The 72,089-nt window shown below is 39.2% G+C and overlaps 1 protein-coding gene across 1 annotated transcript; it reads right to left on the bottom strand.

The window, feature by feature from the left end:
* Window positions 1–20,178: 20,178 nt before the first annotated feature.
* On the bottom strand, window positions 20,179–63,825 carry LOC149224131 (uncharacterized). Its single transcript, XM_089386009.1, has 5 exons — window positions 63,235–63,825; window positions 62,900–63,098; window positions 21,584–21,652; window positions 21,173–21,320; window positions 20,179–21,081 (listed from the first exon to the last, which is right to left on the bottom strand). The coding sequence occupies exons 1-5, from the start codon at window positions 63,464–63,466 to the stop codon at window positions 20,203–20,205; spliced, it is 1,527 nt and encodes a 508-aa protein (XP_089242135.1). The 5' UTR covers window positions 63,467–63,825; the 3' UTR covers window positions 20,179–20,202.
* Window positions 63,826–72,089: the final 8,264 nt, after the last annotated feature.

Here is a 72,089-nt window from a genome sequence, read left to right as displayed (position 1 = left end):
GGACTATTCTTATCTTGGATTCTCAATCCTCAAAGAATATCGGTCCTTTTTTACCACTCTTATCTTGGATACTCTGTCCAATCCTCAAAGAGTGTCGATCCACGGGACTACCTCTATCTTAGATTCCCAATCCTCAAGAAGTATCAATCCAAGATGCTTATCCAATCGTCCATCCTCCCTACTAGTGTCTTCACTAGACGTACCACTGTTAGTCCAAGCCTAGTGCATGACGCATGGAGAATACAGTGTCCTCTATCACTCCCCCTCAACTAGGGAGGAAATCCTTACTCCCTCTCAAACAAGAGACATAACCATAAGCCTTATCTTGTCTCATACTTCATCAATACATCATCTACTTGTTCTTCCGTGGAGATATAGTTGTAGCTACAAGGATCTTTTCTCGCGTTACCTCATACCCGAGCTTCGACCTTCTTGGATGTTAAACAATTTATGAAACGAAATTCTTCAACATTTTATCTTCATGACAGGGTTTCTTGGCTCCTAACAACATCACGTCATATCAAACTTTGAGCTTCCTGGATATTCTCAATCACCAAACAACATTGTCATCAAATGATTCCTCTGTCATCTTCAAGGAGCCAAACTTCCTTACAGCTGCTAGGACATGCCTTCCATCCTTGCGTAACAATATTCGGTCTTTATGCTCTTCCAAGTCATCATCAGTGTTATTCATTCACTCCATGTGCTCCCAAATTGGATCAAATAGTAGCTAGTATAATATCATCAAATAAGCTATCTTTCAAGCCTCTTCTCATACTTTTGCAATAATTCCTTTCAAGAAGCCAAACCATATCCCAGTGTTATCAGAGTTTCAAAATCACAGTAGCTTTTAGTCAAGATGTGGGATTCTTCAAAAACTTGTTGCTTGCTCCTTCTGAGGTCAACATTCCTTTGCATGGTCTATCTACATATTACAACAGAGTTCAACTTCATGCTTTTCAACTTTCAATCATAAATCTGAAACAAACCAATCAACAAGCTTCAATATCGTATCCATCAGGGTCTTTACAACTCCCTCTTTCCATCTAAGGTAAGTGAACTTCCTGTCCTTTAATCGACTTTCTTGATGCAAACTTCTAACTACTCCCTTCTTCATCATCTTCATGCTTTGCCACGTTCTTTTACTACTTCCTTCTGCCAGTCAATCTTTAGATGAATCTTGTCTTGACCTACAACTTGAAGATAAAAAAGGCAAAGTGCAAGGATGAAATAACAATAGTAATAACAAAAATGTAGGGTACTTATCCTTTTGGAGATAGCTCCCTCTTAATCTTGGACTTGTTCACCAACCTTGTCTCCATATCGTCATGATGCCATATCTATCAAACAGAAAAGCTAGATCCTTTTTACAACAGAAACAATTAGTTAGTGTTTCTTTTTCTAGGGTTTTCCAATCCAAGTCTCAACTAGGGTTTACAAACCCTAGATACCAAAAACCTTCAAGACGTTACAAACTGTAAAATATACAAACCCTAGATTCTTTACAGTAAGAATGCCCTAATCATACCATTGACATATTTTTTATCTATTTCAATTCTAGATTTCATATTCAGTGAACTTCTTGGTGTGTTGTCAAATATGTTATTGTCTCTAGTCTAGATCCTTTTTATGACATGGAGAACTTGACACATTATGGAATGTAAACAAAAATTATACATACCTTTGTGGCCTTACCTTTTTCATTATAAGGATTTGGTCCTTTGACTGGTCAACATTCTTCAATGAAGGTATCTCGACTCCTTCAACCATTGAGATTTTGTTGAGCTACTTTCAAATAGGTCAACTTTATAAATGTCATTCCTTCGTTTATTATGTAAAGGAATGAGATCTAGGTAACGTCACTGCTTCATGTACTAAAGTTGCAGAGAAAACTTCAAGTCAAAGCTTTAACCATTGAACTCTAATATTATTATCTTCAAACTCATCCCTTGTGGTAGTAATAAACTCATAAGATGTTTCTTTGTATATCTTCATGTCTTAGCGATGATCCATATGTACTCCATATTCACATATTGTCAATTCTTCTAGCATATGTATTCATAGATTCAGATCTCGATGGACCTTTTTCTTCCATATTGTCTTATAACTTGGATCACAATGTATCTTGTACTTTATACTTTTCCTCTAAAGCTCAGCCTAGAAATCAATTTGGATTTACGGTGCTTCATTTAGGATGTTTTTATGAGCTTCGATCTAGTAGTCCACTGGTGTGATAGATAATTTGTATCTCTGAGACCCATAGGAATTTGTGAAGAGAGAAATATGTCACAAGTCTTGGATGCCATATAGCCACAAAAAAAATTCAGTCTAGAATGTAATAATGTCATAGACACCACAATTTTTTTTTGGTTAGGTTTTGTTGTGAGTACTCCTTGAGATCAGATCTTCCAATCGAACTTGCCATATGAACTCTAATACTTCAAACATGAGGTACTCTTTCAATTTTTTGTTTGGCTTCAGTTACCGCCTTCGATTGCTGAATATATCATGGTGACTGCCATAAAAATCACTATCAAGTCAAGCCATAGATCATTGTCATACTCGGAAGATAAGTCGTAATGCCATGGAAGAAATAATTGGCACCATTGTCATATCTTAGAAGAGAGTTAGCATCATTTTCATGTCCTAGAGGAGATCTCATATCATAGTCATAACTCGTATTACACCTCAATAGGATGTTCGCATTAGCCTTAGGAGGATACTCAGATTAGCCTTGAGCCAACAAACCACAAAGATGAATATAAAGTGAACCACATATATAAAGTGTGAGTTTCAAAACATAAGTGAACCACTGTAATCATAAATGTGAGCCACAAGTACAGAGATTATATACGATCCTTGGATGCCACAGAGTGCGATGATATGAACCTCAGAATGTTGCGAGCCACAAAACTTTGTATATAGAAACAGAGTGCGAGTCATATATATATATATATATATCTCTTAAAGCCACAAGAAAAAGATCCGCACCACTGCAAACTACAGAGCATAGCGAGTGAGCCATATTGTAATTTTATTTAGGTCATGGTAAAACGAAGCCAATTCATGATGCCACTAGAATATAATATATGGCATACTGTAATGGTGATACCACAGAGTAGGATGTTCGCATTAGCCTTAGGAGCATACTCAGATTAGCCTCAAGCCAACAAACCACAAAGATGAATACAAAGTGAACAAGTACATAATTACCCATAATTATGAAGACCGAACCTAGTTACATTTTTCCAGCGCCATAGACCTCTTCTTCCAAGTCTTCTCGAATCAATTAACTTAGCCTTGTAGTAACTTTATGCTACTCCCAAAATTTCCTTTGAAAAATATTTGATTAACCAAACAAAAGAAGAGAATTCACATGTAAACCCTTTTGTCTCATGAAAAAATTCACACTATATTAGATACCTCAACAAATTCACAATAATTTTCCAAGGAGTGGAAGACCTATATTTATAGATGAGGCTCTTCAAAATATCCTCCTTGGTCTCCCACAACATTAGTAACTTTCCATCCACAAAATGCTTGGACGCTAATTTAATAAATTTAATTTTCATATTTTACATTGAGTAAGCCTCAAAAGAGGCAACATGCTACAACAAAGAGCCCAAGAAGGATTGTTTTGACTCTTGATGACCAAACATTCCACTTGTTTCACTTGAAAAATTAGGTCTCCTTTTGTGGTGCAGTGACTTCATTTGACCCACATTTGACCTCACGGCGAATGGGGGTAAGGCTGGTTGCTAGGCTTGAGAGGACTACTTCATTGGCTAGTCTTCTTTGCTTGAATTTGGATTGATCTTTGCTTGAAATGCAATCTCTCCTTGCTTTGGACCTCACATTTGAATTGTAGAAAACTTCAAACTTGCAACGTATACCTTCCTTAACCCTCTGGCATAACAAATGAGGGCTCAACCACCTTAATTGCAAATTATTAGTTGATGTAGAGCCAAAATGCTTGAAAATAAGCTTGGATTTGACTTTAGAATGCTTGAATTGCCCTTGGGGGCTTTCCTTCACCAATATGTTTCCTTAATCTTCCTTGAGATGAGCTTATCCTAGCTGCAAGAGGACTTGACCTCCAATAATTTTCCCTTAATCATCCAACCAATGCCTTCTTTGAGTAATAATGCTTGTTCTTGACCTTTGATTTGACCTTATTTGGCTTTATTTAGCCCTTGGGGGCTAACTTGCTCACTTTAAGACTCAATGTCTCACTTGGAGGGACCTTTCTCGTTGCCTTGAAGAATTTTGGCCTGCTTATCTTCCTTAGAATGCTAGTGGCCAACTTGACTTGAAGGATCATGACCTCTTCTTGGAGTAATTTGGACTTGATACTTGACAACTAGCCCTTAGGGGCTCCAATTTACACAAGTAAGCCTCAATGTTCCATCATTTACCCTCATATTCCTTCTTTACTCCATCTAATAGCCCCCATGATGATGACATCATGCCCACGGATGGAATAAATGCTTGAAGATGTCACCTCGTCTTAAATGTTGGGCTAACTTGGCTTGTACCTATCACCTGCTTGCCACATCTTCCTTGTCCATTTCATCGCTTGCCTTCAAATTTTGTTTCTTATAATACCACATGGAAAGCCCCTTTGTCCCAAAAATGGGTCCACTATTGTAGCTTGAATTTTTTGAGGGCATTCTGACCGCTTCAAAAGACAAGTGGTCCATCTTGGCATAAAGAATCCAATGGACACATTTTTTGCCTCAAAACACATACCATGATGCCACAGGAGATGCAAATGTATTGAGAACTGTGAGAATATTAAGATGCAGAGCCAAGTGCAAAGGAGTGCAAAATACATAAGACATGTGGCACGTGGCATATGGTGGGTGCATTGGGATTAGCAAGGATAATGTCAACGAAAAGCACACATGGTGATCACCCTTACAAGGCTTTATTGACGCAAGTGCTTCGTTAAACCATGAGTCTTAGGAATGCCTACTCCATGACACACACACACCATATCAAGGTATAAGAATACCCATCAAGGCAGACAGTTATCGCCCACCTGAGGGGAATCAACAATGCCACAGAGGTAGACATATCATGAAACAAAAAATACCAAGAGTCGCCATGGCCATCCACACCAACGAGGATCTAAGAGTCACCTTCATAAGATAACACACACCCACATGACTTTACAAGGCTATAAGGCACAACCTTTGGGCTTATATGGCATGGCCAAAAAATTCTGGAGTACCTCAGGTAACAATAACTAGGGTTATAACATGCATGAACCTTGTAGGATCAAAGTGTCTTGGTGGCATATGCATGTAGAAGTAGTTGCAAGCTTATCAATTGACAGATTTGCCACAAGCTACGGTTTTTGTAGGACCGAAGGGTCTTTGTGCCATATGGATGTAGAAGTAGCTCTTGGATGACCCATTGGAGGGCTATAAAATCTAGTCTAACATAATGAAGTGTCCAGGAAGAACTAATTCCCCACTACTACAAGATAATCCAATCAAAGTCAGACCACTAAAGGAGGATACTATTGCTATCCTAGGTGAGTTGGTGCATGAACAAACTGGTAGTTGAAAATCTATCTTGGCCACAATGTGTAACTTGATGTTAGAACTAGTCGTGTCCAAATGGTTAAGCCATCAATTCAAATCAGAGAAGGATGTTGGGAAGTATGGGTGGGTGGATATGGAGGATTAGGGGATTTTCTCCCTAAGCACAGACTCAATCAAGCAATTATGATCGACGTTAGGGAATTCATTCCTTCCATTATTCACCCCTAAATATGTATCACTAGACCTATCACCAGAGATTATGAGCTCATAGTTCCTTCATTGGGACGATGAATTGTGAAGTTTAGAACCCTATCGTTTTATTTAGGGAATGCAATAAGGTACCCTAACGAGTGGATCTCTCGCTTATGAACCCTCAACCATTGACCAAGAGGATTTGGGACCTTGAGGGAATTGTAGGTAAAACCACAAATGTATCAAGAGGAAATTAGAGATGGTAAAATTGCAACTAGGGGACAAAATAAAACCGCATGATATCATAAACCTAGAGGATTCAGCTCTTGTTGCTTATTTCTTAAGCAAAAGGATCACTGGTGAAACTTTAAAATCATGGACGAAGGAAAATTTTATAATGATTTTAGGCTACATTCCATGTAGCATAATATTGGTTAAAGGATGGATAGTGTGGATTCTCTGTTATGGGTAAGATGAAAACAAAATAATCAAAGCCACGTGAAATTGGAGCTTGTAACCTCTCTTTCACAAGAAAATGCATCTAGAGCTTGATGTTACTAAGCCTCCCTCTAATTATGTGGTCAAATGAAGTCTTTAGAGAAATATGCATGCTCTAGGGTTATAATATGATGTGGACAACTCCTACAAGTTGTTTGGATATATAGGAATGGCTAGAATTTTAGTCGATATGGAGCTTTCAAAAGGATTGATTGACTCTATCACTATTAGGAAAGGTCATACAATCTTTTGTCAATATCTAGATTATAAAGGAATCCCTTCAAGTGTCGAAGGTGTCGCATATAGAGGCATGTAGCAAAGGAGTGCCCTCTCCCAAACAATAAGAAAGTTTGGGTTCAAAAAGAACTTTCTTAGACTCCATCAAAAGAAGCTCCTTTCAGAGATAATGTTGAATTATGTAGCTTGGGAGGTACTCCACAAGCCTAGTGAGATGGGTTTGTGTGAGTTTGTTCACAAAAGGCTTTGTGGGCAAAGAACCCAAGCGAATGGGTTTTAGACCCATTATGGGGTTTAAAATATGAAAAAGAAATTAAAAGGAAAAATTAATTCTTAAGTCTAAGTGGATAAAACCCTGAAGTTCTAGAGGGTTCCTAAGAGGCCTAGGAAAGACTATTTAAAGAGGCTTAAGAGAAGGCTAGAGGACATCAAGTGGGAGGAGCTCATTTGATCGTGAGAGAGGTCAAGATGTAGCCCTAAGAAGGCTGAGCTAGAGGGTCGTATAGGACTACTAAAGAAGGCTTATCCCTGTGCAAGACATATCAAGGAGGGAACTCAAGAAGTCACAGAGAAGGAAGGATTTCATCCTTAGTGAGTTTGTGAAGATTCTTGGGAGTTTTGGCAGTCAAAGAGATAAGGGTTTTCTCACTGGTTTGAGGAGGAGCCACATCATGATTCGATGACCTCACTGCTTATTAAAGAGAGTTGCAAGAGGGTTTAGATATGTCATAGAAGTGGTATGTATGCCTGGGTTGCTCGCTGGTGGAAGAAGGAAGAGGATCGCAACCATGTAATGGCTTCATCGTGAGGAGAAATAGAGGTCGAGACCTTTGTGATAGTGAACAGAGTTGTGGAGAAACGACCGAAGATCCTGAGAAGTGGAAAAGAGGCCTAAAGCCAAGGAAAGATGTAGCCAAATGTCACCTCCTTAGCGTGAAAAGAGAAGAGACCTGTGCAGCCTAGAAACCCTTGATACTAGCCTTGTCTTGGAGGCTGCAGATCTAGTTATGTGTGGAAAGGTTTAGGTTTGTGTGGCATGGCTGGTAAGGTTGATGGATTTCCAAAGCCATGGGAGAAGTCTCGCTGAGTTGGAGGAGTGTCCAAAATATTTGGACAGAGATTGCATGCCTAGTTAGGGCAGTTTTATATGCACAGAGTCAACCCTAAGGTATAATCCCAAAAGTGAGTATTGTGGTTGTTCCTGTGCAATGAAGAGAGGGTCAAGACCCTTACTAGCCCTATCTTGGACGTTGCATATCTGGTTATGTGTGGAAAGGTTTGGGTTCGTGTGGCATGGCGAGTAAGGTTGATGGATTTCCAAAGCAATGGGAAAAGTCTTGCTGAGTTGGAGTGTCCAAAGTATTTGATCAGATATTGCATGCCCTAGTTAACGTAGTTTTATATGCATAGAATCAACCCTAAGGTATAATCCCAAAAGCGAGTATTGTAGTTATTCCTGTGCAATGAAGAGAGGGTCAAGACCCTAAATGCAGACGACATACAAATCTAAAATAGGCTCATTGTTCTCAGGAATCTTGCATAGGCATATAGGTTGTATAGGCGGCCACAATTGCAATAGGACAATGACAGGATGGAGGACTAATTATGGAAGAGAAAAAAGTATTGAAGTTTGGGGGTTCGTTCATAACATATGAACAGCATTATATGGCAGCGCTTGTTCACTGGTTTAGTGTATCAAATTAGAGAAAAGAGGGCAAATCTGAAGAGCCCTAGATCTAGGCAATTTGAGGAACAAATTGTAGAAAGAGGGCAATATTCTTTGTAGCCTTAAAACAATCTAGATTTTGACTGTAAGTGGGCAGATTTAAAAGTAGTGCAGGAACAAGGCCTCAAGTGCAGGATCAACGGAAGGAGCCATGGACTAGAAAGAGGTAGAGTTGTGTGGACAGTTTATGTATAGTTGGAGGGCTGTTAGGTAGTTTCATTATTGTGCCCTATGAGCATACTTATGAAGGACAACAAGGTTGTAAGGAGTGGCAGGAGTATTGGAGCTCAAGTGTTGATTCTTTGAAGGATTAAAGGGTGGCTAAAGCCTAAGAGAGCAGTTGGCAAGCCCTAGTTCATTGTGTAGAGAAGGACTTCTACAGTGGCAAGAGGGCAACCTCCAAGCCCTATACTTTTCATCTTGTAGCAACTGAGTGGCAGAAGTGGGTAGGCCAAAGATTTGTTCACAAATGGAGTTGTGAACAGCTAATTAAAGACCCTATGTGTTAATGACTTGAAGGACAAAGGACTAGCTAGAGGGCAGAGTTGTTGGAGTCATGTTCCGTGACCTAAAGGACTTGTGATCATTGATAGAGGCATATTGGTGTTGCTACATATTGGAAGCTAAAAGACCAACAATTTTGTTCAGGACACGTAGATTGAAAGGGCTGTGTGTGGCCACCATCAACAAGTAGGTCAAGTGTTGTCTTGTTTAAGGCAGATTGGTTGTCAAAGGACTGACACCAAGTCCTAGTTGTATTCTTGTATCAAGTTGATTGTATGAGGGCCATGACCCTTGGTACGGGAGCCCCGAACTGTTGTATTATAGTTTGTAATATAACAAAGAAGGGGTTGAAAAAGTTAAAAATTGTCATGTGCACTAAATGATTCAATGATGTGTGTAGATTTTGTTGTGCAAAGTAGGATTGTTGTGGCACTTGAGTGCGTTTGTGTCAGAGATTCTAAGACCAAACCTAGATTCTTGAGTGCCATGGAAATTCAACAAATAACACAAAAATCCCTCCTAAGGACATTCCTTTGCAGAATCCACCAATAGAGGAGACAAAGGAGGCAATTAATTGACAAACAAAACAAGTTATGAATCACAAAAGTTGAGTAGAACTCTCGGAAAATTAAGGTAAACTTATTTCTCCCTCTTCTGATGATCTTCATCAAAACTTGAGAACTTATATTTTGGGCGCTAGGAAATAGGGTTAGAGAATTGAATAGAGATCAACTGTTGAAAATGGCAACAAGAAATGATAAAAATAGAAGTGCTAAAAATAGCACTGCTATAAATAGCAGTTCAACTAGTGTTGAACATAGCAACAAGGAATGAAAAATGGAAGTGCTAAAAATAGAAGTCTATAAATATCATTTCGGGATACCTTCCTATTTTAGTCAGTCCCTAAACTAAAATAGTGAAGTAAAATTTGAATTTGATCTTAGCAGCTGTTTGTAAAATAATTAATTAATTCACCATGAGTTAATTAGTTAAGGAAAATCAAACATGAAGTCTGTGTGGGGACATGCAACAGTTTCTCCATTAATTGAGGAATTTATCCATCAGTTAAAGAGATAAGGATGAGTTATAATTAGTTGGCTCAGTTAACCGTGTCAAGTCCAGTTAGATTAATTCAAACAGTTTGTGGAATTAATTGTGAGTTCAGTTAGTTAATGCTTGCATGCATGTAACTGTTGCACTTCAAATAACTGAATATTCTCTCATAAATAACTCATGCATGTCAGTTTTGTCAGAGACCTAGTTGAGATCAGAGGAGGGATAGTGTACTAGCAGTTGGATGAATTTTTCCTATAAAGGAAACTCATCCATGCAGAAGGATTTATCTCCTTCGGGTTTGTGCAGTTATTTCTGAGCCAAGTGAGCAGTGTGAGGTGGGAATTCACACAAGGTGATACCTTCACTTGGAAATTCCATAAATTCCACTAGTCTATCATCTAACTTGGACTCTCACAAAGATGCCCAATACTCCAATGTAAAATATAATCTCATGCCTAAGACCATAGGAGCGCCCATTTTATTCACAAGGGATGGTGAGAGGTCTATGGATACTAGAAGAAAAGATCTGAAAGAGACTTAGAGAGGGAAGAAATCCTTCTTATCATTGGCTCCAATGTAAGAAAAATTGTATGGTTAGAAGTGGAGGACAATTGTCACTAAATGGTGCTCTTAGAGAAAATGCCCCTAAGGATGTTACCAAGGTATCACCCATACCCTAAATTGTCAAGGACTGGATAGATCCTCAAAAATTGGCCATAAAAAAGTTAATTGATATTCATAACCCCACCATCCTTTTTCTACAAGAAATAATGATCGATGGAGAGAATGTGATCAAATATTTATACAAGCTTTTAGGGTGGGGGGGATTTTAGCTTCACTGACGCTATGGGAAGATCTAAGGAAAACATCATAGGTGGAAAAGTGGATTCTTCTCACTATCTAACTCTTGGGATTTTCTATCAAGTCAAGGGACTTCCCTTTTTTCCTTGAATCTTGGAAGGAAAAATCAATTTTTTAGATACATATGGGGAAACTTCTTCAATGGAGTTTGGATTCCTAGAGGGTTGGTGGTAGTTGGGAGTGAACTAAATTTTTCTTTGGGTGCATCAAAGGTTTGGGGGCTTGCAACTAAGTGGGCAATTTATTTAGTTCCTTTATAAACAAGTTGAGATTCGACAAACCTATTGCCAATGTGAAGAATATGAGGACATGGGAGGCCAAAAATACAAGAAGGTTGGATCAATTTTTTATTTCAAAATCCTTTCTCAATGATGCAATCAAAATCTACGAATGCGTCTCTTCTAGAGAAGACTTAGACCACAATCTTGTTTCTGAAAGTGGTTCCAATCCAAGGGAAGCCACCCAAACCCTTCAAATTGAACCTTGATCAGCCAAAGAATGAGGATTTCCGGAGAAAAATAAAGGATCTATGGAGGCCTTTTGATGATACTATTAATGAATCAGCCACCATCTAGTTTTAACAACATTTTATAAGGGAAAACCAGATTGCTCTCAAATGTTATGTAGAGAAAAAGAAGATGGATGAAAGAACCTTAACAGGGATCAAAGAACTAGATATTTGTTTTAATGGGGAGAGTTTTGCTTTCTTGTCTGAAAATCAAAAATATGAAATAAAACTACTAGAATATAAAAAGACGAAGATTTCCTTAGATAGAAAAAGTAATAGAGGATAAAAGCTAGGCTATCTAGCTACAAGTTGGGGACAATAATACAAATTTTTTCTACATATATGCTAATTGTAGGAAACATATAAATTTAGTTTGGAGGACAGAGAAAGAAGATGGATTTATGGCATCAACCTTCTCTGAAGTGACCTCTAAAGGGGTAAACTACTTCCATTCTTTTTCCAAAGAGGAATCTAGAGCCACCATTGCAACAATAATCAGATTGACAAATAATATTCCAAGATTTATCGGTGAAGGATAATCAAGATCTAATGGCAGGAGTCAGTGAAGAAGAGCTCTTATGGACCCTTTAGAACTAGAAGAATAAAATCCCTGGTCCAGATGTTCTCCCTATTGAATTATTTTTAGGTTGTTATGATTTCAATGAATAGGACCATCAAAGAGTGGTAGAGTTTTCTCATCCACAAGAAAATAATTAGCAACCTTCAATACAATTTTTATTGCATTGATCCCAAGTCAGATAATCCCTCATGCTCTGAGAAACTTCGACCAATATCTTTGTGTAACTCATAGCCATGAAAGGAATTTTCCCCAAGTAGATCTCATTGGAACAATTTGGTTTCTTGGAAGGATGACAAATTCATGAGGTTGTGGGAGTAGCACAAGGACTACACTTTTTTTTTCCTTTTAACACCCCTACATAAGTCAAACTCCCGCTCAGTTGACTCTACCACAGGGAGCTTGAGCTTGATGGACCCAAGGAGAATTGAACCTGCACCTCATGACAGAGGGGCAATGACTTGGCAAGGGGGCTTCAACTGTAAAAAGAAATGACTAGGCGGCAGCCTTCATAGTTTCAAATTTTTCGTACAAATTTAATGCCCACAACCCTCAAAGTATATTAGTTGATATAAATTATGTGACAAATTTATTTGAAACATCCGCTACCTCTACACATTTGACTTTCATTTGATATATAAAATTAAATGCAAGCAAGCATACTTAGAAATATAACACAGTGAACACAGTTATTTTTGGTCAACTAACCCTGGAAAAAACCTAACCTTGGAAAAACCCACAAGGGGAAAACCAGTCTTCAAGGAGTATTTTATTTGCTTCTTTAGAAAATTATTACAACAAAAATACATGAAATCCAACTTAACTCTTCCTTTGAAGAAGCAACTCAAAGATTCTCTTTACACTGAATTCTGGACTGATATTTTTCACCCACAATTTGCTCTCCTTCAGCGTATTTTTCAGCCTCTTTTTTAGCTCCTCCACTGGGAATTGAACCACAGAACACTCACTATATTTGCCTTGTAACTCGGGTCTCTTCAGTTGAAAATGTGCCCACAAATCATAGGTAATTCCTCCCTCAACCAAGTTGCTCCACATGCCCAAAATTCTTGCTGATCATGCCCATAAATCTCAGAATTCGTGTAGCATGTTTGGAGGAGATAAAACGCTAGCCCAGATTGGAATAAACTCAGATTTAGCTTAGAAAGGACCCTCAACTTGTGTGTTGAAGTTAACCGTGGTTGCCATCTTGAGATACGATCTCTTCCTTTGGCTTAAACTCAAACTTCTTGAGAGATTTGATCTGCTGGTGCATTTCCTAATTCTCTGTTGTAGGATTCTCTTCACAAAACTTCCTCCTTAGTCTCCTCAATATCACACATGAGAGAAATGAAGGAGCTCATCCTCGTTGCCTCCTCTTGCAGACACGAGCTCCTCCTTGTTGCTTCCAAATGCAAACTCGAGATCCTCTTGCTCCTTCTCACTGGTTGCATACAACTCTCCATCAAGTTCTCCTTGCAACACTGCCTCCTATGCTCTCCTTGCTCTCCTCGTGTCCTTGTGAGAAGAATGAATGAGAAAATCATTTTCCTTTTCCTTTCGTCTTTCTTTTATGAGGGAAACCTAACCCTAGAGATCTAATGGCTGAGAATAAATCTCAACTCATTAGATCAAGGGTAGGGATCAAATCCCCTGCTTGACCCCTTTCTCATGTTGACCCACTCACTTAAAACACTCCTAGGCACATTTTTAATGTTATGTACTTTGTGCACTTTTTCTCTCATAAAGTGACTTTTAAAACATAAAAGTCACTTTAATAATGTAAAGTGCACTTTAGAACTTTTCACATAAAGTCACTTCATAACCTATGTGACTTTAATAAATTAAAATTTAAAATACATGGTTAATATCTTATAAAAAGGTGATTTTACTCCAAGAAATCAATAAACTCATAATGTCCCTTAGACAAAAGGTCATTAATGTGTCCCCTATGCCAAAAAGATAGTGCCTAGGAAACACACACTTGGTACCAATTTTCTCAACACTCCCTCTTACCGAGGAAGTTATTTCCCACCACTCCATATTTATCTCTAAAGTGGATATGCTCACCCCTTGTTACCATCTTGTCACCTGCTACTCTCACCACATCACCACCCAACCTCTCTGGTGATCCGCTCTCTTTTACTGACGCATGTACTTCCTTCAAGGTACCATAAAGCCTTCTCGGCTTCCTCCTCCCTGAAGAAGTCTCCTGCACAAGTGTGGGAGCCTCATCTCCATCCCCTAACACATAGGGCCATAATGAAGATGCCCTTGTGGCCTATAGTGATCGTGTACTCAACAATTCCTGTACTCTGAGATCCTGCACTCTGTGAACCTATCACCCTAGAAGCCAATAGTCCTCCTGACCTCTGTGAACCTGTCCCTGCGCTCCCCTTCCTAGGAGCATGTTACTCTACACAATCACCCTCTTGTGACCTTGTCACACTCTTGAAAGGTTGACACATGGACCTGTAAAGTCTCCCCTCATGGACACTAATCACTCTAGCAGATGTTAAGCTAAATCCCATGCGATACATCAACACCTGTCCATCCCAGAACAACACAACATATCCCCTATCCTCAATACAGGAAACTGATATCAGGTTCCTCCTCAGCCCCAGTACATATAGGACCTTCGTCACATTCAAAGGTGGCAATGACTCCCTCCGAAGGGATATAGTCCCCACTCCTGCAGCTCTAACCCTGGCATCATCTCCAAGCACCACCTCCAAGTCTAAACCCTCAGTAAGACTTGTAAAGTGTTCCCTCACTCCAGTCAAATGGCAAGATACTCCATTGTCTATAAGCCAAACACTCGTGGTTATAGTACCACTGGCTGAGCTCACCACTAGCGCAAACTATGACTCAAATCTCGAGGTGAACTCCTCCACCTCAATTGATGTTGCCACGTCCTTGTTCTTCCCCTTCTTCTCAAGACACTTAGATGCATAGTGACTCATCTTCCCACAAGCAAAGCATCTCACTTTGCTCATGTCCTTCTCAGACTTATCTTCCTCCTTTTGTTGCTTGGCCCCACTAATGAACCCCTGCTTCTTCTTCTTGCCCTTTGTCACAAGGGAAACATTCTCCTCCTCACTTGCCCCACCACTCTAGCTGCTCTTCTTTGCACTCCTCTTGGTCTCCTCCTAAGACGACATTATCCCATAGCCTCCTCTAGTCTGGAAAGTGCTCTTTGGCCACAACATCATGTATGAATCCATCCCACTTCTCTGAGAAACCATCTAGTGCAATTCCTGACTAATTGGTCCTTAGGAATAGCTTCTCCCACAACAACCAACTCATCCTTCACCTATGAGATCTTGGTGAGGTATGAGGTCACACTATCGATCTTGATCATCTTGGTGCTTCTTAGCTTCTACCTCAACACCATTTTCATGTTCTCAATGGAACTTTGGTGTAATGTGACCAAGGACTCCCACATCTCGTAGGCAAACCTCATCCCGGTCACATGAGGGAATAGGTGGTCTCTGATGGCATCGAGAATGATTCTCTTTTCTTTTACATTCTTCTTGTTGAACTTACCCAACTGAATGAGATCTGTAGGAGGTTGCATGCCATCTCCACAATGTCCCATACCCCCAACTCCTCAAACAAAAGCATCATCCTCTCCTTCCACGGGCCAAAAAAATTTTCCCCTACCAATCTGTCCTCCATCCTTATACCAGTAGCCATGACTCTCCAACCAACACCAAAAGTCAGATCTGTCACTAGAGAGCCTTCCTGCCTCTCAACCAACAGTCTTTTGGGTTTCTGAAGATGGTTTTAGGCTGGCCTACTCACTATTTTAGCAAAAGTTGCTTCCTGGTATTTCTATTTTTCAGTTGAAGCAAAACTCAGATCTGATGTCCCTCAGGGTCTGATGCCATGTAAAAAAAAATTGACTAGGTGGCAGCCTTCACAGCTTCAATTTTTCTGTACAAATTTAATGCCCACAACCCTCAAAGTATATTAGTTGATATAAAGTATTTGTGACAAATTTATTTTAAACATTGGCTACCTCTACACATTTGAATTTTAGTCAATATATAAAATTAAATTCAAGCAAGCATACTACAAAATATAACACAAGGAACACATTTATTTCTGGTCAACTAACCCTGGAAAAACCTACAAGGAGAAAACCAGTCTTCAAGGAGGATTTTATTTGGTTCTTTAGAAAAATCTTCAAAAATACAACAAGAAATCCAACTTATCTCTTCCCTTGAAGAAGCAACTCAGAGGTTCTCTTTACATTGAATTCTAGACTGATATTTTTCACCCATGGTCTACTCTCCTTCAACGTATATTTCAACCTCTTTTTCAGCTCCTCCTCCACTAGGAATTGAACCACAGAACATTCACTATATCTTCCTTGTAACTCGGGTCTCTTCAGCTGAAAATGTGCCCACAAATCACAGGTGATTCCTCCCTCAACCAAGTTGCTCCACTCTCTGGAAAAACAGGCCCTAGAATCATGCTACACAGGCCCGAAGTTCTTGTTGAGCCTGCCCAGAAATCTCAGAATTCGTGTAGGTTATTTAGAGGAGATAAAATGCTGGCCCATACTGAAATAAGCTCAGATTTAGCTCGGAAAGGACCCTCAACCTGTGTGTTGAAGTTAACAATGGTTTCCATCTTGAGATACGATCTCTTTCCTTGGCTTAAACTCAACCTTCTTGAGAGATTCGATCTACTGGCATACTTCCTAATTCTATGTTGTAGGATTTCTCTTCACAAAGCTTCTTCCTCACTCTTCTCAATATCACACATGAGAGAAATGAAGGAGCTCTTCCTAGCTGCCTCCTCTTGCAGACACGAGCTCCTCCTCACTGCTTCCAAATACAAACTCGAGCTCCTCTTGCTCCTTCTCACTGGTTCAGTCAAGCTCTCTCTCAAGCTCTCCTTGCAACACAACCTCTTATGCTCTCCTTGCTCTCCTCAAGTCCTTGTGAGAAGAATGAATGAGAAAATCCTTTTCCTTTTCCTTTTGTCTTTCTTTTGTAAGGGAAACCTAACCCTAGAGATCTAATGGCTGAGATTATATTTCAACTCATTAGATCAAGGATAGAGATCAAGTCCTCCACTTGACCCATTTCTCATGTTGCCCCCCTCACTTAAAACACCCCTAAGCACCTTTTTAATGTTATGTATTTTGTGCAGTTTTTCTCTCATAAAGTGACTTTTAAAACATTAAAGTCACTTTAATAATAAAAAGTGCACTTTAGTTCTTTTCACATAAAGCCACTTCATAACGCATGCGACTTTAATAAATTAAAATACATGGTACATATCTTATAAAAAGGCGATTTTGCTCCAAGACATTAATAAATTCATGATGTCCCTTAGACAAAAAGTCATTAATGTGTCCCCTAGGCCAAATGGATAAATGCCTAGGAAACACTTCCTTGGTAACAATTTTCTCAACATCAACCAACTGGGCTACCCATCAGGTCTACAAGATGGGCTACACTTAATTAAGATTAAAAACCTAAAAGCTTTAACCATAAAAGTGAACCTTTCCAAAGCTTCGATTGGGTGCATTTGTTATACATTAGACTATTTTTTATTCATTTGGGTCTATGTCAAGGTTATGTCATGTAGGTCATGAGTTGTATCAACTCGACCTCATTTGAAATCCTCCTTAACATTGTTGCCTCTCCATCCTTTAAGCCAGAGAGGGGCATCAAACAAGGTTGTCCTCTTAACACCTCTCCTTTTTCTATTAGTTGCATAAGGTCATAGCAGATCTCTAAAAGCAACCTCAGAAAATGCAAATCGAAAAGGTATTAGCATGGGCAACTCATGTAATGCAACACATCTTTTATTTGTTGACGACATATTAATCTTCTGTAAAGGTTTCACAAGAATGGTTGAGAAACTTCATAAGATCATTGATCTCTTCTGTGAGGCCATTGGTATGAAAATAAACATTGTCAAATCATTGATTCTTTTCTACGTACTATTAGAGAGAAAAACTCAAATATCACAGGTATTGCTTTACTAGGTAGGGGATTTAGATGCTACTTTAAAATACCTCAGTTTTCATCTACAAGCAAATCTCTACCAAAATTGTGACTGGCAATGGTTAATAGCTAAGGTGGAGAAAAGGCTAAAGACTTTGTCCGACCATTGGCTTTTGAGAGGTGGCAGACTAGCACTGGTTAAAGCAGTGCTCAAAACCATCCTTGGATGTCCCTTGCTTGGATTCCAAAAGGTGTTTTGGAAAAAGACAAGCAATTATGCTTTAGGTTTATTTTATCTGAAGAGGTTAGGAAGAAAGGGATGGTGCTAGATTTCTGGAAAAAGCTTGCAATCCCAAAATCTCTAGGTGGATGGAACCTCAATAACATTTTTCTGCTCTCAAAAACTTTAACCGCAAAGAATGTATGGAGACTTGTACAAGGCTTTTGGGCTTTGGGCCCAGGTTACAAAACAGAAATATATCTCTTAGGACTCAATAGAGTACTAGGTTAGAAAACCAATAAGGAAACCTTGTGCTTCAGTAATTTGGAAAGCAATTGTCTCAGCTTTCCCTCTGATTGGTAATTGGTTGGTATGTTGAATAGGGAAAGGGGGTGAAGTTCAAATAGGTCTAGACCCTTGGTTAGGAAGCAAAGAAGACTATAAACTTCCAGCACATCTAAACTTGATTTGAAAAATAGAGGATACCACTCTTTGAGACAAATTGCAAGAGGAAACAGAAGTGCGGGTGTCCAGTAACACTAGTTATCTTGGAGAGATATTGACCTTTCAAGGTAGTGGGTGTCAACACTTCGGAGAACTACGTCTGAAATCTGAGAATTTGTTTTGTGAAACTAAAAGATGAGGATCAGCTCATTTGGTCTTTGAACCCCAAGACAGGGCATAAAGCTTTAGCAATTAAAGGAAATGATATTCCATAGACCTGGAGATGGAGACAACTTTGGACACTCAAATATCCAACCAAAGCCAAATTAAGCCAAATTATTTATGTGCCTCCTATTGAATAATAAAGTGCTAACCAGGGATTTATTGCAGAAAATAAATTATGAGGGCCCAGGAGATGTTGTCTTTGCATGATAGGCTCTGAATCCAACTCCCATCTTATTATCTCATGCAGCTTTACAGAGGAGGTCTGGCCAAAATCAGAAAGATTAACAGGTTTAAATAAAGCTTGGAGAGGAAACAACGTTTGGGAAGCCTTAAGAAGCTAATGTTTGAACAAAGAAACTATGAGGTACAGAGATCTTCCCCTCTATAGCCTGGGGAGTTTCGTTAGCCAGGAACTCCAAACTGTTTAGGGGAAGGATACCTTACCTCTGGTGCCATACAAAGTATAAATATTCTCTCTGCTTTTCCTCAGCATAAGGACATTCAAGTTATTAAACACATTTCCCAAGAATTAATAAATAAATAAGTACCCTGGGCTTCTTTTGATGGTGCTTCCCAGGAAACCCCCCACAGTATCTCTTTCAAAGCCGGAATAGGCAATTGAACAAACAATTTCTGCAAATTAATGGCACTAAAACTGATGCTAATGCTGGCTGTGGAAAATGGAGTTTCTCAAATCTAAAGCTTTGCAGATTCTCTCCTAGTTATTCAACGGATAAAAGGAGTTTTCAACTTGTGGCATTTCATTCTGCAACCTTTATTTCTCAATATTCTGAACATCAAATCAGCTCTCTCATATCACATTTGCGCATGTTTACAGAGACAGGAACAAAGAAGCAGATTGGTTACCCAAAGTAGGAATTAATTTGGAAAGAGGAATCTAAAATATCACTGAGAGCTTCCAAGCATACACCTCAAACAATCTTCATGACCCCTAGATTTAATATATTTTCTTGCTCAGAAGTTCTTGGACTTGTGTTTTCCTATACAAGGTCAGACTGAATCTTTTTATGTACCCAGCAGACTACTTATTCTGAAGAGAGATATATATGTGTTTGTGGAAAAGGGGAAGAGAGATATATATGTTTTTGACTTACTCTGCAATGATAAAACAGGGGACTGTTTAAAACCGTGCATTATATAGGCCTTAGAAGGCCCTTTGGAATGCTCAACAACATCTATCTTTTTAAATTTGTTTCTCTAAAAAAAATTACTTGACATTTTTTCTTGGGAAAGAAAAAAAACATCAACATACCCTTCAGCATTAATGGGAAAATCACTGCATCTTATGAAAAATAAAAATTATATGTCCCTAATTAAAGATAAATGTCAAATCCAGACTCAAAATCATTAAAATCATAATGGAGAATCCTGGGAATCTGAGATTGGTTAGTCAAATTTGAATGAAGGCACTGCACCATAATTAGTTCTCAAAATTGCTGTTTTACATTGATAACAATACAATTCTTTAATTGTGAAGCAAAATACTTCTAAACTGCATATACAAATCTGTAGATATGACTGCAGAAATTTCGACTGGGCAGCCATTCATTCAATCACTACCTGTAGACCAGGAAACCATTAGATCTATACCTTGGGCTTCACTGCATCCATAGATTCACATCTATCTGCATATGTAATCTTCATCAAAATCCCAATTAGAAACAAACTCTCCTTCCTCAATTTCCCCTTCCCTGAAGCGAACACTCTCTAGATGTACAAGATCATCAAGATTTTGGCCTTCCAATTCATCAATGGTAGCAGGTTTTACAAGTTTCTCTGGAACTGGATACAGATCTCTAAAGAGTTCAAACTCTACTTCGTCGATTTCTTCTTCCCTAAAGGGAACACCCCCTTGATGCACAAGATCATCAAGATTTTGGCCTTCCATTTTGTCAACAGTTTGAGGTTTTACAACTTTTTCTGGAACTGGATCGAGATCTCTAAAATCTTCAAACTCTCCTTCCTCTATGTCTTTTTCTTTGAAGGGAACACCCTCTTGATGTACAAGATCGTCAAAATTTTGGTCTTCAATTTTATCAGCAGATAAGGGTTTTACAAGTTTCTCTATAACTGAATCGAAATCTCTAAAAACTTCAAACTCTTTTTCCTCAATTTTTTCTTCCCTCAAAGGTGGAGCTTCTCGATGTACAAGATCATCAAGGATTTGGTTTTCCACCTTGTCAACAGTTGAAGGTTTTCCAACTTTCTCTGTAACAGTATTCAGACCTCTAAAACCTTCAAACTCTCCTTCCTCAATTTCTTCTTCCCTGAAGGGAACACCCTCTAGATGAATGAGATCATCAAGCTTTTGATATTCATCAACAGTTGAAGATTTCACAACTTTATCTGGAACTCGATCCAGATGTTTAAGAACTTCAAACTGTATCGAATGTGCAGGAAGAACAACATGAATCACAGGATACTCTATAATAGTCTTACCCACAAGTTGAGAACGCAGCGGTTCTGTAATATTCAATTCATAATGTAATTTTTTGGCACCCTGCAAGTTTAGAAACCGCCATGTCATGAAAAGATGTTGGTCCTCATTTACCTCTAAGAGGTTTTAATAAATAAAAACATAAACTTCATACCTTTGTATATTCTATCTTGATGAAAAGCTTCAGATTTTCGGTAGATTCTTTACAAAAATGCCTTAATTTATGACGTGACACAGGATTTCCAGGACCAATTGTCAGATGTTTTTCCAATATACTCCGCAGGCTCACATGTTCATCAACCCTGGACCCATAAACAAGGTTAAATATATCAGTTCTATCTTCAAACTCACTCTTTTGAAAAGGTTTATCTGAGCTATTCAGTAATCAATGTTAACAAGGAAACTATTTGCCCAGATAAACTACGAGTTAATTGGAGTGTGATCACTGAAGGGAGTACAATAATTTTGTTTCCCAGAGAAAAATTTGTAAACCTCAAACTAGAATTTTCTATTATTATTTTTAAAAAATTTCCTGTATCTAGATTATAAAGTTAATAGAACTTACCCATGGTCAACAAAGATCACATCTGTTGAATGAAACTGCCACTCAACTGTCCAGTAAATGCATTTCCGCCTGCAGATAGAGAAAAATATTGTTCTTAAGGCACCAATCAACAAAATCCATGTTCCTATTGAAAGAATTGAAGACTAAAATGCTGCATATCACTGTATATATTAATGCCACATTTCTAACTTCTGATTATAGATGTAAGCAAGAATTGCTGAAGTTATATACACTAACTTATCATTATTATGATTACCCTAGAAATGAATCCAAATGGTTGTTTTTAGCAGTGGAATAAGCAAGGGAGGAGGAATGGAGAAGAGTGATGGATAAAAATGAAGCAAGATGCAGAGCTTATAAATTTGTGTGGAAAAACAACAAAACTGAAGTTTAAAAAATGTCAATGACCTGACTCTTTCTCTTATCTCACAAACACAAAAATATAAATATTAATTTTTGTGTGGAAAAACAACAAAACTGAAGTTTAAAAAATGTCAATGGCCTGACTCTTTCTCTTATCTCACAAACACAAAATATAAATATTATATTTCATTTATACTGCAATGAGCTAGGTTAATTCCGCCCTAGGGTTTCTTGGGGCACTAGGGTTTTCAGAGCAAAATTTCCTTACGAAACAATAGTTAACTCAATAACGTCCAGTCTCTCAATTAATTAGTATAGCAGAATCTCCAATCAACAAGTATAATAAAGCTCACAATACAGTGTAGCAATTTCATACAAATGCAATTACACCAGGCAATAATGTAACAGTTTATTCACCAAAAAATCACTATCTACTGCCAACGTTCATAATTTAACCAACTGTATTAGGGTCAATGATGATGCCCTAGTTCGAGATCCAAAAATACGATTACTGAATTGCAAACAGACTTCACATATCTAATAACCCTTTATTTAAACCCTATCTGCAGACATACAAAACCCCTTACAGAAATATTGTCAAGTCTTGTTCAGGTCCTCAGATTTCTTTAGAAGATGAGAAACAGCTCCTCTCGCACAAATATACAGGGAATACGACACTATTCTCAATTCCGCAGATTCAACTGCTCCGAAATGGTTTGACTGCCCTAATTCCACACACAAAACTTCCAGGACTTTGTCTATTTTTGGTCTCGATACTTCAAATACTCCCTTTTTCTAACTTTGGATAGCCCTGCACTACTTCAGGAATTCCTCGTACTGGAACAGATGACTTGGCTTTCTGCCAAGAGGGCTTCGGTATTTCAGAATTCCACTGAACTAACTTCGGATGGCACTCAGGAAACCCGTACTGGTTCAGATAATTCGTTCTTCTATCAGGGTTGGCACCAAACTTGCTCAGGGCCCCTCCCTGCACTGGATCAGCCTCAGATAGCTTGATATCACAGAAGGTTTCTGTATTTCTTGGAAACTCTGCTGTCAAATACAGGACACAGAAAAACCACAGATACCCTTCGATCTGGACCTTAAGAAATTCGCTGTCCCAGATGGTTTTGATCCTGCTTCAAACTTTGGCCAAAGATTCGATCTCTTCAGGAAGATATTCTCCTGCTGTGCCAGAACAGAATGAAAAAGAAAAAAGCTAAAATTGAGTCAACTAGGGTAGAATCTTTCACCACCAAAATTGACAGAGGGGAAGGGGTCTTAAAACCCTCAAAGCCTCAAGCTCAAAGAAAACAGAGATAAATGATCCAATCCAATGATGATCCAAATGAATTCAACCCTCTTGTATTTATAGATTTCCTAGAGGGGATTCTCTCCTTAATTGATTGAGTAAAATTCACACCAAACCCCAACTTTGGGTTTCTTTGCCCAGCTGCCCCAAAACTTGCCCAAACATTGGGTATTTTGGGGTTTTCCCCTTTATCAAGGACTATAGCCTACGGGGATCGATAGGCTACTTTGTCTCTTGAGAGAATAATTTATCGCAAACGTTACATATACAACACTAACATCATAAATTTCAACTCAGCAAATAATATAAACATAATAATAGTATTAATTAGAAACACGTTCCTTGTTTTGTATGGGGTGGAAGGTGCACGGGGGGGGGGGGGGGGTGGATTTATAACCCTGGAGGAACCACTGAAGCTACATATTCATCAAGCCTCGGTATTGTAACCAATAATCTGGTGGAGGTTTATGGGCTATATCAAGCCCTGAAGATCGTGAAGTCAACGAAAATTCTACAATTGATTGTGATTGGCAATTCATTATTACTCATCAAAACATATGATCAAAGGCAGCACCTCCACAGAAATCAGGATGGCTTCTGTAATACATTGTATCCATAAAAGTAGCCACAACTTTCTCACAATTGTGTTACTATCATGTCCTCAGGGACAATAATGTCGAAGCCGACTGGTTAGCAGTTCAAGCAACCCAAAAAAAAGTGGGGTCACTAGTAATCAACTGCTAAGTCACTGGATTCTGTGAATTTCAAGATCAAAATTCAAAATTCGCCAAATCTCATGATGAATCAAACAAAATCATTTCAGGTTCAGTGAGCTTGAAGCAGAATCTTGGTAGAAATCAATCTCAAATAAATTCTGCATAAAATTCATGTAATTTGGTAGAATCTGTATTGGAGTTCGTTTTGAAGGTTAACAACTAATTAAAAAGGAACAAACGAGGCAAACTTCCGCCTCCCTCCGCATATGGTTTCATTTTACCACTCAGTGCTGCACACCAGAATCCGACCCTCCAACCAAGCAGCAAGCGATTTCATTACTGAAAGCAGACATTTGAATGCAAGCAAGACATTCTCAGATTTGTTCTCTGAGAACCTAGGTGCTAATGTTCGTCCGCAGCCATGATTCACTATTTTCTGCCATTTTCATTGTATATTTTAGTTTATTAAGTACTTTTATAATTTAATTATGTAATATATATATATATATCTTTTAATAATTATGTATATTTATACTTTGTTATATAATTTTACATTTTGTTTTTGTTATTGGTATATTTTGTATTTTAATCTCTCTCCCTCCCTCCATATATATATATATATATCTTTTAACTATCTACCTTTTTAATTTTAGTTTTCTTTTTATTTAAATTTCTAATTTCATTTTTATTTTCATAGCTCTTATATGCATATAATGTGTATTAAATTTCATAATATGTATTTTATTATGTGCAGATTTTTCAAATTTTATATCCTGTCGAATTTTATTACTAAAATTTTTCTTGTTGAATTTCAAGGTTGCTGAATTCGGACTCAAAGAAACCAGGTGACTGTGATCAAGTGTGAGGTCACATGGGAAACCATCCCTTAAGATTCAAAATAACACTTGGTAAAGTAATGGGTTATCAAATCCGCATGAAAGTATTGCTGAGTGCACTAACGTTGGAGGACCGAAGAGACTCCTCGCCGCTTCTCACATGTCCCTCCCCTCCTTGCATCAAACGAAATTACCATTCCCGAGAATGGCATCCAATCAATGTGGGTTTTATATTGCAGGAAGGGGTAGAAATGTGAGCTTCATTTTTCAACTCTCCTTGTGGAAACATTCCCTGGATCAGGGGCTCTCTCAGGCATTGTCGACATGAATTTGCTGCGTGCCTGATTTGAGGTCCGGCTGGTCATGCATCTCAGTGCTGCATGGTCTTTGTCTACCGGGGGTTTTAGGTGCTTCGGTGACCTTGACTTGGGTTACTGCTCTGTTTTTGGGTAGCAGTGGCTCCTTTTTCGCCTTTTTCTGAAGCTGGTCGGGGGTTGGGCTTTGTATTTCATGGGCTGCCTTCTGGAGTTGATTCAACACTGATGAGTATGTGATCTTCCATTATAGCAGGTTAGCACTCTTCAAACCATTATCTAATTTTGGTGCCTCACTGTTGGGTTCCTGCACTTGAGTTTATGTACTCCTCTGCGGATGGGGAAACTTGAATGTCGTTTCAGAGGCTTTCTGCAGAGCTTAAGGATGGGGAAGCTAAACTAGAGGAACAGATGCCTTTAAATTGTTCCAATGAAAATATGAATATTTGGGTTTTGCCATCTCAATTCAGGAAAATTTCAGCTTTGGAGGCTGAGTTGAAAACTCTCAAGATGGCAGCTTTACCTATCTCTAGAGTTAGTCTGGACAGCCCAGGTACTTTTTTCACCTCGGCTAGCAAGCAGAAAATAACAGTGGTTCAAGCAAGACTCCCAAGGTTGCAAAAGGGTGTGAAGCAGCACCTGATGGCTGCCAGCTGGGTGATTCATGTTGTTCTGTTTATCACAAGTTTTGTTAATGTATTGTAAAGCCATAAAAATTCTAGGAATTTTCTATAAGTACTTCATATATCATCATAATCTTTTTGTCCCAAATGCTGAGAGCTCTCAGGATAGAGGGGCAGAACTAGAATGGTTCTGTGATTTAATAATTATATTGTAATGAGCTGCTCAGCAGTCCTCCATATGTAATTTGAATTTCACTGCCACTTGTTGAGCAGTCTTTTATAGTATAATATCCCACAGTTCTAGTTTTTTTATTTTAAACAAGGTACCTGTTTCATATGTATCAAAATAAAGCAAGCATTCTTTACCAGTATGCATAGACATACATGTATAGATAGATTGATAAATAGGGGGATTATGAATATTATTATGACAAATATTCAGTATGCATTTATACCAGAACGTTTTTACGCCAAGACAGCAGGAGTTGCAATCACATATGCACTCAGACTCACTTCATCATAGAAAGGTCAAGAATATATCTTTCAACATTAGCTTAGTGAAAGTAATAGATAGAACAAACTCATTCTTCGCTTTAATTTTCAAATCAGAACACCTGAAAATTAAATCAACGTAATGGCTCACCTATCTAATTTGTTAAGACCAGTTCTTCACTGCGGTGTGTGAATTCCCCATCACTTGACGTGATCCTTTCTTCTTCAGGGTGACTACAGCTATTTTGTGCCCTTAGGTAGTTGGCCAAGATGTTTGGCTTTATGATTAGTGTGATTCATAGTAATTTGGCTTCTTCTAAAGGGCCATGCATCATGCAGGACACTTTTGTATGATCAAATTAGTAATCACATTGTCATCTGTTTTTTTTTTTTTTTTCACCCTCTTAACAGATCCATTTCTGTTGAGATGCATTTCTATGAAAACATTTCTCTGAGATCTCTTTTAATAACAGTTCAGAAGGAAAAATGCACATGCGGATGGAAGATATCGCTGCAATGGAAGCTTAACCACATCTCAGACTTTCCTCACCCTGATTTTGAAATCATTTGGCATTGGGATTGTATTAATGCCTGTGTGATAAGAATAATGGCCAATGGGACTTCAAAGACTCGCCATGTAATTGCATCCAATTAGGATTTGCAGTAGACATGTCCCAGGAAAAATATATATCTTATCTTATCTAAGCATAAGTCTAAGAGAATATTGGAGAAGAAATAAATTATGACGTAACTCTAGCAAAAGAAGATCTACTTTTCAAGTGTACTCTGGAATACCCACTCCACCCATATGGGGCAACAATGACATGAAGTGAGCCAGGGACAAATCAATAATTGGTCATGGTCACCATTTGTATCATTTAAGTCACCCAAAACCTGCCATAGAATGTTCCTAGTGTTCATAGCAACAGAATTATATGTAGTGAGAAAGAAGTCAGAGATTACAATCCATTGGATCCCCAATCACATCTATCCCACACAAACCCAGAGAATGTTATATGCTAAGTCACTTAACAGGGGGACACAGGACACACAGAACATGGGGATACGAGAGTCCGACATGGGACATGGAGACCCCAGGAACAGGACACGTAGGACATGTTATATACTATCTAAAAAAAATTATATATATATATATATATAAATTAGTAGATACATCATATTATGATATTACACAGATTCTCATGATGATACAAGTAACAAATTCAATCATAGATTCATACAAGTACATTGCAAGTTTGTAACATTATGCTGCATGCATACAATCATAATTTATCATTGATACAACTTTACAACTAGAAATTAACCATAAATTGCAGCTTTATCATTAAGTCATCAAAATCAAAATGTATTACATAGGTACTGAGTCCAGAGGACTCCTTACTAGGAATGCCAATGAAAAATAGCAAATACAAAACAAGGTAGACACTAGAACCGTAGAACCTCATAGGCTGTTGGCTGTTGTAGTGCTGCCTATAGCTCAAAGTCATCAACATCAAAATCAGCATCAGTGCCACCACTGCTCTCTTTTGCATCCTCCTTTGTATTCAATGTCATCTCTGCATCTATTGATGTGGAGGATGGCCCCTCAAGAGTATCGTCATCACCAAAAGTGGCAGGCTCTAGCACTAGGTCATTAAGATCCAAGTTGGCCAATGCCAACTCAACACTGTTGTCCAAACCCATGTCATTAGGAAAGACATCCCACATCTTTGTCTTTCCCTTCAACCACTCATCCCTCTACCTGTAAATAAGACGAAGGTTGGTGTGCACATACACTAGGAATGCAAATGGAAAATAGCAAATACAAAACAAGGTAGACACTAGAACCTAGAACTGTAAAACTTCATACGCTGTTGGTTGTTGCAGTGCTGCCTATCGCTCAAAGTCATCAACATCACAATCAACATCAGTACCACCACTGCTCTCTTTTGCATCTTCCTCTATATCCAATGTAATCTCTGCATCTATTGGTGTGGAGGATGGCACCCCAAGAGTATCATCATCATCAAAAGTGACAAGCTCTAGCACTGGGTCATCAAGATCCAAGTTGGCCAATGCCAACTCAACACTGTTGTCCAAACCCATGTCATTAGGAAAGACATCCCACATCTTTGTCTTTCCCTTCAACCATTCATCCCTCTGCCTATAAATAAGACGAAGGTTGGTGTGCACATACACCATTGTCTCTGCCCTGGACTGCTTAAGCCTACTCTTCTTCAAACTATACAAATTCCCATATGTGCTTCAATTCCTCTCGCAACAAAGAAGATGAAGTAAGCTGAGAGAGGAGCCCCATGGCTAACTACTATAGAGGACAGCATGTTGCCCCATGAGTTGCCCACCAAGAATAGCGCTTTTTAGCCCACCTATCTCTAATAACATCATAGCCTACAAATCCCCCAATGACCATGGAAAACTTTGCAAAGGCATCCTCCACCTCATCAAGTGATGCTCTATCCTAAAATATCCCTCTCAATGCATCCTTCCTCCCCGGTGAAATCTCACCATCCATGTGAGGAGGGAATCTGCATGAAGGTCCACCATTCAACCACTCATGGCTGTAGTATTTTGGATTCAATGAGTGAGCCAAGCAATGCAAAGGTGTGCAATTCTTGTCCCACCTGCTGACAAGAATATCCTGTATGGTGGTGAAGAAGGCCTCCGCTAATGTCTCATACTTAGGGCACTCACTCTGAAAAATAATGGTCCTCACAGACTCAATCATGGAATCCCATCCCTCATAAACCTCTCTTAAGATGGATTCGTTTGCATCTGCAAATCACAATAGAGCAATGATAGGGTCCATGATCTTAATAGTAAGATCTACCCTCTCCCACCAAGCATCATCTAACATTGTATCCTTGACTCTTTTTGAGGTTGCTTGATTTGTCTTTCTCCAAAAAGACCAAAACTCTGAAATAACCATGGCCCCAAGAGTGGTCTTGACCTCCCTCAACCTCTTCAGCATGATGAATGCAGAGGCAAATTGTGTATCTGCAATCTTCAACAATGATAGATGTGTGTACTCTTTGTAGATTGTGAGGGCATTGGTATGATTTTGTACAAAGTTGTGGATATGCCATGCATCCTCAATAAGAGTTCCAATCCAAGGTACATCAAAAGCAATAGATTTAAGTGCTAAATTCAAGGAATGAACAATGCAAGGTGTCCAAAATACTTGTGGATATTTAGCTTCCACAATCATGCCAACAACCTTGCAAACAAGTGCATTGTCTATAATGATTTGCACACAAGAATCAACACCTACATCTTCAATAACTTTAATGAACAACTCACCCATATATTGTGCATCCTTGTATTTTCCAAGAGCATCCACTGCTTTCAAGAAAATTGGTCAAGGAAGACACCATGAAGTTGATAAGTGGATGGCCTGTTGCATCTATCCATTCATCAGATACAATACTAACCTTAGATGTTGGCCATGTTGATTTAATAGGCTCAAGCATTTTCTCCACCTCCTTCTTTGTCTTACTCAACAATGTAGTTCTAAGCTTCTCTGACCCAGGAGGCACATACCCCGATGGAGCCCCTTGAGTTAGAGCTCGGCACATCTCAATAAATAAAGGTGATCGTGCAACATTAAATGATATGAAGTTGAGATAGAAAAAGAAGGCAATGGTGATATCAATCTCTTCTCGCCTCTCTTGCTGAAATATCTTGTCTATTGGACCAAGTGCCCTCTTTTTCGTTGCTTGACCTACACCTCCACTGAAACTCCCAAATAGATAACTAGCACTGCTTTTCCTCAAGAATGGAAGGGGATCCTCATCCTTGTTTTTCTTAGATGATGCAGCCACCATTGCCACATCAACATTGGCCTCTCTTTCTAATTCTTTCCTCTTAGATGCAGTCACTCCTGAACATGCTCCAATTCCACAAGATGGTAACCCCAACAAATGTGCTTTCACACGAAAATAGGTGCTCTTGAATTGGGTGTTGCAAAAGTTGCATTTCCAATTTAACTTGATGCTTGGCCCTTGATTTCTTGTAATATACTTCCACAAGGGATATTTACTTTCTTGAGCTTGTTGTCTTGATAGATTGATGTTTCTCTCAACATTTGAAGTTGTTGTTGCTACCTCGCTCCCAATAGACAGAACACTAGCAGACCCTGATGAAACTGAAAGAAGGGAGGCATCACCAATGGGGATATTCCTCCCCTGTTTTTCCCCTTCCTTACTGCCCTTGATTGAACCATGAGTACTGTAAAAATAAATAACAAATGTAAACAAAATGACAGGCACACAGTTGTAGCAAAAATAGAAAAAAAATGGAAGAGAAATCCACATACCTGTTGCTTGAATCACCTCCAAAACAAGCCAATCCCCTTTGTTGGTCACTACCACAGCTCCAAAGCCACAAAGGAAAGTGAGGAAAACCGACCCAAATCGACCTTTTAGCAACCGCACGGGTCCCTTTTTGCCAAACACGCGTCTAAAAATCAGGATTCACTATGGGACCGAATTTGATTCTCGTGGGACACGAATCCCAATTTTCGGACACACAAATGCCTTGAATTGGACACGTGTCCTTCAAGAATCGTGTCCAATTCGTAACGCATAGAGGGGGGGGAGGGAATCTAGTTACTTAGGTTATAAGTATGTATTGTGTATGCGAATCTATTCTTTTACTTCTATTTTTTGTTAAATTATCCTAAAACCAGTTATCTAAGCAAACAGATCAGATCTAGCTACTTGTTGGAATTATCTCACACAGTGCCCAATTATTTTTGCACTTCTAGATCAATTCATCATTCAAAATATCTTTAGAAGTTACAAGAGCTCCCTTACAAGGAAAATGGCTATGAGAAATTAAAAAATGAACAACCAAGCTAGAAAAATTTCAACCTGCACAAAAATCAAGGCAGATCTGCACCAAACGAGAGGCCTACTCTGCAATCCATATGGTTGTACAGAATCCATACGTCCTACTCTGCAATCTGTATGCCTGTATCTAATACGTACAAATAGTTGTATGGCCTGCTCTTCTGGGTTGTATGACTACTCTTCTCCTTGCTTAACTACTATTGAAACTCCTCACCAAAGGCTGAAAATCAAATTTCTGATTTTCTCCTTAACTCACATAAGTTGTGAAATGAATGCTCTCAGTGTGTCTTTGTCCTTTGCCCTCTCATTATTTTACAACTTTGACATGAGCCAAAAACCTAATCTTCAATGGTTAATATCTAACCATGAGATCAATGCCTCTCCTTTAATTAAATCATTAAGTGGACTTTAGTCACTTAATTAAAAAACACTTTAATAAAAAAGTGTTCACTTTATTAATTCATTAATTAAGTACATGTTCACTTTAGTGAACTTCTAGAAAAAGCATAGGATTCATTCAATGATGATTTCCATATGTAGACACCCTCATGGAAATACTTGTCTGAGCTACAAGCACTAACACTCATTTTTAGAGAGGAAGGTATTATCCACCACTCCACGCTTGTCCCAAAACCAAACAAACTTCCCTTCACCAAGGGCTTGGTGAAATTTCTGCCAATTACTCCTCTATAGAAATATATTGGAGCTTGACTGCTCTATTCAGCACCTTGTCTATGATGAAGTGGTATTTGATCTCAATATGCTTTGACCTATCGTGAAAAATTGGATTCTCTGAGAGTTTGATACAACTCTGGTTATCGCAATGGACCATTGTCGACTCAAGCTTCTAACCAAACAATATTGTGAGTAGCTTCTGAATCCAAATGGCTTTACAACTAGCTAGATTGGTCACCATGTCCTCTACCTCAACTGAGCTCAATGCTACCAAGAAATGCCTGTTGACCCCAAACTAAAGCAGCACCCAAAGGCGCTCTTCCAATTTGTATCACTACCTAATGTGAAATTTCCAAAACTGGAATCCTATTACAGCAACTGGAATTTATTTTTATAATTGTTAATTATTTTAACAATTTATCTACTATAGAAAATATCAAATAAATCACACTGCAACCTTCACAGAGAAAAATAGTGCGGAAATAATAGCGCTGGAAATTGAGAAAATTCTAGCACACACACAATAAAAATGACACTGTTATTTTTGGACAATTGTCCCCGGAAAAACCCAACTTGGGAAAATCGGTGCAGCATTGAGGGTTTTTATTATTATGCAGCAGTGAAAATTTGAGTACAATCTATGGATGCCCAACTAGCAATCCAAACAATAAGAAAATATGGGCAAAATTATTTTAAGGGAATTACCCTTCTTCCACAAGCAATCTCGGCACAACTTCCTTCAGAAAACTCGACCTCCTAGACCCTTTGCGTCAGCCTCTACGCTGCTCTACGCAGACCCTATGACGTCAAGCCTCCAACCTGCCTCTAATGAAGTTGTTTTGCCTGTCTCTGTTGAGGAAATCGCCTCTCCGACACTCTGGACCCTCTACCTGGCCTCTGGAACTGAGAATGAATTTCTCTCCAGCAAATCGAACTACTTCTCTAAAGCAACTGCGCAGTCCTCTGCGCTGCCTCATTGGGAATAACTCGACCCTCTTGTTGTTGCCTCTTCGGATCTAGAAAACTTCCTTCGGATCACTGTCCCTGCCCCTCACTATCTTTGTTGCCTCACTGAAGCTCGAACTCTCCGGCAACTGACTGCTGCTACTCTGGAAAATCAAATTCTCCAAGTGACTCTGGTGCATTCTCCATCACCACATCGATCCCTTCTTATATCTTCCTGTTGGGACTCCAATGGCCAAAATTAAATATTAATCGATGACTCAGATCATTTATGGATTGATCTGTGTGAGTTTCCAAAGAATTCTCACTTTGACTTAATTACCATATTCCCTAAGTTTCGACTTAGGAAATATTTAAAAATCCGCTAATAATCTAATTAAGCCATCTCTAGGTGGAATTTCTAGAAACAATTTCTAGGTTTTGGAGATCTCATGTATTCTAGCCTCTCCACCAAATTTTGTGGCTAGAACAGATTCGATGCTACAAAAACTAACACTCCCTCTTAGTGAGGAATGTATTCTAGTGTTGCACACCTTGTCTCTATATCACCTCATATCACGTTGTTGATGTTTGCTACTGTGACTGCATGCCACCGCCCACCAACCACTGCGCAACTTTGATGTTGCATTTGTGTTGTTGCTTACCTTGTTGTACTATTGCCAATACTGCAACTATGTTGTCGTTGCAACTTCAACATCTGCAACTGAAAAGCATCCAAAATACTGAATCAACTGTGTTCAGTATGATGCATCTGTCTCCCGAGTCTTGACTGCTACTAGCATACATACTGTCATTGAATAATTTGCGTTGTTGCCAACTCTGCACTAAGCCACCTGTTCTGTTGTCAGCACTGCGCTCCTCGGCATCTCACTGCTACTAGTTTGCAACTGTCACTCTGGTACTAACTGCACCTCTGACACTGATCCATCCTGCTACTGAACATGGTGGGCCCCCGTAGACAAGTAATGATCCATGAGGTGGACTCCTCAAGGGCCCTGCCCATCTTTATAGCTCTTTGGGGCTACAAGTCCAAGTCACCCCACCTCACTCCTTGAGGTATGTGGGCCATCATAGCGAAGTCTTCCTCCAACCTAGAGGACATCATATCTATCTCAGCATGTGCTACTGCCTGGTCCTGCTTCTCCTCTTTGTCCTTCTTTCTAAGAGGACACAAGGTACTGTAGTGGCCAAACTCGCCACACTAGAAGCACTTAACCTTAGATAGGTCCTTCTTCTTTCTCTGCTCCCCATGTCCCTGACTGGGACCCTTAGATGCTAGGGCCACATTCTCCTCCTCCTCCACCACCTTCTGTCCACTGCTACTATTCCCACTGATGGAGCTCTTAAATAGATCTCATCTCAACTCCTCCTGCTGCAAATCGGCCCACATTCTATCCCATCCTAGTAGCGTGTCTTTGCCCAATATACTTTGAACGAAGACCTGCCAATTCTCTGAGACACTATTGAGTGCCAATCATACTAACTCTAAAGGTTGAGGCGCTGCCCTAACAACTGAAAGTTGTTCTTGCACTTCCTGAATCTTGGTGAGGAAAGGATCTATGCCTTCCCCCTTCTGCATCCTGATGCATCTCAGCTTCTCCTCCAGGAACATATTCCACTCCTCGGAAGTACCCTGGTATAGGGTGGAGAGAGCATCCCACATCTCTTTGGTCGTTCCCTTGGCCATTATATGTAAGACTATATGGTCTCGGGCTCCATCCAGGATCAAACGCTTCGTCTGCGCCATCTCCTTCCTATATTACTTGAGCTGGTGTGCATCCTAAGGCACTGCACTACATTATCAATGTAGGCTTTCAGACCATATTCATCTAAAAGGAAAGACATCCTAGTCTTCCAGATGACATAGTTGGAAGCTCCATCCAACCTATCCTGATCTCTAAGCCCTGCAGTGGCCATCTTTGAAATTGTTGCAAACTCCCTCATTCCTTGTGCTTGGTTGCTGGTCTACTACTCGCACTACCTTCTAGAATGCGTGGCTCAACTAGCTGCTAATGCCAATCTGCAACTGGAAATTCGAACTTTCGAGACTCAAAGTTTCCTAACGAAAATTATCCTTCTGTTGTGTGTGCTTTTCTCTTCCACCCGACGCAAATTTTGCATCTGCAACCTGTAGCAAAACCCTATACGTCCAACCAAGAATCTACTCAGCAAAAAACTGAGTTGTTGCAACTCCCTCTGCCTACCGGAATCACTAGTCTAATTGATAATTATTTTAACAATTTATCGGCTAAGGCAAATATCAAATAAATCAAACTGCAAGCCTTCACAAATAAAATACTGCGGAAATAATAGTGCTGGAAACTGAGAAAATTCTAGCACACACACAATAAAAATGACAGGGTAACTTTTGGACGATTGTGCCTAGAAAAACCCAACTTGGGAAAACCAGTGCAGCAGTGAGGGTTTTTATTATTATGCAGCAGTGAAAATCTGAGTACCATCTATGGATGCCTAACTGGCAATCCAAATAGCAAGAAAATCTAGGAAAATTTATTGTAAGGGAATTACCCTTCTTCCACCAGCAATCCTGACACAACTTCCTTCAGAAAATTCGGCCTCCTAGACCCTCTGTTATGAAACCAGCTCACAAAAAAATAGAAAAGAGAGATCCACGCCTTAGAATTCAGCCTCTTCGAGGGGGCAACCTCCTTTACATTACATAAATGAGCAATTCTTGGATGATTCAAATGAAAGGACCTCCTTTCTATATATAGGAGTCTAAGGGGTCATAACATAATCAGAGCCGACATAACAATAATAATGTAAGGGCACAATAATAACAATAGTGGGCTTCTATGTGGCACAATAGTAACAATATGGGCACTACATGGGTACATCAATATAATAAGTGGGTTGTACTAATAACAATAAGGGGTTACACTAGTAGTATAGGGGCCTAACATGCCCCTCCCCTTCAAAAAGCGTTGTCCTCAATGCTTGAGTAGTTCTGGATGCTTCTGTATAAAATTCTTGTCCTCCCATGTGGAATCTTCAACGGGTAAGTTTCCACTTGATGAGATACTCTGGAATTGATCGATTTTGTAGTTGTCGGGCTCTTGTTTCTGTGACTACTCCAAGTTCCAATATGATTTTTCCTTCCTCTTCAATTTCTGGCAATATTGTCTGAATTGGGATCTTTTGCAACTTTTGAATAAGTGGCCACAGTGATGCGGGGGAGCGCCGCCCCCCCCCTCGCTCCCGCTCCCGATCCGCGCTCCGGGCGGAGCGGGTCGGGAGCGCGCTCCCGAAATCACTCCCGTCGGGAGCGCGCTCCCTAAAAAAAATTTCGCTCCCTGCGTTTTCGGGAGCGTTTTGCCTTTTTTGCATTTTTTTTTTTGTAGTAATGTTCGAAATGCAATTTTTTTTGAAAAAAAACAAATAGTTTTTGAGTGGGGCAACTTAATGATCAAGTCTAGGCCCTAGTATTGATATGCTATTCATGGTAATGTTAAATTCTTAAAGTAAAAGTGACATTTTCTTTAATTTTCATTTTCATCCTTTTACTTAAATTTTTAACATTACCATGAAATGACTCAGGATGTTTGAGAGTGGTTTCGTCCTCATTGGATTTCATATGGAGAAAGTAGAATTTTAGATTTCATTCAAAATCCAGCAGACTTATCAGTTTTTCAGGATTTCAGGATTGGGGGATTGCAATGTTTCCATTGAATTTTGTCATGTATTAGGGTATGGAACTCATATTTAATCAAGAGTACCAATCCCTCTATGTACCTTGATGTTAGTGACATTGGTTGTCGAACTCCTCTATCATGACCCTTCTAAAAATGTACGCATCACTCAAACAAAATCTTGACTTGACATGCTATGCTTTTTCTATCTTATGTTAATGCTTAGAGGGTGATATTAATGACAAAGATCCCTATACAGATACAAAGGTAATGACAAAGATACCTCTGGATATTAATGCTTGGAGGGTGATATTAATGACAAAGATCCTGATTTTGCAACAAGACTAAAAAATTAGACATTTCTCGTGGTGGCAAGAGGCCCAAGCATAAGAAATAGATAATAGATTTACTTCTCTTCTCTAGTTTCTAGTAGCTTTTATAACTATTGACTCTTTCATATTTATTATGATATTTTTTTAAACAATATATGACAATTTAAGTTTGAAGTTGGCAATTATAACTCATTAGTAATGAATTATGAATATGATGCTTCATGAAAGTTGAAAGTTGTTTCATTTCGTTTCATTTTATAACATTTCATTTCATGTTAGATATTATTTGTTGTAATGGTTACACTTAGCTTACAAGTACAACTTTGGTGATCAATGATGATAAATGTTATATATTGAATTTTGAAAGCTTGAAACTTTAAGATTGATGAATCATGAGACTCAATATGTTGTATGTTACTATGTTACTAACTTGCGGACGTGGTTGATGAAGATTATAACTTCTAGATGATTGTTGTTATATGGTTCAATCTATGCTTTTTTATGTTTTTTATATCTAATTCATCATTCTACATGTTTTTGTTGACATATATGTATCAAAAATTAAAAAATATAAAAAAATATATATATTTTTAAAAAATCGCTCCGGGATTCGCTCCCAAACCGGGAGCTTCTGAAAATAGTCGCTCCCGCTCCCGCTTCCGCTCCCGCTCCCCGCTTCCGCTCCCGCTCCCAAGTAACATTGAGTGGCCATACTTCTTCGTCCTTCTTCTCTTCATCCCTTGCTTCGTTTATCCAATCTGGCTGGATAATAGAAATAGCACAAAACAATGCTTCCACATCCTCATCCTTGAAGAGTCTTCCCATTCGGTAAGGTCGCCAATTTTTAAGTGCATGTAGTATTGCCAACATTTCCTTCTCATAAGTAGCTTGCTTGAGATGTAGCCATAAAAATACCCAATCACCTACATCAAAACATTTTTCACTACGATGTTGATCTACCTGTTGTTTTGTTTGATTTTGCGTCGAGTGGCGTTATCCTTTAAAAGTTGGAGAACTTGTTGTTGATACTCCATGTGATCTTTCTCTGCTTGAACCTTTTTCTTCTTGATATATCCTTCTATCTCTAGAGTTTGAGGAGTGGTAATTTCTTCCAATCCTTTACAAGATATGGTCGGATTCATTTCTTGATGCTCGATGTGATCTTTCACTTCTTGAACATTTTTCTTCTTGATATGTCCTTCGATCTTCATAGTTTGAGGAGTGGTAATTTCGACCAATGAATTACAAGATATGGTTGGATTTATTTATTCTTTCTCGATGTGATCTTTCACTTCTTGCACATTTTTCTTCTTGATATGTCATTCTATCTTGAGAGTTTGAGGAGTGGTAATTCTTGCCAATGCTTTACAAGATATGGTCTGATTCATTTCTTCTTTCTTTGGGGTGGGGTCTTGGCGTATATCCTCTTCTTTTGACGTTTCTTGATCCTTTTCTTCCTCCTCTTCATATTCTATGTAAAATAATTTCTTCTATCAGGTATGTGAAGTTGTATCAGGTATGAGTAATAAAAATTGCACCTCTCACCCTCAACTTTCTACTAAGACATACTTTGAGGAGTTAAAAATGTGTTCTAAACCATCAAAACCCACTTTTCCTAAGTTTATTGGAAAATGTGGCAATAAATTAAGCCATCAATTAAATAAATGGAGAAAAAAAAAATATCCACACATGCTAAATGATGTGTAAATGAGGTGGAAAATCATGGAGGAGTTAAAGTGAAGTCCCAAAGTGATGTGGACTCATAAAATCAAGGAAATGACATGTGCTTAAGGAAATCGAATTTCTGGCAATAAATGAGGAAGGTGCTTACTTGGAAAATTCGAATTTGTGAAGTTAATGAACATTTGATAGGACTTGGGAGAATATTCGGTGGAGATTTTTGTGGGAAATTGTCCTCACATTGGTTCCCACCCATATACACTTGTCATTTCATCATGAAATTTGATTTTGCTTGAAGGATCCTTGATGCCACTTGGGAAATTCGAATTTGCATGAAGCTGCTTTGGGATTGTCACCATTTGCCTTGGGATTGGCTCCAAACTTCTATATAATAAGAGTTTTGTGCTCTCACTTATGTATCTTTGCAACAAGTTATTGTGCTTGGGGAAGCTCTGCTTCTATGTACTTGTGTTCTTCATTTGAATAAAAAGACTTTGGGGTTCATTCATGATTGTTATTCCATTGGAGCATTGCTTGGTTCATTGATGGTATATCTCTACTTGTGCCTTTGATTTATATTTCATTTGCTCATATGCTTTATGGAATTGTAGATGTATAGTTATCTTACATTTGCAATTGGTTATTTGATATGCTCTAGGCTAGACAACTCTATCTATTTTCATACAAATTCTAGAGTTATTTTGCCATTGTTTATTGATTTAATCCATGTGAACTAATGGGTGTGTTGGAAGTTTTGTAGAGGATCATTGTTGAATCAACTAGCAAGCGTGAGGGGAAATCTTCAAGAGACCAATCCACTCTTGGAATTGTTTTCAAGGGGCTCTCATCATTATTTGAATTTCATTGACCTAATCTTTTGAAAATACTTGTTCTTGCAGAGTTTTCCTTTCACGTTGTATTCTCTCACTGATTCCTGCGGCAACCCTCCAAGAGGCTCTAACCATTGTTGTAAACCAAAATAATAAAATTTATCTTTGGTGGGAGTATGGGTTCTACCCATTGGCATCCCTATTTCTCCATTTTAGGGAAAGAATTTGTGGGTAGATTGGCTCGTTGGCTTTGACATTTCCATTTGCTTTCACATCACATATGCAAGCTCTAATTAGGAAGCAACACAAATCGCATTTCATTCTTTGTTTTAAGAACTGGCCGACTTGGAATCGATTTGGCCGAGTTGGTCCGAGTCAAGCCCTCATCGGGTCGATTCGGCCATCAAACCAGTTCGGCCGACCAGGTTATTACCGAGTCGATCGGGTTGTCTAACAACTCAGCTAGCTCTGTAATAACCCGGCTGGCTTGATAACAGTGGCCTAAAAACTCAAAAAAACAATGATTCTTTTTTTACTTGCTTTTGGTGAAGAGATTTGTGTTAAAAGCTGGTGGACACATGAATTCTACATTAGCTGACTGTTTTCACAGGTTGTTTACTTGTTCACTCGGCTTCTTGTGGCATGAATCATTTAGTGCTTGAAAATAGAAAGTGATGAGTCTGGCTCTGGCAATTTGATAAAATCTAATGTTGTGGACTTTTTGCCAAGAACATGAAATCTCCTGTAAGAATAGAGCAAGACATCTGTTGCCTTCATTGTATAAAATTCCTCAAGGAACAGTGTGAATTTCTAAGTAAACAATTATACTATCTAAGAACCATGTAATAAAGAGGGCACATGAAATTGAAATGTTGATCAGACATGTGATCCTAGTTAGAATGTTTATAGGTGCAATTCTCTCTTGGAAGATGGCAGTTTATCTTTATACATATTACAAAGTTGATGGGAACAAACTTGAAGTTGCCCCAAGGGATCCTAAAACTAGAGAATAGCCACAAAATATTCTATGGAGTGTAGATGGGTCTGTCATGACTGCATGTAGATGTGGATGTAGAAGTTTGGCGTTAGGGATCCTATATCTTGATCTGTAGACTATGTCACATACAATTTGCTTTTGTAGTTCTTCTCATGAATACATCTATTAACATCCATTTTGGTGAGATGGTCTAAGATGATTAATGAGGGTACAAGATTAAAAATGAGTTACAAACTATGAAGCATGTAGATATGCTACCAGTGGTTGATCTAGATGATCTTGGCTCCTCTAGCAATGGCCACCAGCCAGTAGTACTAGTCACAGTTTACTTTTGTTGTAGAGGCCATTTCTAGCCTCCTTGGTTATGTGTTTTTGTTTTGATCTCTATATCATCATCATGTATGTATTGGACAATGCACTGGGTGCCATTTTAATTTTTGATATAATGGATATATTCATGAGCCTACTTTGATCATATGTTGTCTTCTATCTATATTCTAATGCTGCATGTTTGGAAACATTAATGAAAATCTTTAAAATTATGTTTTTATTTTTTATTTTTTATTTAAAAAAAAAAAAAAAAAAATATATATATATATATATATATATATATATTTAATGTATTTTTTACAACGACCGAGTCATCGAAATCGAGTCGGCCGAGTCGATACCGAGTCGGAGTCGGAGTCGGAGTCGACCCTCGGCCGAGTCAGAGTCAGAATCGGAGTTTTAAAACACTGATTTCATTTTCTTCAAGTTTGCTACATGCTTTAAACTTGCTCTACTTATCATTATTGCTACAAGTTTCAAGTTTACATTTTCATTTGCAAAGCAATTCACTCTTATTTTGTGCAATCATTTTCATTTTCTTTAGCAAACTTCGATACATTTAGTTTGGCACTTGTCTAAGTAATTCATGCTTTATTGTTATACCACATTTCCATTTTGAGAATATTGAAGCATTGTGTATTGGACAAGTTAATCTTTCAAAGCAACCATTTAAATTACATGTCAAGCTAATCATCTTTTCTCAAGTTTAAAGTTCCTTTTGCAAAGATTTTGTGAGTACAAATCTCAAGTTCATCTTTTAGAGCATTGCAATTTACTTTACATGCAATTTAGTCACTCACAAACTTCAAGCTTCATTTGCTTTAGCTTGTTATTGGTTCATCATTTATCTTTAGCAACTCACAATTTCAATTGTTCATGAAGTTTATGCATCTTGTGTTTACTTGAGAAACTATACAAGTGATTTTTTGGAGCATATTTACTTAAAGCAATTCCATATTTTACTTGCAAACTCACTTACATATCATATTAGGCATTCTAATTTAGTTGCATTTTAATTAATTAGCCTCCAAGCATCAGCTCGGTTGATAGAAATCATAAGAAAAAAGCTTTCTTGGAAAATTCTTCCAATTGGTACGAAGCAAGGTAAATAGTGTACGGCCCTACACTTATAGAGGTGGTTTGTCCCCCCCATAGGAACGAAGGCACATGTTAGCTCGTAAAACTGAGGGGAAGGGTATCGTTAACGACACCATCGTGCCTTCAGCCCCTCTTTCTTACAGTCCCCAATTTTTTCCTTTTGGTAAGAGTTCAAGAGGAGGATCTCTCACCTAGATTAGGCATTTAGAATTTAAAAGTAACCAAGATAATTGCATCCAATCTAGTTTAGATGCATTTCATATTAAACAAATCTTATTGTTTTACTTGCAAATAATCCATACACTTGTCATTTATGAATATGTGTTGAATTGAATACTTTGTTTTGGCAAGTATCATCTCATCAATATTTTGCAAGTAGAATTCTAATCAATTTCCTTTTGCAAGATATTCTTTCGTTAAATGCTTTGTGTAATAAATGATCACACATCTTGAAAGCATTTTATCTTGCATTGATATTTTATTGTGCTAACATAAAATGGATGTGAAGATTGCTTTCCTCAACTGAGCAATTGAGGAGGAGGTGTACATTGAGCAACATCAAGGCTTTGAGGTGCATGGAGGAGTCTCAGGTATCCAGGCTCAAGAAGGCTCTTTATAGGCTGAAGCAGGCTCTGCATGCATGGTATGTAAGGATTGATGGATATCTTCTTGGCTTGGGCTTCATCAAGAACGAGGCAGACTCCAACTTGTACTATGTACTTGTTGAGGGTGAGCCACTCATCTTGGTACTTTATGTGGACGATCTCTTCTTCATAGAAACGAAGAAGCTCATAGGAATGTGCAAGGAAAATCTTGCTTCAGAGTTCGAGGTGAAAGACATCAACTTGATGCACTACATTTTCTGGGATTGGAGGTGTGGCAATAGCAAGGAGAGATTTTCCTTGGGCAGGGCAAGTATGCAGTTAAAATCTTGAGGAGGTTCAAGATGGAGGATTGCAAGCCCGTGTCTACACCAATGATCACTAACCTGAAGAACCTAAGTGCTTTTGAAGGCGAGTTGGTGGAACCCACACAATACAGGCAACTAATAAGTTGCTTGATGTATCTGATCAACACTAGGTCAAATATCTGTTTCGTTATGAATACACTCAGCCAGTTCATGGTGGAGCCGAGATAGGTTCATTGGGTGGCAGCGAAGCATGTGCTAAGATACATGCGAGGTACGATGGACTTTGGACTAAGATATGTCAGAGTTGGTGGAGTGGAGCTACATGCGTACACAATTATGATTGGGATGGGAGTGTTGTGGATAGAAAATCCACGTCTGGATGTCGTTTTAGCTTGGGATAAACCATGATCTCGTGGTACAACAAGAAGCAGCAGGCAATGGCACTAAGCTCAAGAGAGGCAAAGTACATGGCAGTGAGTATAGCGAGTTGTGAGGTAGCATGGCTTTGCAAGATGCTTGGAAGATTATTTGATCTTTAGATGGGGCCAACAATGATTCACTATGATAATTAGAGTTGCATTAAGCTATCTGAGAATCCTGTGTTACATGATTGGTCCAAGCATCTCGAGATCAGATATCGCTTCATCAGAGACAGGGTCCAAATCGGTGATGTGAGATTGCAGTACATTTCCACAGAGGAGCAGGTGTTAGATATTCTCACTAAGCCTCTAGTGAAATAGAAGTTTTTGAAGTACCAAGATACGCTAGGGGTGGTGGAGAATCCCTTCCTTGCTATGAGGGAGTGTTGAAGCTTATAGTAACTTCAGAAGGTCTTCTACATAGGCTTGGTGTCTTAGCATGTAGAAGATGATTTATTGCCTCTTTAGGTGCTTTCTTGGTGTAGTAAGTGATTTATGTCTTATTTCCTAAGTCTAACTTAGGAAAAGTACAATAATTAAAGTTAATTAATTATTGTGGACTATTAAGTCGTTTTCTAAGGATAAATAATCTAATTATTTAAGTGACTTACAAATGATCTGAGCCACTAATCTCCAAGATCTTCTAGAAGGGAGATTAGGGTTAGGGATCTAAGTTTAATGAAGAATGTAAAACGAAGCCTAAGGAAAAAGTGAAGACACAAAAGAGTAGAGACAACAAGAGATAATGATTTCCTCTAGTGCGAGTGGCTCAGTAGAATGAAGCACAGAGGAGGAAGAGGAAGACTACAGGGGGATTTGAGGGCATATCCAGGAGGCCAAGTTGTTGATATTGCAGGGCTGAGTTGCTAAAGGGAGGGTGCTAGAGGCTAAATTTCTTGAGGTGCATTGGCAACACAAAGGGAAGGCGCAAGGTGGATTTGCTAGCAAATTGTTGGGTTTTCCCTAGGCCAAGTTCCTTCAAAGGTCGATTTCTAGGAGGTTGAATTCCTGGGGCCGAATTCATCTCGTGTGGACCAAGTTACAGGTTCCAGTAAATGTATTTTTCCTTGTAATTCTCTGTGGGTTGAAAACCCTGATTTTCCATATTAATGAATGGCAAACAATTGTTATGGGTATTTATTTGTTGCAATGTGTGACTAATCTCTCCTAATTTTTATTTTCCTCTGCATATATTTCTAGAGGTTAAAATACCAATGATTTTATTTTTTCGGTAATTCAAAATTTATTTGGTTAATTAAATAAATTGTTGGGAATAAAAAATTGATGTGAGAAAATAAATCTAGGTTGGTATTAAGAGATTTAACACCTTGCACTTTGCTCCTCGAAGGCTCTTGCTTCAAATCCTTCCCCTGCCCAAGCACAAGGTTCGTTCTCGGAGGTGTCTCAACATCTAGAGTCAATTACTATCTCCCAGAGCACCTTCCCCCATTCAAATTTTCCCTTGATATGCCACACCATCTCTTGCTGACTAGATGGAGACTGAACCAAGCTATCAAGGAGGATATCTACAGAATGTACTTGTTGACTAGATGGAGACTGGACCAAGCTATCAGAGAGGATATCTACAAATTGTACTTGTTGACTAGATGGAGACTGAACCAAGCTATCAGAGAGGATATCTACAGATTGTACATTCAGGTCACTTGGAGCTCACCTCTAACAAGCCTGGGCTCAAAAATGTTTTTCTAACTAGAGCATTTTTTGGAGCAGCGTGATGGCATCGCATCGTCACGTGCCCCGCTTATACGCGCAGACATCGGATGCACTCACTCAAGATCCCTTTAGGACAGCTCTGGATCAGCTGCCATCAACTATGGATGGCAGATAGATCACCATACACCACGATCTGATAGGATCTTGTAATGTTCCCATTTTCTGGTTTCCCTTATGATGCAATTAGGGTGGATTTCCAGAGCTCGTGTTAGTCAGGTCACAGGAGCAAGATCACATCATCAATGGGCCCGAAGAATTTTGGAGGAGTTTTATGGGGTTCGCTTACTATACTTCATCATCAAGGTCAGTTCCGCACAGTTCGTTCTTGGTTCTGTAGCATTCTAACGATTCCCGTAAAACAAAGATATTATCAGCATATTTTAATTAAATACGCTAAAGGTGTCATATGGGAAGGATTATTTGGAGAAACACCTTAGGTAACAGCTCGAGGGAACTAGAATGAAGAGATCTATAGGATGGAATGATGAAAAGTGGCTTCCAGTGGCCTGAGAGATTGTAGAGGTTGATTTACCATTTTCCAAGACTAAAGGTGACTTAAATAAAATAAAATAAAAAGTCACTTAAATAAAATATAAGGGAGAAGCTTCTAGAGTGGGAATAAAATAATAAAATAAAAGTGCTTCGAGAAGGCTGAAGAGAGATCCATCCAATCCTTAAAAGGAGAAGGAGCAAGTCATTTGGATATATCGGGGATTTGAAGTATTTTATGTTTAAGAGGTTTTGGGAACGTGATTCTCAACTTCAGAGAGCCCTAGGATGAAAACCCTTGCATTCCTTGTGTGTGTTGGACGAAAACCCAACCCATTTTTGAAGAGATTTCATCCAGAAATATCACGGAGCTTCATCAACATCAATTGTGAGCAAATCTACAGCAAATTTGTGGATTAGAGTGGGGATCACCCAGATCTCCAATTTGAGCTTCATTTCGAGTTACAATTTGGGAGTCTAATCAGAGAAGGATTTTGAAGAAGACTGAGTTGTTCCTGCTTATCTATCTGTCGGGTTTCCTATTTGATGTAAATCCCTTCTCAATATTAAATATATAAAGCAATTGGAATTTGCAGTTTATTGTCTACCTGAGCATTCTTTTCTCAGGAAATTATGGAGTAGATCTTTGTAAAATTTCTTAAGTTTGATGAATATGCAAATATTTGTAATTGCTGATATTTGTAATTTTCATGATATTTTGGATGAAGTTCATGAAGTAATTTTGCTGGATTAAAATCCCTAATAATTTTACGAAAATATTAAAAGGGATACTACATATCTACCAAATGTGCCACCTTCAGAAGCCCGAGACAAAGATGCACCTTATGTTTCAATGTCCCCTATACTATGAGATCTGAAGATGCTATCATTGTCTTTATTCTAGAAGCTCCCTCTCTACTTTCTTCCACTAATATGACTAAAGATGCTTCGCCATTTTCATTAGGGAGATTTTCAGCCACAAATCTTAGCTCCAACATGCCTACCCCACCTTAGGATGACCAAGTCGATTACCTCATACTTCTCTATTGATCCGTCATATTGGAGCAACAAATGGCAAGTAGATGTTGATGTTTGTAGCTCAAAAGGGTACTTTTGCACAGGTCTAAGTATCAAACATGTGGAAGTCGTCAAAAGTCTTCACCTTAGCAAATTCACTTTTTAAAGGAATTATTAAAGTGAACTGTTTTTTATAAAACTGAGTTTAATCTAATGAAATTTAAAGGGTTTTACATTAGTGAATTAAATGGATCTTGACTATGGATTGTGGCTTAATCTCAACAGTCAATCTCATTGAGAGTTTAAGGTTATGAAGACTTAGTCATCATTGATTAATTGATTCAACCAATAACTCAAGATTATAAACAAAAGGCTAAGTGAAGAAGAAAGACATAAGAGAGAGACATTGAGTAATCTCGGAAATGTTGATAAAGGACTTTCAGACATCAAGCGGGTCTAGAGAAAACAGCAAGCAAATTATTGCAACAAAGGGATCAGCCACACGCAAGTTGTACAGTGTAGCACAACAACATCCGTACAACAAGTCGTATGTAGGTCGTATAGTGCAGGAGAGTTTGCAAGTCATGTGGGCCATACAGTAACCATATGTGCAGTCGTACAGGAATCATGCAGGTTTATACAACAAGCCAATAGGTCGGGGATTTCATTCAAGGAAATTTGGAAGGTCGTACAAGTGCCTAGTAAATTCTAAAACTTTTGCTATAACATGTATTTATTTTTAGTGGGCCATTTTCCTAGTAAGGGAAACCTTACAAATTTTGATATTATTTTAATTGGGAAGCTCATTTGAAGGGAAAAAATATTTTGGTGTGTTGTGGAAATTGGTTTCATTTGCTTCCGCTATAATTTTCATTTTGCCAATCGAAAATCCTTGCGTGTGCTTTTTATTCTATGAGTTGTAACAAATTTAATTTTCAACAAGGAAATCACTAGGAAATAATTTCTCAAGTTCTAGGGTTAGAAAATTTAACGACAGAGACCTAGAGCGCACCAAACAGCAAAATGGTGAGACACCAACTTTCCCCTTAACCTCCCACTCTAGGAGACCACCCGATATTATTGAGACCTGCTTAGGGGTGTCGATCTGTACATCAAGCCACACATTCTTATAACATTAGAGAGATTAGCTCTAGATGGATCTAGCATAGAGCACTTCCCGCCTATTAAAGTATCTCCCATATCTAAAGGAGCAACTAGAGATCCATTCAAAGTTTCCTTTTTTCGACTTTAGATGCTAGGAGTACCCCTTCTTAGTACATCAGCCTCAGATCGTGCAGTCAGGCTCCTCGATAGTTCCAAAAGACTTCCATAATGATCAAGTGCCCAGTTCATCCCCCTGCCCTTAACCATCTGTTAAAATTGGCAACTAGGGCCAAATTCCACCTTGGGGCAACTCATTTGATGGAGATGATGATTGCATTGGATTCCTCTTTTCGAGAGGTCCAAGATTGATAAAAAGATCATCTCATTCGAACAAGCAGACGTGTGATTTTGAATTTATTCCCTCACATGTGCAAATTGTTCAAGTCGGCCTCACCTTAATGTAGGCTCAAGAAGCCCAATGGACGTGTCTCTTCACCCACAATGAAGTGTATAAATAGAAGAGACCTCACACCTCATTTGGGCATCATTCACTCACACACTCTTCTCTCTCTTCATCATATTTTTCATACATCTTGGGCAGCCTCTCTCTCTCTCTCACACGTGTGGCAAGGAGGACGATTTTCTGGGCAGAAAATTACAAGCCGAATTTCAAACTTCAAGAGAAAGTTTGACCAGCGTTGACCAAGGGGCATTTCACTGAGTTTGACTTCAGCTTTTGGGCCAAAGGTTAGATTTCTCTAGGTTGCATCGCTGGGCACAAAAATCGAGGAATTATGGGTTGGTTGACCTACAGTGACTTCAAGTTTTACTGTTGTTTGACTGCAAAAAATTACAACAGCTTTCTCTCTCCTTTGACCGAGTTTGATTGAGTTGTTTTAGGTTAAATTTATCCTCCTAATCAGGCCAAGTTTGACCAAGGAAGACCGAGCTACCTCAAGGAAGATTTTTTGTTGTTTTGACCAGCGTTGCCTTTCTGGTGAGGGTTGAAGTTTGACTGCAGTTGACTACAAAATTTGACAGGGCTAATTTGACTTTGTATTGGGCTAGTCTATTTGACTTTTGTACTCTCTCTCTCTCTCTGTTGAACTATTGAATAATAATAAGAAGATTCGATCAAATGGTTTTCCCTAGATTGGGGTTTTTCCCTGCCATCCGCTAAATCTGGTGTCCTCTTGTCTTGTCTTGTCTTTTGCATTTGTTTTATTTCTATCTACATTTAATGTCAATGTGATTTATGATTAATGTGATTGCTACTGGAAATAATTGGAAATTGTTATTGGGTTGATAAAGGAACATTGAAGTAAATTGTGCTAAACATAGAACATACCACTGTTATCTAAAATTAACATGGTATCAGAGCCCAGGTGAAGACAAAACCCAAGCAAGAGTGAGAAAAGCAATCACTAAGGAAAGTTGTTGGACAAGAATTTTGAGCTAGGTTCAATGATGACTGCATCATACTTCAAATCCAAGGACAAGCTTAAGGACAAATCCAACTATCATGCATGGAAGATGTCTCTGGATTTGACTTTGGAAGAGAACGATGCTATGGACTATGTCAAAGGAAGAGTGGTGGAGCCTCCTTCAAATGCACCCCCTGCTGCAAAAACAAAGTACAAGAAAGGTGAGGTTAAAGCTGAGAAAATTATTGTTGATTCCATCCACAAACCTTTGGTTGCCTATATTTCTGATTTGGAAACATCTAAAGAGATGTATGACAAGCTGGTTGGGATGTTCAAAGTAAACAATGCAAATCAAGTCCTCTTTCTCAAAAACAAGTTGAAAGACATCAAGATGGATAGAGGAGAGTCCATTCAATCCTACTTCATGAAGATTATCGAAATCAAGAATGATCTCCTATCTATTGGAGAAGTTGTTGGTGACAGGGAGCTCACTCTTATTGCACTTAGAAGTCTTACAAGAGAATGGGATGTGTTTAACACCACCATCCTCAACAATGACAGGATTCTGGGTTTTGATGAATTATTAGCTAGATGCACTCAACAAGAAATAAGGATGATGGAAAGAAATAAGCCCTCAAATGGAAATAATCCTACCGCTTTCTCCACTCATGCTAAAAGGAAGAACAATGCTGGTCCAAGAAGAAAAGGTCAAGGATTTAAATCGGGATTCAAAGAAGGAAGAAAAGGAAGATGCTTCAATTGCAACATGTTTGGCGACTTTGCTAGAGAGTGTCCTCACAAGAAGGATACTCCAAGGGATGATGACAACAACAACCACAACAACTACAAAGGCAATGGCAATCAAAGGAACAACAAGTTCAACAACAAAGGAAAGAGGAATGCTCCCGCTACTCGATATGGAAATGGTCGTCCTCCCAAAAGGTCGAGAAACTCTAGGGATGAGGAAACTAATGTTGCAGATAAGCAAAAACAATTTTATCTTATTTCTGCCCTCACCATTGCCTCTCCTCCGGATACATTGGATCACAAGTTGATTGATAGTACTGCCTCGAGGCACTTCACTAGGTACAAGGAGGCCCTCTCAAATTTGGTTGAAAAGAAGACAAATTTGGAGATCATACTTTGGGACAATGCCACCTACAAGGGATTGGGACTGTCACTTCACTTAAATCAAGGTCAAACCCTTCATCTACAAGAAGTATTGTATGTACCTGATTTGAAAAAGAACCTGGTATCTATTTCTGCGATGGAAGATAAAGGTTTCAAGGTGACATTCGTTGATGGGAAGGTACATGTTTGGCAAAGGAACCCGAAAGATGCATTTACACTTGGATTTAGGGTTGAAGGTCTCTATCAGGTTGGAGGAAGTCCTTTGGGAGCTATGACTTGCGATACTTCTCTTCAATCCGAATTATGGCATCGAAGATTTGCTCACCTTCATTACAAAGCCTTACCTGATGTAAGGAAGATGGTCACAGGTATGCCCAAATTCAACATAGATCATGGAGTTTGTCAAGGTTGTGCAGCTAGAAAACATACAAGGGGAACATTCCCTTCTAGTGCAAATCAAACTACCGATGGTCCATTTTGATCTATCGGGTATGTTGCCCGTAACATCTTTGGGAGGATACTTGTACTATGCAATTTTTGTGAATGACTTCTCTCGCAAAACATTGATCTATTTCTTGAAGAAAAAGGACGAAGTGTTCAAATGGTTCTGCTCTTTGAAAGCCTTGGTCGAGAATCAAACAGGGAAGAAGATCAAAATATTGAGGACTGATAATGGAACCGAATATGAGTCAAATGAATTCAACGACTATTGTAGAGAAGTCGCCATTAAGAGGGAGACCACTACTGCATATACTCCTGAGCAAAATGGAGTTGTCGAAAGCAAGAATCGAACAATCATAGAAGCTACCGTGCTATGCTTCGTGACCAAGGCCTACTGAAGTTCTTATGGGGAGAAGTTGCCAACACCGTTGTATATGTTCAAAATAGGTGCCCACATCAAGCATTGGACTTTCACCGATAAGGAACCTGATGTTTCTCATTTTAGAATTTTTGGCTGTCCCATATATTTTCATGTGCCGAAAGAGAAAAGAAACAAGCTAGATGCATCTGGTAAGAAAGGAACTTTTGTGGGCTGCAGTGAAACTTCAAAGGCATATAGAATCTATGTGTCTAATCAAAGAGAAATGGAAATAAGTCATGATGTCACCTTCAATGAAGATTCTGCCCTTGGGAAAGTCAGAGATCTTCCTATCCCTAGGAAGGACAATGATGATGATGCAGGAAAGAAGGATGAATCTCTGACACATGATCCAATCCCTGATGTTGAAGGCTCGATGGATCCCACTAATCCACCTCCTAGTGAGCCCTCTGCTTCAAGGAAAAGACCTTTGTGGCTCAAAGATACTCTTGAAGATGTTGAAAGACATGTTGCACCAAGGGGGACATTTCGTGAAAGCAAGAAGCCGAATAGGTACCAAGGGTACTTAGCTGCTATGAGTACCATTGTTCAATTTGAGCCATGTATGTTCGAAGAAGCCGTGAAGCACCAAGTATGGAAGGATGCAATGAATGAGGAATATGAATCGATCATGAAGAATGATGTCTAGGATGTGGTTCCTAGACCTAAGGACAAGTCATTGGTCACTTCAAAATGGCTTTACAAAATCAAACATGGAGCTTATGGGAGTGTTGAAAAGTTCAAGGTCGGGTTCGTTGCTCGAGGCTTCTCTCAAAAGGAAGGAGTGGACTATGACGAGATATTTGCACTGGTTGCCCGATACACCACTATCTGATCCATCATTGCTCTTGCTGCCTCTCAAGGATGGAGCCTACACCAAATGGATGTCAAAATTGCTTTCTTGCATGGCTCGCTTAAGGAGGAAGTCTATGTAGAGCAACCTGAGGGGTTCGAAGTTCAAGACCGAAAGACACATGTATGCAGGTTGAAGAAATCCCTCTATGGGTTGAAGCAAGCCCCTAGGGCTTGGTATGAGAGGATTGATAGCTATCTTATGAAGCTGGGTTTTACAAGGAGTGAAGCTGACCCAAGCCTGGATGATCTATTTATGATAGGTGCAAACCCTCTCATTTATCAATGCAAGAGGGAGTTGGCTTCTAAATTCGAGATGAAGGACCTAGGTTTGATGCACTACTTCTTAGGCTTGGAGGTCTGGCAAAAGCCAGGTGAGATTTTCCTTTCTCAAGGAAAATACATTGTGAAGCTACTCGAGAGATGTGGGATGGTGGAATGCAAGTCTGTGTCTACTTCGATGGAACTCAACTTCAAGAAGCTATGTGGGAGAGTTGTTGGGCCCATATTTGGCAAATCCTTCTAAGTATCGACAACCTGTGGAGGCCCTATGCTTCGCTGTGAATACAATGAGTCAATTTATGGTCGAGCCTCATCACATACATTGGATTGCTGCCAAGAATCTCTTGAGATATCTCCGTGGCACAATCAACTATGGTTTGAGATACACTGTCGGGAATTTGAGGCTACATGGATATACTAATGTTGACTAGGCTGGCATTGTGGTGGATCGTAAGAGCACATCTAGGTGTTTCTTCTCTTTGGGGTCTGCTTCAATATCTTGGATGAGAAGGAAGCAGAAATCAATTGCCTTAAGCACCGCCAAGGCCGAATACATTGTTGCTAGTATGGCATGTTGTGAAGTTGAGAAAGCTCTTCAATGAACTATTTGAGCACATGTTGGATATCACCATGATCTTCTGCGACAACCAAAGTGGGATTCGCCTTTCAGAGAATCTCGTGTTCCACAACCGCTCCAAGCACATTGATATCAGGTACCACTTTATCCAGGATATGGTACAACAGGGAGCAATAAGGCTAAATCACATCAGGACGGAAGAGTAAGTTGCAGACATACCCTTAGGGAAGGTCAAATTCTTAGCCTTTTGAGAGAGACTTCAAGTCGTGGAAAGACCCTCCTATAAGGGTCCCGCATGAGTTGGACACTGAGCTCTAGGAGCTCTAGGGGGCTTGGGGTACTTCTTGGAGCTATGAGCAACCATAGGGTGAGTGGTTCACCTTCCCTTAGCGGTGTTGTTAAATTTTAGGTATGTTCTATGCTTAGAGCAATTTACTTCAATTTTTCCATTTTAGCTCAATATCAATTCCAGATTAGCAATCACATCAGCATGATGATAAGGTGCAAAGAGAACATAAACATAAACATCAGAAAACAAGCCAAGACAAGAGGACACAAGATGTGGTGCTAGCCAGGGACAAACCCCAATGTGGGGAAACCCTTGATCAAATCTTCTTATATTCTTCAATAGTTCAGCACACAGAGAGATAGCACATATATATTTGCAGTCAACACTTTGACTTGCCAAAATAAGAGATCAAACATCAGAGATCTTCACCATGAAGATGACACAATGAGGTTGTAGATTTGATGACAAGGACTACAGTTTTGAACTCAGGTGAAGGCATACTTATCAGACCTCATTCTTCAACTGATTCTCCAAGGTGATTCCATCACCATGTTGCACCTTGCTAGCTGACTAATCCTCAACACAGTAATACTAACCCATGACAATAGCTCTGTCCATCTCATATTACAGCAGCATCATACAGCCCTCTAATAGCTTGAGATCTCAGCAGTATTATACACGACAGCTCCATATATTATGCTAATGATCTGAGCCCTCAAATACCCATACGAAATACTTGACTGTGGTGTTATGGCCTGCGGCCTAACACACAGTTTTCCTGTAGCAGCATAAACATTATACTTTGTTCTTCCAATGATACCCCAACAGGTTTGTTCCACTGCTCCTTTTAACTCGGCCTTCTTACAAGAAGAAACCACCCTCACACAGTTGCAAAAGGGATGCTCAAACAGTCCCTTAACCTATTCCTGTTTCATGTTGCATTATGGTTCCTTCTACTGCGGCTAGGGCACAACAGAATTGCAACTAGGACACCTTGCTTGGACTGTGGTTAGAACTCACTGTTGGACTGCGGCTAGCTGTGGATAGGAGGCTCTTTGAACAGCAGATCTGGTCTCCTTTTTACCAGTGGATTAGGGCCTCCTTATTACAGCGTATAGGGTTGTTGATCAGCCCTCCCTTTGCTGCGGATAAGGCCTCTTCATAACAATGGATAAGGCCTCTTCCTTTACTGTGTATACATGCCTCCTTTGCTGCATAAAAACCCTTATTGACTGCGGCCTAGGGCACCCTTAAATGTTGTGACTAGGGCACCCTTAAATGTGGCTAAGTCTCTCCTTTAGGACTGCGTATGGGAGCCTTCTAGGACAGCGGATTAGGGCATCATTTGTTGTGGTTAGATCTCCTTCATGGCTGTGATTAGGGCGTCTCCTTACCTGCGTTAAAGCCTCTCCTAGGACTGCGTAGGAGAGCCTCCTTTAGGGCAGCGTAGGTGCCTCTCTTCAATGTGATAATCATCCTCCATGACTGCGTCTAGACGTCTCATGACTGTAATCTAGGGCAGCGTATAGGTCTCTTTAGAAAGCGTCTAGGGCTAGGGCATCTCCTCTAGGGCAACATATTCTCTTAGGGACTTCTCCTTCCACCAAAACCCAAACAAGTATTGAGGAAGAGATCACAAGAGGTGTGCCTAAAATGACTTGCAAGCCACCTCTATTTATAGTGTAACGTTGAGGATAAGATGGGGTAAATTGGTTGTTGGCCAACCTTGACGAATTGTCACATAACACAAATAAATTCATATCTCCATGAATACATGTCGGAATCGAATGATCTTTAGATCAATCCTACACCTCTCTATGAGAGGAATCCAAGAAGAATATCAGCTGCTATAAATAAGATGACCCACATGGAGTTTGGCCCTAGTTTCCAATTTTAACAGGTGCGCTATGTACAGGGTGAGTGGTTCACCTTCCCCTAGTGGTGCGCTATATACAGGGTGAGTAATTCACCTTCCCCTGTGATACCCCATGATGGTTGACATGTGTGTAGGGTGAGCGGTTCACCTTCCCCTACGATTGCGGACACATGTATGTAGGGTGAGTGGTTCACCTTCCCCTACGATTGACATATGCATAGAATGAGTGGTTCACCTTCTCCTATGGCATATGAGCAAGATGAGTGGTCCACCTTCTCCTGTTGATGCCCCAAGCATACATCTACCCATGGAGTTCGAAACTCATGGGAAGTACCTCTCATCTGGCCAATGAATTGGGAAAAGTGGTTAAGGGCGATAGCAGTACCAATGGACGCATCGTGTACTGTTGTACTCCCTATGACTAGGATGCATGGTGTTCAATAATTTGATCTGGGATCATTTGAGGTTCTACCTCTGGACTGACTTTTGTCAGTAGAAAGTGGTAAGGTCTTGTGACTCACTCTCAATCAATTCTTCTTCATTATTACTTCATGGTTCAGCAAAGCAGAGCAGAACCAACAGAGTTGGTACATGACGACAATATGGCATTGGCAGGTGGAATTCTCCTTAGTTGAGAGAGAGTGTTAAAATTGGCAACTAGGGCCAAATTCCACCTTGGGACAACTCATTTGACGGAGATGATGATTGCATTAGATTCCTCTTTTCGAGAGGTACAAGATTAATATAAAGATTATCTCATTCGGACAAGCAGAAGTGTGATTTTGAATTTATTTCCTCACATGCAAATTGTTCAGGTCAGCCTCAGCTTAATGTAGGCTCAAGAAGCCCAATGGATGTGTCTCTTCACCCACAACGAAGTGTATAAATAGAAGAGACCTCACACCTCATTTGGACATCATTCACTCACACATTCTTCTCTCTCTTCATCAGATTGGTTCGTACAGCTTGGGCAGCCTCTCTCTCTCTCTCACACGTGTGGCAAGGAGGACGATTTTCTGGGCAAAAAATTACAGGCCGAATTTCAGACTTCAGGAGCAAGTTTGACCAAGGGGCATTTGACTAAGTTTGACTTCGATTTTTGGGCCAAAGGTTTGATTTCTCTAGGCCGCATTGTTGGGCACAAAAATCGAGGAATTTTGGGCAAGTTGCCTTCAGGTTTAACTATTGTTGATCCAAAATGGATCCTAAAACCTCTAAGTCTTCATGTATATTAACTATCGGAAACATTATCTCAAGGGAAAACAGTGAAAGAATGGTGGAAAACAGAGCTATCGGAGGTTCAAATGCCGCTGCACCAGAGCCATTAGATCGGACAGATCAACGGTCCAGATTGAATCGGGATATCGCAATCGGGAGAGGCCAGCGGAGTATATCGGAGGCGGCCTTATGGAAATCGCGATAGCGATCAGCGCGATTTAATGAGGACCATTGATCGAGCGCGCAGATCAATGGTCCAGATCAACTCACAATATCGCATCGCTATAACACAAAGGAGGACTTACCGAGGGCTTGAGGCTTAAGCGATATGCGATTGCGATTTATCACATCGCAACAACACAAGGGGTGATGCCAATGGACCGCGGGTCATGCGATACGCCAATGTGATGGGCCGATAGCGATGCGCCGATAGCCAATAAGGCCGATCGGAGCGATCGGCGATCGAAGATCAGGGAAGTGAAGCAACATGCGATAAAGCCGAACCCGAAAGGAATTATAGACGCGGCTTGATATAATTTGAGTTCCGATAAAATGTTTTTGTCGGGTTTTTCAATGTATTCTATGTATTTCTTTGTATTTCCGTTATAAACCGAAATACAAAGGAAACCGTGGCATATGGGCGCTGCAACTTGCGACTTGCGATAGCGATGCAACAACAGACCCGATAGGATTATAGGTCGGATTCAATATCTTTTGAAGTCCGGCCTTGGCGGATTTTCCACTGTTTTTCAGTGTATTCTGTGTATTTCTCTATGTAAACAGAGAAGAGTGTTTTCTGGGATTTTCACCCACGCCCGGTCCTTTCCGTTGGAAAACAGGTGGCCACCCTACCTTAGAGCGTTTTGCAATGATTGTTTAACGCTCAACAAGGATTTGAACGGACAGCAGCCGGGAGCCAGAGAGCCTGAAAAGGGAGACGAACAGACAAGCACCGATAGGCTTAAAAAGCCATCCCATAACAGAACAAGAGAGGAAGCAGTTGCTCAGACAGAGAGAGAGCAAGAGAAAGCAGAAGACAGAGAGCAAGAGGGAGAGTCTGTGTACTCTTGTAGACTTGAGGATTTCAAGTAAATCCCTATTGTTTTGTCACTGTTGTGTTGAAACTTGGTTTGAGCTCACACTTGTAATAATCTGCTCTTGAAGACATAATATAGAGGTTGACAATGAAAGCTGGACCAGAAGACGTAGCCAGGAAGTCTGGTGAACTCCTTAATTATTTGTTGTGTTGATGTGTGTGTCTGTTATGTTTTCTGACTGTTGATTGTCTATATTATTCGCAATCTTTTCGATCTGTTGCACTAAGTAATATAGGCATTCCTGCACATGAGTCTGTAATACCTTAGTATTGATTTAAGATCTCATTTTGTTAAGTTATGGTATGTTCTATGCTTAGAGCAGTTTATTTATCTTTCTTATTATTACCCACAGATTAGCAATCACATGTACATTAAGTAAAGTGCAGATAGAACATTTAAACGATCAACAGAAAACAAGCCAAGACAAGAGACACAAGATGTGGCGGCTAGCCAGGGACAAACCCCAATATGGGGAAACCCTTTGATCAAATCTTCTTTTATCTTCAATAATTCAGTAGAGAGAAATAGTACAAAGATTTTATTTATATCAGCAACAGCAAAACCCTAAAATAGCCCTAAACTAGGGCAGCAAACCCTAAATTGAACTTGTCAAGTCTCCACCGGTGAGTCGTTCACCGCGCATCAGTCCAAGACTTCGTCGTGCACTAGTCCAAGACTTCGCCGCACATCAGTCCAAGACTTTGTCGTGCACCAGTCCAAGACTTCACCGCGCATCAGTCCAAGACTTCGCCGCGCATCAGTCCAAGACTTCATCGTGCACCAGTCCAAGAGTTCGGCCGCGCATCAATCCAAGACTTCGCCGCGCATCAGTCCAAGACTTCGTCGTGCACTAGTCCAAGACTTAGTCGTGCACTAGTCCAAGACTTTGCCGCACATCAGTCCAAGACTTTGTCGTGCACCAGTCCAAGACTTCGCTGCACAGCAGTCCAAGACTTCGTCGCGCAGCAGTCCAAGACTTCGCCCTGCACCAATCCAAGACTTCGTCGTGCACCAGTCCAAGACTTCGCCATGCACCAATCCAAGACTTCGCCGCGCATCAATCCAAGACTTCGCCGTGCACCAGTCTAAGACTTTGAACGACCTGTTTCGGCTCGGGTGAGAGAGAGAGCCTTTTTGCGCAGGAGAGAGAAGAGACTCTTTTTCTGCGCAGGAGAGAGAGAGAGATATGATGAGAAGTGAGAAATCAAATGAGGAGGAGTCATCCTGTATTTATATCCAAACGCTAAAGGTGAATAGATGTGTCTGTTGGGCATCTGAGCCTACATAAGTTGTTGGCCGACTTTGATAATTTGTCAATAATCAAAATAAATTCATATTTCCATAAATACTTATCGGAATCGGATGATCTTTAGATCAATCCTACGCCTCTCGACAAGAGGAATCTAGGAAAAATATTATCAGCCATGAATAAGGTGACCCACATGGAGTTTGGCCCTAGTTGCCAATTTTAACACATTTTCAGATCAATTGTTTGACCGCAGAAAATTATAGCAGTCTTCTCTTCCTTTGACTAAGATATTTTGGGCTGAATTTATCCTCCTGATCAAACCAAGTTTGACCAAGGAACACCGAGTAGCTTCAAGGAAGAATTTCTGTTGTTTTGACTAGCATTGACTTTTTGTTTAGGGTTGAAGTTTGACTGCAGTTGACTGCATAATTTGACAGGGCTGATTTGACTTTGTATTGGGCTAGTCTATTTGACTTTTGTACTCTTTCTCTCACTCTGCTGAACTACTGAATAATAATATGAAGATTTGATCAAAGGGTTTTTCCCTGGCATCCGCCAAATCTAGTGTCCTCTTGTCTTGGCTTGTCTTTTGCATTTGTTTTATGTTCTATCTGCATTTATTGTCAATGTGATTGCTACTAGAAATAATTGGAAATTGTTATTGGGTTGTTAAAGGAACATTGAAGTAAATTGTGCTAAGCATAGAACATACCATTGTTATCTAAAATTAACACCATCAAACTCATAAGACCTTGACATCATCAGCCTCATCACCTGATCTCTCTCTCTCACTCTCTTTATCTTGACAAGTTCTTAAGTTGGGTTGTCCATCTTTCTCGTCTTGAATGAACTCACTTAGTGTTTTGTATCATTGTACCTTTGTCACAATTTTATACATATGTCCCGATGTTATATTTATGTAGGTTTCTTTCTTTGTATTATTTTCAGCATTTTCTAGTAGTTGTGTTGGCATTCTCACATAGTGTTCATACTGGTTGTACTCTTTAAGCCCCATTTACCTACTTTTGTGGTCATTTGTTGAACATTAACAAAATGACCTTATCTTATGTTCTTATGTTATATCTCTTTGGGATTGTTAATTTATGCAAAATGGACTATTATAATGCAACATTTTGTTGTACAGAACCCTTTATACAAAATCACAATCCACCATATGAGGGGGGGAATTTGGGGGTAGCTTGGTATAGAATGAATGCATTTGCCTTGTATTGACAATAGACAACGAGAAAGAAATTGCAATATTAAGGGAAATGTAGTACCTCACTTTAGCACCCTTGAAAATAACCTAGTCTGCTTGTATGTGTACATGTTATTCTATTATGCTCATGTTTTGTCCATATATTGCCTATTGAGGTTGATTTTGTACTTAGCATTTCAAGTAAAAATTATACATATGAAAAGGTATACTAATAAGGGCTCAAGGCCAAGACACCCCCCCCCCCCGCCACCTTTTTTCAGTAGTGGGTAAGACCCAATGTGAAAACACATTATGAGTAACATGCACATGATAACATAATATGATGCAGTCACTAGAAGTATGAAAAATTACTTGCCTTAAGACATGACGGGTGGGTCATCTGCAAGACAAATGGAACATATAAGTCGAAACATGTTGAATCGTAGATGGCACTCGCTATCCTTAGATGTAAAATTTTAGTTAGAAAAGCATGGAGATTAAGATGTGGTGTGAGTGCCACTCCAAAAATTTTGCATGTGCAATTGCATTAGAAGTTGCATACTTACACCTCATTTGTAGATTATCAAAGTCTTCTTGTTTATTTATCCCTATTAAATTCTCCTCCCACAGTGTCGTACATAGTTGTTCCCAAGGGAAATCTGTGCATAACTACTAATGGGAAATGGTGGCTTGTCTGAGAAATTGCTTATACATGTACATATTATTCTATTATGCTCATGTTTTGTCCATATATTGCCTATTGGGGTTGATTTTGTACTTAGCATTTCAAGTAAACATTGTACATATGAAAAAGTACTAATAAGGGCTCAAAGCCAAGAACCCCCCCCCCCCCCCCCGTTTTTTCGATAGTGGGTAAGACCCAATGTAAAAAAACATTATGAGTAACATGCACGTGATAATATAATATGATGCAGTCACTGGAAGTATGAAAAATTACTTGCCTTAAGACATGACGAGGGGGCCATCTGCAAGACAAATGGAACTTATAGATCGAAACATGTTGAATCATAGATGGCACTAGCTATCCTTAGATGTAAAATTTTAGTTAGCAAAGCATGGAGATTAGCATGTGGTATGAGTACCACTCCAAAAAAATTGCATGTGCAATTGTATTAGAAGTTGCATACTTACACCTCATTTGTAGATTATGAAAGTCTTCTTATTTATTTATCCCTATTAAATTCTCCTCCCCACAGTGGCGTACATAGTGTTCCCAGGGGAAATCTGTGCATAACTACTAATGGGAAACAGTAGCTTGTCTGAGAAATTGCTTATAGCATATCAACTGCTATTAAAGGCTTCCTTTTTCAGCAAAAAACCAGCATGAGATCAATTTCCAACAAAATAAGGCAAAAGTCATTTTCTTATTAGCACCAAAGAAGAGATAATCCTAGAACTTGTTAAATTTCAAAAAAAAAGTTCTAGCTAAGTTAAAGAGTCTCTATGCTCTCCTAGTATGTGGATTCTCTTCTTTTCTTATTTACAATTTGCAAGTATTTTGAGCAATGGTGAATTGGCTTGATGAACGATTCGAATAGGCTAGATTATAAGAGTTACAGTCAAGCTAAGCAAAAAAGGGTAAGAACTTGGTAGCAGATATTGTTCAAAATAAGGATTTTTTTCCATTTTGGCATTTATATTTAAAGCCGATGATTTTTGCCATTCGCTTACCATTAGGATTCACTAGGCAATGAATAACCCATGTGTGCTTGTGGGTCTAACTTGCTTCTCTTGAATTTATCTTGCCATCAAAGAGTCAAGTTTGGGAATGAGTTAACTCGGCTAGCCAACAAGGCAACATGGGGGCAATGCTATCAAAACCAGACCAGTCATTGAACTAGTCAACCCCAAAAATGTGATCTAGACTGAAAGCGGAAAAAAACTGGACCAAAAAATCAGTCGACCAAAAATGCATAAAATATCCAAATTTTGTGAAAAAGGCATATATATTCATGTGCATCCATATGAATCCAAACAATTACACACAAATTGCAAAGTTTCTAGTGTATATAGCAAGTAAAGGTACATCTAACAAAAATAGCATCAAGTGCAATCCATCTTTGAACCAAAAATATAACAACAAAGAGGCTTTAAATGGCCTCAAGAGTCCAAAAAAAATCATGCTACAACAAAAAACTACATATCATCAAAATCCTGCACACAGTGGGATCCTCATCATCGATATCACCCTCTAAGCATTAAAGAAACAAAAAAAAAAAACCTTAAAGTGCCAAATTAGTGATTTTTCTCGAGTGAAGGGTACATTTTTACTAGGGTCGTGCAAGAGGAGTTCAACAATCAATGCCATGAACATAACAAGGTAAATAGAGGGCTTCATGCTATTGATGAAATGCCAATTTTATTCACTCATACATGACAGAATCCAATGGAAACATTGCTTGTCAATCCTAAAACCCTGAAAACTGTTAAGTCTGTTGAATTTTGAATGGGATCTAAAAATCTACTTTCTCCATATGAAATCAAATGAGGTTGAAACCTGTCAATCCTAAAATCCTGAAAACTGTTAAGTTTGTTGAATTTTGAATGGGATCTAAAATTCTACCTTCTCCATATGAAATCCAATGAGGTTGAAACCTTTCAAACATCCTGAGACCCTCTATTGGATTTCATATGGAGAGAGTAAAAGGATGAAAATGAAAGGGACCCTCCCCCTCGATTACACTCTCCTTTATCTTTCAATGGAAGAGGAGGCCCTTTTTAATTTTCATCGTTTTACTTCAAGAATTTAATATTACCATTTATTACTAGGGCAAGTGCAATGGAGGGGGAGGATCTCTTTAAATAGCATTAGTATGTTAGATATTATGTTAGCAAATGACCTAATTTATTTTTATTTTTTTTAATTTAGGTTTTCATGGCCCCTAGCCACACAATACAACATTGTACGGAACTGGCCTGTTCAGTGAAGAAAAGGCTGGTTTAATATCTGACCAGCATAAAATGGTCCAAAGCACCGAATCCGACCGTTTTTGCCTCCAAACCAATCAGGCGGGCCGTTTCCGATAACACTGCCTAGGGGTACTCTATAGACTAATCATTTTTTGTCAATGTGGTTTTAGTTCTTTCATTAGGGGCTGCTAGAACAAAAAATTGTCGATCTTGCTCTATATCTCATATGCACATATGCAGAAATTGGTACAAGGCCAATGCAGACCTCCCAAGCCATGATGAGAATGTAAGTGCTCAATAAGCATGTCGTTACACTCGCGCACTGATCTTCACCCGTTCATAAATTTTCCAGAAATTTAAAGTAAAAAAAGGAAGAGAACTCCCACTATATCTCACACACACGGACATTATTGATTGCTCTATTTGCGTCCAATGCACTGACTCAGTAACCATGGAAATATAAGATTTACCCATAAACCTAAATACAGTAACACAATCCAATCACAGACACAGAATTCAAAAACCAGTTGCGCAATACAGGACACTTCAATAACAAGCAAAAGATCTCTTTACTTACTGACCATTTATTGTAATAAGACCTATTGGTTTCGTTCTTGGACATCCCCTTCGGAAGAAATAAAAGTTTTGTACTGCGATTTCTGGCCTGGTTTTGAAAGGCTTTCCTGGGTCTGCTCGGAAAACGCCTGAGGTCACCTAAAGGAGCTCGGCTCCGCTTGGCAGCTTCGTTCATCCTCAAAGCTTCCTCCAAGAAGTTGTAATCTGATAATTGAAAAAAAAAATGAGTAAACAAAAGTTACTCATTACCCCCTCTATTTTGATCACAACTAGATCATTATACATAAACTGAGATGCAATATTATCATAATAATTGTGATTTAGGATCAAAGGCTGGTACCTGATACGAGCCAATTGTCATCGAACTGGGATATGGGCACAAACTGAGCTCGGTTTCGCTTGCCTGTGCATTGAGTGCGATCTTTGTGAGCTTTCACGCAGGGCAGTCCACATGACCGCAAGCCACAGCCCGGGCACTTGTATTTCCAGGGATTTTTTCCGCATTCCTCACAATTTGGCCGGTTTGCTGCTGTTCGGCCGTCTTCCATTCCGTTTTCTTGAGGATCTTCCATTTCGTTTCCTTCTGTTCGCCGCTGGACTAATATTGCTGCTATGAATTTTCAGGCTAGTCGTGATAAGTATGCTTAAAGAATGTTCATATATGGACGTTTTAGGTCAGTAGAATGTTGGAACTTGGAATTGTATGGTAGGCAAATTTGACAGTCCACGGCGTAGGCTCATCTTCTGTTCGGCGCTGGACTATACTGCTGCTATGAATACTGAGGGCAGTGGATATGAATACTCATGCAGTGTATATGAATGGGCTAAAGAATGAATGTGTATAAAAAATTTAGGTTAGTAGATTGTGTATATATGTTTGGCCAGAATTTTATAATGGTATAGTATGTTCGGGCAAATTTTCTAGTCTGCGTCATACCGCCTAGGTTTATTGTATAAAAATAGCAATACTACTATCGTGGATTTTGGGTTTTATGGGTTGTTGAATTCTTGATAGCTCAATCTCTTCCGAAGGAGGGATAGTTCAAATGAATAGGAAGTTAGATCTGTTTTTTCAACTTGTCTTGACGATGAATCACACTGGTTGGTTCGAAACGCGTCGACAAATGATGTCTCATGTGATCTTCGCCGAAAAATATTTTTTGTAAAAAAAAAGTAGGTTTTTAGTTTAAATTTTTAACGAGACATTTGATTCATGGTAATAACTTTAAGGTTAAAAGGTATACACTTCAAGAATAGGATTTCTAGGTTAATTGGATATATATTTTTGGTTATAGTAGCAAATAATTGGTTTAATTTTGGATTTAGAGTATATTATTTTAATGAACTATCAATTTATATATAGTTAAAAAAAAATGAATTGAGATTTTTTATTTATTGTTTTTATTATATTATTATGTTATTTTGATAGTATATTTTTCAAATTTTTAGTTAATTGGGTTTAGTTTAAGTGGTTGAGAGGAATGATTGTTATCTTCCATTTCCAGGTTCAATTCTCGCAAGTGGCATGATGAGCTTTGTTTGCATGGATTCGAGCATTGTTGTTGAGTTTGAGTAGTTGTCCATCGAGGACCAAAACATGTATATTCCTTTTATGTAATATAAAGATATTTCTCAAAGGCAAAAATAAAATAAAACACATTTTTCAATTTTAAAGTTTGAAACATTGATGTGGTAAACTTGTTGTTCATGAGGTTCATTAATGAGGGTTATGTGACAGATTATGTATACATTCATGGCACTCCTTTGCAACTTAACTTGTCTAATGATAAGGTTTGCGTGTTCAATGCTCGCAAGGGATATCATGAGCTTTTCTGTTATGGCTTTGAGCATTGTTTTTTAGTCTAAGCAGTTCCTCAAGGATTGAAACACGTATATTTCTCATATGCAATATAGAGATATTTCTCAAAGGCAGAGAAAAAATAAAGAAACATGTTTTTCAATTTTAAAGTTCAAAACATTGGTGTGGGAAACTTGTTGTTGATTAGGTTAATTAATGAGGGTTACATGGCCAACTATGTTTACATTCATGGCACTCCTTGTTGGAAATACTAAGAGGGGGGGTGAATCAATATTTCTTTTACAATTGTTACTTTTATGCCAGTTAAGATCTCTTAGATAGAACACAAAAAGAATGATAACAAAATAAATACTTTTATTAACAAGAATTAACAAGGACTCCAATCCTCTTTATAATGAATCAAGTACAATAATAGATCAGGGCTCCAACCCTAGATGAAGACTCAAATCTTCAAACCACCAAGCTCCAACATGTACTCTGTCAAGCACCAACTTGGACTTCACAAGGCTCTAACCCTGTCTTCTTGAGGACTCATATCCTCTAAGGTACCAACCTTCTCCTTCAATTCTTCGATATAGATTAAAATGGTTCTTCAAAGCTAAGCCTTGATAATTTTCAACAATTCCCTTCATTAATCTCCAATAACCCTTTGTTCATCAATGACAACTTTATGATTCTCAAAAGGTATCTCCACAGCTCTTCATGTCACAAACAATTTTCTTCAACGTCAAATCATGAGGGCCTTCAATAGTGCATCATGATCTCCAAGGGTGCCTTCGAGATCAGCTTAAGTCTTCAATAATGCTTTCCCAAGATGTCTTCACAATATCTTAAACAAGCTTCTTGACGCTTGGTTTCAAATGATGTTTTCAAGGTCTGCCCAATAGGTGTTCTACAAACTGGTCTCACAGATGTCTGAAATGTTTTCAATGACTACCCAAAACCATGTTGTGTCACAAAGTATATAGGATCAACTTCAATATTCTATCCATGGTTTGTTATAAGTCTGTCTAAAAGGGTGCTCTAGGTCAGCTCGCACAAGATCAAAGATTGAAGATTGTTCACAAATTTGTCCAGAAATCTGCTTGAAGATCTTCTAGAATAAGCACAGGAAAAAAATTGCTTCAGATCTTGTGTCAAGTCAATCCTCTACGGACGAGGCAAGGGTCTTCCTTCAAGTTTGATCTCAAAGAAGAATATCAACAACTCTGCCACAGACCTTTAGTATTACGGGGATTCAACGTCTAATTACAGTTCAAAACTCAAGATGAATTTCAGAACTTCACATGGATGACAGAAGTATAGATCTGAACAGACATCGATCTCTCCAAGGAATGATTCTTATAATTTCAGCCTTCAATTATGAACAAGAGCAAGGTATAAAGAGGAGGTTGTTTAAGAAAGTGTAACTAGGTTCGATCTCCATAAACATACTTTTGATATTTGTATTTATTCAAGAAAAGAAATATTATTTTTGCTATATTTATCAATGAGTTTCTTGCTCATTGAAGTAGGTCTAGCATATGTTAAAGTGTTGTAGGAGAATCAAAGAGTCAAAGGAAAATGTTGAAGACCCTTAAGGGCATGTTACACCATGTATATACTTGTATAAAGAGTCAAAGGAAATCCCTCCAAGAAAATTCAAGTCCTCTCCATGTAACAACATCCTTCAAAGAGAAAAAAATGATGAAGAAACTTCAAGTCGGCCTACAGTCTACAAGTTGGCCTCAAATCGGCCTAAAGGAGGGATAGTCCTCTATATATAGGGGTTGTCCACTCCCTCATAATGTCATGTACTCGCCTTTGAAATTAGCGAGCAAGATAAGTCAAAGAAAAGTAAAGAAAATCGAAGTTTAAGGAGCCTCTAATGCAATGAAGAAGGAGAAGACAAGATCGAAGTTTAAGGGACTATTCTAAGGGTCAAACACAGTCACACATGCGAGAAAAAGAGGCCTCTATGTAGTCATAACAACAATAATATATCAGCAACATATCTCACATCGGTTGGGCTAGTAAGTTAGGCCTATTAGGCCTCCCACTATAGCGAAGAAGAGGTTATCTCAAGCGAAGGTTAGAAGAGCCTAATACCCAAGAAAACCACCCACACATGCGAGAATCTAGGGCTATTGTATATTCACATCAATCTACATATACATTTCAAGAAGAATCTCATTTGGTCAAGAGAAAGAAGGTGTCTCCATAAGAGAAGGATATCACTAAGTATAGAAGAGAAGCATCTCATCTAGATCTCACATAAACAAGGTCTATCTCCAGTCAAAGAACAAAGAAGGAGTACGAAGTGTCGAGGAGTGTTATCGGGAAAACTAGTGTCTATTTAGAACTGCTAGTCCCACTAAGACGGGTAGTTATCTTAGAAACAAACAAACTAAAGTCACTTGTGTTTTCCTTTACGAGAGATAGATGAGAAAGAAGCAGAGAGTACCAACCTCAGTCTTTCGCTTAGCCCCTTGCTTGTTTCCTTTCCCCTTTGACAAAATCTCGCCACTCCTTCCTTACTTGTCCCGCTTCAGAGATCACCTGTAGAGTCAAAGCAGCATAATACCATCAAAGCATAGAGATCTATCACTGTAAACAACATAGGATCAGATATATATTGACCATACAAATGCATATATCAACACAATATTCAGAGATATACAAGAATATGGAGGAAAACTCAAATAGCTTTATTGATAGAAGTAGTAGAAGAGAGGATTACAACCACTTGGTCTGACCCAACGCCATCCTCCCAGCATGAAAGCCCTCTTCACCTCATACAAAGCAAGATCACCCAACAATGTCTTCAAAGAGAAACCAACAACACTTCCTTGCAAATTACAAAATTCTAGCCTTTAGCCCCCGGATCTCTAAGATGAGGGATCCATATATAGATATTTGCAGAGGTGTGAGTCAGCTCTGGGTTTTTGATTAGTGTCATTTCACTGATAGTTCTTGGTTCCACTTGGAGATTTCATGATCTCTTACTCATCCCTGGGAGAATTCAGAGAGGCAAGTGTCCTGGGGAAGTTTCTGGAAGATTCCATGATCATCCACTTAGCAAATTGCCTCTGCCATTTGTCTACTCTCGTCCATCGCACCCTATAGAAATACTTTTCAGTATGAATCGCACCTCCCGTGTGTACAAGGTGAGATGCATCGCACCCTGGCCATGGAGCAAGTGAGATGATCCAGTTTTGACCAGTTCTGAGCAGTTTTTCAAGGAGAACTTCTAGGAAATGATGTAATCAGTTGACCTTGATCTTTTAGGGTATGAAACAACACTTTTAGGGGTTTAGAAGCCCTTGGTTTATGGACATATGTGATTGGGGTTGCAGTGCCCAAATATGTCTATAACAATTGCCCCCTAAAGCATGAGGTCGTAAATCCTTTTGATGTCAGGTGAAATGCTTTATAATGAGGATCCGAGGTTTTTCGAACTGGAAGGTGACCTGTAATAAGATACAACACAATACATTATCTTCATAATATTCTCATGATCTAGCTGAGGTAGGCATTCCCATGCTCAGCTTTATAAATTCATACTCATGTACATAAGACAGACAATCGTTTGTGTGGCAGACTGATGATTCTGGTAGAGCCATCATCCTTTGGTTTGGATGATTATTTGTGCAGCAATGATGTACATTTGATGTCTTTATTTTCCTGAATATATCACAGCCCGTATGGATGACACTAGATCTGGGGTCTTCAAAACTCGTTCAATCTTCGCCCAAAAGTACAAGTCGATCCATGTGAAAAGATGTTCTGATGTCGAACATGGAAAGACATTGCCTGATTACCAGCCAATGATGTAAGCTATTAATAGGCGCGAGAGGAATCATCGATGATGATGATGACCCTCAAGGTACTGCAGTACAATTCACATGGTGTGAATACATGAGTTGATGTTGAACACCACGCGAAATCACCGATGATGATGATGACCCTCAAGGTACTGCACTACAATTCACGTGGTGTGAATACATGAGTTGATGTTGAACACCACGCGAAATCTTTCGGTCGAAGGCCATTAATGTAAACCTATCACCGGAAGTGAGAAACTTGCCATTGAGGCATGCAAGCTTCAACATACTGACAGGGTTGTTCCTAGGTCGACTTCTTGGATAATGAGCTGAAGTCAACAAGAAGTGACCTGTCGTAGGAGGGCATTAATGAATCCCACATCTACAACACGGAACGGAGCAAATGATTTTGTAGAGGTGAAAACGATCTGATGATACAATGTTCAGGGTGGCGGTCATGAAAGAATGAAGCGTGAAGGTATTGCAGCGGATGAGACACAAGCTGGGTAGGTGAATCCTCTGAGCGACTTCTCTTGAACATATCGACGACACTAAAATGGATTGGTAGCGTTAACCCCAAAAGTGGATGGTATGGTGGACCAATGGTAATATGACCGGTGAATAGAATAACCCAACCCGACTCAATCATGGTGATGGAGTGAAAGTGTCATGTTCAAGAGCGACCTGCTACCGATAAAGTTTCTTCAAGTTTTCTTCCCAATTTTCCCAGTCATTTCTGACCAGTACCTCTTTATTTTTGTCAAGCTTGAGGAGGATAACATATGCTTGTTCTATAATTCGCCCTTCGGGCAAACCCGCCGCTATGTTTTAACGAGCCTAGCGACAGTGAAACTTGCTCTTGTCTGAGTGGACAAGTTTGTCGCTATTGTTTTAACGAGTTTAGCGACAAGGATAACTCGGTTCTTTTCAAATTTAGAGAGTCTGAAAAGAGACAGAAAGGAGACTCCAATATTCCTTTTTCGTAATATAATCCCTTAAGTCCGAAAAAGTATAAAACAATGCGAAAGGGATGACTTTTCAATAGTTTTAACGAGCCGAACAAGACAAACACTCGATCTTTTTGTGTAATAATCCCTCAGGTCCAAAAAGATTAAAATCTAGAGGAGGGATGGCACTTGCAATCACTTTAACGAGCTGGAGAGGCCAATTGCTCGGCAATCTTTTCATATTTTACGAGTTAGATGAAAAGAGCTTAAAGGAGACTCGTTTTTCGAGGAATGAGTGATGTTTTCGGATAGCAGCTGGTTCCAGGGAATGTTTGGAACTTTTCAATCACGACAGTGTAAAAAAGGTGGCTAATAGGATCACTCGTCGCAATTGTTCCTCAAAAGGGGTAAATAATCAAATGGAGGCATATGATTGGCTAAAAAAGAGTGGAGGTGATGGTAAGAACACGACCAAGGCTCAAAAGCTGATAATAATGCGATCACAATGGTTATTTACCGGAGGTGGGTTCATTTTTTAATGAGCTTAAACTCTGGTGGAACATATGCTCATTGCTAGGTTTATTTTTTTAAAAAGCTTGAACTTCGCGTAAAATTGCTCGTTGCTAGGTTTATTTTTTAACGAGCTCGAACTTCGTGTAAAACTGCTTGTGGCTTGGTTCATTTTTTAATGAGCTTGAACCATGCAACAACATATGCTCAGATTCGGTTTCATGTTTACACAAGCTTGAAACGAAAAACTATGCTTGTTATAAGTTTTCATGCCCCCAGCATAGTGACGCAAATCGAGGTGCATGCCCCCGAAGCTTCATTGCTTTCAAAGAGGTGGATGGAATGAAGGTTCACTTTCGAGATCTTGGAAAGACTCGACTTGGAACTTTGCTTAGCCTTGTTTCATTTTTTAACGAGCTTGACACAAGAGAAGGAATTCTGCTCAGATCCTTGGTTTCATTTTTTAACGAGGTTGACACCAGTCAACGAACTATCCTCTGAATCCATCGTATTTACAGTATTTGATAGAAAATCAAAAACTGAAGGATGATTAAGGTCGCTGGAATATTCTTCGTGGTAATTCGGAAGATGGGAACGATGGTGGTAATCTTCCCATGGTGTTTCTCTTATCATCATCGACAGAATGATTCCCTCGTCTGTAGAATGTACATGCGACCAAGGATCTGAAGAGGTGCCATATTCCTTAGACCTATCTATCCAAACACTCGATGAGCGTTGATTTGGGTTTGCCCGCCAGGATAAGAAAATTGATTGCTACAATATTTCTAAAATGGCAATGATCCATGTTGTAAAAATGTTCAGGAATCTTCTGAATCTTTTAGATATAGAAGATATCATATTGCAGGTTTCCACCGTGGCCACTTTCGCCAGATTACTCGGAGGCAGTAGGGCGAAAGTACCCATTAAGGTAGGGTCTTTTAGGAGGCCTACTCCGACATTTTGAAGCGATAAAGAGCTTCCATGGATCATTGGAATGCTTCCCGTAACTTGTGAACTATTGGGGAGGAAGGTTTGTTGATCAACTATTGTAATTCCTCCTTGAAAAGGAAATGCAATCTTTCTGAAGTATGTTGACACAACTACAGCCATAGCATAAATCCAGGGCCTTCCCAGTAGGATGTTATAATCGAGGTTTCCATCGATAACTTCAACATCAATTTCTACTATTTTGCCCCCCAGTTCAACTTGTAAGTTACTCAAAATCCCGTATGGAGTGTATGTTCGTCCATCGAATGCTTTTAACGTCGTTGATGATTGCGACAAGGGTGGTGAGCCTAAAGTTTTCCAACAACTCATTGACATAATACATGTAGATGCCCCCTCATCAATAATTGTTCGATGAACAATTTTGTTGAGGGCTTTCACTTGAATGAGGAAAGCGAGTTGAGTTGGTAACTGAGGTTCATATCCTTTATGATTAAAGGCCACAAGATTGGAATCCGCTGGGTCAATCCCACCTATTGCTGATAATAGAGCCTGCTTTTGGGAGGGGCAATTTTGCAGTACTTCAAGTGTCGACATAACATATGGCGATTGGGCCAAGTCCTCTACTATATTATAATTTTGTGCTGCTCTGGCACGAGGATTAAATGTCGATTTGTGTACTACTCCCTTTGGCGGCTTTATCGTTAGCTCAGGAATGATGGGTGGCACAACTTCTGTCGAAGTTATTGTCGAACTACTAGGTTGATCAGTAGCCTTGTTGTTCGACAGCTGTGGATTCCCGTAATCTTTATTCCTTGTCGATATCAAAGCATCATTTTGCTATTTTGAGACGGACAACATAAGCACTTGGGATGGGGAAGCATTGTCTCTAGCAACCATATTGGTTCCTGGGTTCGGAAATGGGTCAGTCATTACTGCTGAAGTCCTTGAATTCTTAAAGATTTTCTTAACTTCAACTTTATATGGACAATCTCTCGTCCAATGGTCCTCATCGCATATGAGGCATGGCTGACTAGGTTTCTTTTGCCCAGAAGGGTTCGCAGAAGATTTTTCAGGAGACGAATTGTCCTGTTTCTTCTTTTTGCTCTTCCCTTTCTTCTTGCCTCCTGGTTGCTTCGGTTCTTTGCCTTTGTCGGTCGACACAACATTA

The sequence above is a fragment of the Pinus tabuliformis genome, chromosome Q (genome assembly GCF_031772625.1).
Source record: "Pinus tabuliformis cultivar Carrire ecotype Pingquan chromosome Q, CPIR1, whole genome shotgun sequence".
In the NCBI taxonomy this organism is placed as follows: Eukaryota; Viridiplantae; Streptophyta; class Pinopsida; order Pinales; family Pinaceae; genus Pinus; species Pinus tabuliformis.
This window is presented reverse-complemented; position numbering and strand designations above follow the sequence as displayed.

Bases quoted from the DNA above. Each gene is read 5' to 3' on its own strand.
- LOC149224131 (XM_089386009.1), bottom strand. From the start codon at position 63,466: ATGGAAGATCCTCAAGAAAACGGAATGGAAGACGGCCGAACAGCAGCA. The intron at 63,099-63,234 runs GTACCAGCCTTT...TTCAATTATCAG, and splicing joins TGACAATTGGCTCGTATCAG to ATTACAACTTCTTGGAGGAA. The intron at 21,653-62,899 runs GTCAGTAAGTAA...CTCTATCTGCAG, and splicing joins AGGTCTTATTACAATAAATG to GCGGAAATGCATTTACTGGA.